The 72,089-nt window shown below is 33.4% G+C and overlaps 6 protein-coding genes and 1 pseudogene across 10 annotated transcripts in view; 2 read left to right on the top strand and 5 right to left on the bottom strand.

The window, feature by feature from the left end:
• LOC122592110 (serine/threonine-protein phosphatase BSL1-like) overlaps window positions 1-3,022 on the bottom strand; it is a 5,600-nt gene extending 2,578 nt beyond the window's left edge. Inside the window, exons 1-12 of the mRNA XM_043764321.1 lie at window positions 3,015-3,022; window positions 2,869-2,963; window positions 2,647-2,746; window positions 2,448-2,517; window positions 2,247-2,348; window positions 1,993-2,074; window positions 1,730-1,897; window positions 1,456-1,636; window positions 1,105-1,261; window positions 856-1,026; window positions 271-509; window positions 44-128 (exon numbers count right to left, since the gene is read on the bottom strand). Of these exons, the coding sequence (XP_043620256.1) occupies window positions 44-128; window positions 271-509; window positions 856-1,026; window positions 1,105-1,261; window positions 1,456-1,636; window positions 1,730-1,897; window positions 1,993-2,074; window positions 2,247-2,348; window positions 2,448-2,517; window positions 2,647-2,746; window positions 2,869-2,963; window positions 3,015-3,022 (1,458 nt within the window). The remainder of the gene's footprint in view (window positions 1-43; window positions 129-270; window positions 510-855; window positions 1,027-1,104; window positions 1,262-1,455; window positions 1,637-1,729; window positions 1,898-1,992; window positions 2,075-2,246; window positions 2,349-2,447; window positions 2,518-2,646; window positions 2,747-2,868; window positions 2,964-3,014) is intronic.
• Window positions 3,023-10,855: 7,833 nt separating this feature from the next.
• On the bottom strand, window positions 10,856-14,142 carry LOC122594250 (heat stress transcription factor A-2b-like). 4 transcript variants are annotated; one of them, XM_043766721.1, is made up of 4 exons: window positions 13,519-14,142; window positions 11,765-12,691; window positions 11,525-11,578; window positions 10,856-11,383 (listed from the first exon to the last, which is right to left on the bottom strand). In XM_043766721.1, exons 1-2 carry the CDS (start codon window positions 13,828-13,830, stop codon window positions 12,041-12,043), a joined length of 963 nt encoding a protein of 320 aa, XP_043622656.1. In that variant the 5' UTR covers window positions 13,831-14,142; the 3' UTR covers window positions 10,856-11,383; window positions 11,525-11,578; window positions 11,765-12,040. The 4 variants fall into 4 exon arrangements, with proteins under 4 accessions (XP_043622656.1, XP_043622658.1, XP_043622657.1 ...); XM_043766723.1 differs by having other exon boundaries at window positions 11,806-12,691; XM_043766722.1 differs by having other exon boundaries at window positions 11,810-12,691.
• An 8,930-nt stretch (window positions 14,143-23,072) lies between these two features.
• LOC122593990 (putative E3 ubiquitin-protein ligase RF298) lies at window positions 23,073-27,293 on the bottom strand. The gene is made up of 4 exons (XM_043766461.1): window positions 27,096-27,293; window positions 26,757-26,799; window positions 23,935-25,430; window positions 23,073-23,839 (listed from the first exon to the last, which is right to left on the bottom strand). The coding sequence occupies exons 3-4, from the start codon at window positions 25,402-25,404 to the stop codon at window positions 23,348-23,350; spliced, it is 1,962 nt and encodes a 653-aa protein (XP_043622396.1). The 5' UTR covers window positions 25,405-25,430; window positions 26,757-26,799; window positions 27,096-27,293; the 3' UTR covers window positions 23,073-23,347.
• A 13,873-nt stretch (window positions 27,294-41,166) lies between these two features.
• Window positions 41,167-43,506, top strand: LOC122591801 (methyl-CpG-binding domain-containing protein 4). Its single transcript, XM_043764036.1, has 2 exons — window positions 41,167-41,308; window positions 42,740-43,506. Exons 1-2 carry the CDS (start codon window positions 41,246-41,248, stop codon window positions 43,220-43,222), a joined length of 546 nt encoding a protein of 181 aa, XP_043619971.1. The 5' UTR covers window positions 41,167-41,245; the 3' UTR covers window positions 43,223-43,506.
• A 651-nt stretch (window positions 43,507-44,157) lies between these two features.
• Window positions 44,158-61,065, bottom strand: LOC122591148 (piezo-type mechanosensitive ion channel homolog). The gene is made up of 19 exons (XM_043763365.1): window positions 60,765-61,065; window positions 59,749-59,829; window positions 59,499-59,655; window positions 59,240-59,397; window positions 58,710-58,866; window positions 57,837-58,023; window positions 57,629-57,744; window positions 57,438-57,522; window positions 54,013-54,228; window positions 53,334-53,514; window positions 52,607-52,735; window positions 52,350-52,523; window positions 52,015-52,248; window positions 46,794-51,124; window positions 45,862-46,020; window positions 45,269-45,772; window positions 45,048-45,189; window positions 44,815-44,959; window positions 44,158-44,605 (listed from the first exon to the last, which is right to left on the bottom strand). The coding sequence occupies exons 1-19, from the start codon at window positions 60,811-60,813 to the stop codon at window positions 44,470-44,472; spliced, it is 7,341 nt and encodes a 2,446-aa protein (XP_043619300.1). The 5' UTR covers window positions 60,814-61,065; the 3' UTR covers window positions 44,158-44,469.
• Window positions 61,066-61,495: 430 nt separating this feature from the next.
• On the top strand, window positions 61,496-62,568 carry LOC122591150 (annotated as a pseudogene).
• Window positions 62,569-62,904: 336 nt separating this feature from the next.
• LOC122591149 (RNA demethylase ALKBH10B-like) lies at window positions 62,905-68,704 on the bottom strand. Of its 2 annotated transcripts, none has more exons than XM_043763366.1 (7): window positions 68,053-68,704; window positions 65,046-65,182; window positions 64,818-64,935; window positions 64,380-64,496; window positions 64,156-64,271; window positions 63,671-63,825; window positions 62,905-63,581 (listed from the first exon to the last, which is right to left on the bottom strand). In XM_043763366.1, exons 1-7 carry the CDS (start codon window positions 68,603-68,605, stop codon window positions 63,134-63,136), a joined length of 1,644 nt encoding a protein of 547 aa, XP_043619301.1. In that variant the 5' UTR covers window positions 68,606-68,704; the 3' UTR covers window positions 62,905-63,133. The 2 variants fall into 2 exon arrangements, with proteins under 2 accessions (XP_043619301.1, XP_043619302.1); XM_043763367.1 differs by having other exon boundaries at window positions 65,046-65,179.
• Window positions 68,705-72,089: the final 3,385 nt, after the last annotated feature.

Below are 72,089 nucleotides of genomic sequence, written 5' to 3'. Positions count from 1 at the left end.
ATTAGAATAGTTTAGTAAGTGGGACTATAAGGTAGAAGCTTGCCTTAAGAGCGAGGAGCAAAGTGATCGTCTCCAAGCTATGTTGTCCTCTATCAACATAATCTCCAAGGAATAAATAATCAATATATCTGAAAGGTAGAGCAAATGTTATAAAGTTCATGTTGGAATTACAATCAGGGAAACATTTGTTGATAGATCAAGTATTTGAAGAATAAAACCAAGTGAACTGCAACCGTTCCATAAAATACGCAGAAGCATGTATGAGCTTACGTAATATCTCCAGCACTGGAAGGGAATCCATATTCATCAAATAGCCGCATCAGATCAATAAACTGTCCATGTAGATCACCAAACACTTTGATTGGAGCTTTCAAATCAAGAACTGTAGGCTCACTCATAAAGATCTGCTCAGCAGCATAACAAAGCTCTCCCACTTCATAAGCATCCAGGAAAAACTTCCTGTCAGCAGGGGGTTTCCAGTTTCGAGGCTGAAGCAAAGTAGAAATCACCTGAAAATGGAGGCATTATAGTCGATACTTATCATACGACTTTCCCTTTTCTACCTTTTACTCAAATGGATCAAATATCAAAATTTGGCGAAAAGAGAAAAATGTGAAATAGAACGAATGAATCAAACGTGCTGCAACTGCCAACTGGTCCAAAGTCTATAATTGAAGTATAGAACCTCTTAGAAAGTTTACTCAATTATTTAGATTATAACTAATACACTGACATTTTTTTCGTAATAGATAAAAAAAGCATTTACGGGTTAACCAGTCCCTGCTATCTTGACCTGTTACCCAACCCACCCAATTTGGAACCTTTTATGTCGGAAACACAGTTTCTAACTTTTACCTTCTTATGCAAGCCTTGAGGTGACTTTTGCCTCATGAACCTTTTCCCAGGGCATGATGACATTTCATTATGAAAGGGCATCATACGTTTGCTCTCATTTTCGAAATGATCCAAGGACAACTGCCTTACTAACCCACCCAGATTTCCTATGGCTTCTCTAGCAATTACAACCTGCAGCATATAAACAGCATTCTCGTTTAGCCTATGTAAGAAGTTAACCCCCCACATAAACCATAATAAGACACATACGGCTCTAGGGTGAAGTTGCACATCTCGTGCTACATCACTATCCTCTGAGTTAGCCCATGCACCCATCATTTCTTTTGGAGTTGACATATGAGTTTGTGCAGTTTGCCACACAGAATTAGCAGCATCAGTCTGTCCCTGAGTATATTCTTGGTCCATGCTGGCAAACATAAACTTGTATTTTATTATTTAAAGATCTAGTGGTTACAAAACATTCAAATGCACATAACAACTTTTATCTAAAAAAGCTTTTATGATTTATGACTAAACACATGTTTTCAAGATATGCATGTATACCAGGCTTCCATGTAGGTCTACCACGGTTATAAAACCAGAAGGGAAAACAAGTCTAACCTTGAGTCAGTGGATATAGAACTTTCAGATACGTCATCATGTGATATAGGATCAAATGGGCACAAATCGTTCGTCCTGGGAGTTGTCATGTTCGAACCCCTTTCAGGTGTTGATCCAGTATAATTGCCATCTGTATGAAAAGGTGAATTCTCTGCTACAAGAAAATCATCTAGCAACACATCTGCAGCATATGAAAGGAATGAGGATATCAGTGTTCGTGTCCTGATGAGGTCCCTAGAATGTTCTGTGCCGCTTGTATCCCGATGGGTCTTACCTCCCCTAAGACCACCATATACATATAAACGAGAACCAATGGATGACATGGAATGTCGACAACGTCGCATGATCTCCAAAGACGGATCTTCTGTTTGACTATTGCTACCGTTTGAAGAAGTCACCAAGCCATTTCTATCTAACCAAACTCCGGCAGCAGTGTCCAAAACTGTAATATGCAATCACATTGCAAGCACTTCACATTTTCTTTACTATATCAATCTCAACTTATATTGCAAATATCCAAAACCAACCAATATTAACCTGCAACGGCTGCTTCACCGTCTACCACCCGCCCGCCCTTAAGAGCACCTCCAGTGACATGTAATCTGGCACCAACAAACACCTGATCACAAGCCAATGACTTTCTAAGCAAGAGCACAAAAATCAAATATGAACTAAAACACCATCTATCAATCATTTTTTACATTCTGAATGGAAGAATTCTTTTGTTCCGCTTAAGATTCACACAATTGCATCAACTTAATTATTGTCTCACATGAGAAGCTGTTACTTACTGCAGCATGTTGGTATCGTGCTGATGGTGACACTCCAGGTGTGAGAGTCCATTCCCATTGTCCATTTTTATGCATAAGCAGTCCATAAGCATCTTCCAAAGGCTTTAGATGCATATATATAATCAATCTTTATAATAACTACAGGGGTGGATGACATGTACATGTGCATGCTAAAGAATACACATAAACACTAGGACGTACCATGCCCGAGGTGTCTCTTCCACCACAAAGCAAAAGCATACCATCCGAGCGTGCACTAGCTGTAGCATACCTGCAGAGAGCAAAACAAAACAAGTGAAAATGCATATAATGTTAGAGACAAAAATATTGTAACTTCATCAAACTCAAATTGTCCTTGAGAAGTTCCATGAATATACTTGCACTTGAAATACATACTTACATTCTAGCAGAAGGTTTATCACCTTCAGCATTGAGCTTCGTCCACACATACGGTTTTTGTGCAGTATCTAAAGACCAAGCATCTGAAAGCACTTTCTTTCCTAAAGAAAACAGATACTACTATATGTTTATGAACAATTAAGAAATGTGACATTCAAAATTTGCAAGTATTGTGAAGATAGTTATATCCATGTTCAAAATAAAGATAACTTAATGCACTCACCATCATTGCCACTAAAAGTAACAAGGTATCGTTGGGCGACCAAGTCCAGAACATGACCATAACGAGGACCAGGACCCTGCCCTTGAACAACTACCCTGCAGTCAAAGAAGAAGAAACCAAATCATTATCTAACAAGCTAAGGAAACAATAGCATTACAAGCATAAAAATATAAGTCCAAACTTTCATTAAAGAAGCTCACCGGTGCCATTTGTATTTGTCATTAGTCAAGTCTAGCACGTAAAGATCGTCGGTGGAATGCCCAGCAGGACCTATACCGCCCTAGCAATACAGCAGCATCAACTTTGTCATATATCACTACAATTAACTACAAAACAAAATAAGAGCCATCCAATCTTATAATTGTTGCTGTAGTTGTCATAATGTTTTACTACTTAATTACCTGAAACACAACCATGGTTCCAACAGCAGCGGCTGCATGAGCAGCCCTGGGTGAAGGGGCTTCCCCAGCCGGCCGGATTCTGAGCAAGTTTCCACAAATCAACATTCAAATTTCAACCAAGTTAAGTAAGTTACATTATAAAAAGAAATGTAAAACTGAAGTAACCTGGTCCATTTTTTGGTAAGAACATCATATGAATGAAGAGAATTAGTCACCCCAGCTAATCCTGAATATCAAACATAAAAGTCTCATTTTGCATTTCTTAACGAAATGGGCCAATGTCATACAATAACAACGTAATTAGGTTGGCGGGTTAGTGATTACTTAACCAAGTTAGCCCATTTCAAAAAAAAGTGTAACAAAAGTCCAGCCACTCAAAATAAAATACATTTCAAATGATATATAATCACCAAACTAAACCAGTTTTTATACAAATTGTTTGTCCACTTGAATAAAAAGCTAGCTCATTTCAAAGAAAATTACCAAGAAAACAGAACAGCCACCCAAGTACATTGCTATGTTCACATTAGTCCAATCAAAAGGAACCACATGCATTTACTATAAGTTCAAAATGGAAAGATGGATTACGAATGCCGGGGTTAGCAGATGAGGCGCCACCCTCAATGGCGGTGGCTCCACCGAATAAAATCAATCTGGGTCCATGAGATTTGGTTTGGGCCACGGCGGTTAGAGTATGGCCACAACGAGGGCCAGGGGCATCATCGTCTGTTTCCCAAGATGTCTCCAAAGGAAAATATGTGGGTGCAGGATGTAACCATTGTTTAGAATCCATTAAAACCACTAAAAATAAAATTTTATTATACGAATAACTACTCCCTATTGTTCAGCTACAAAACTTTTTATGAAAAAAAAAACCCACCAAAGCATGAATGATACGAGATTTTGATAAATGGGTCAAAGCAGAAACCAGTTATGGGTCCAGTTGTGGGGTTTAGGCACCTGAACCAGTGAATTATATCTATATCTGTATGTATTATATGATATAGTCAGAAATCAAAACGTAAATGGAATTGGGCAAGAAAGTTGGTCGATCAGGAAATCATATATATATATTGAATAATAATAATAATAATGGAAACAAAAAGATGGGATTGTTGTTGTAATGTGATTGGGGATTGGAAAATGGTGTTACAATTGAATTTGATGGTAGATACATAAGATCAGAAACAAGGGAATTTTGAAGAAAAGGGTCTCGCATGGCTTTTTTGGTACATAAAAGATTTCCCCATAACCAACTAACTACGTACATAGAAACTGAAAAATGATAATTATATTAGATTTTGATTTAACGAGCATATATAAAATGTAAATTTTTACTATTATGTTATCCGCATACGGTCTGCTTTATTAGAGATTTTGGTAGTTACAAAAAAAAAAATAAGTATTTCAAAAACAGAAATATTTATTATTGGGGCTTATTAAGAAGTACAAATAATGTTACAAACTAGTTAGCAAAACCTGTTTTTATAATAATTATTATAAATGGAACGAAAAATATTTATTTGTTTACCTGAATAAAAAGAAATGGTCTATTCCATTAGGAATGTGATTCTATCAATTTTTTTTAAGAAAACTTTGTTTTTATTCCATTAAAACTAAAATTAAATTGCATATATAATCTTATAACTTCTAAAAAATCCCACAACTTATTTATTTTTCTTTATCTTTATCTTTATCTTTATCTTTACTCTATTATAAAGCAAAGTGACTTTTTTTTCCCCAACCATTCTACCTTTGTAATACCAAACTTACCCTCCACATTTACACTACTTCCACACATTGTAGCCCTAAATTACCGTAACTACCCTTAAAACATTTTATCCCCTAAACCAAAAATATAGTTAGATGAAATATTTACTTCACCCTCTCTCTGCTGGATTTCCACATCTCTTTCTTACCCGTGGTCGCTAGAATCACAAAAATCATCACCACCAACCACCATGGACACCATGGACGTCCATCACCACCACCATCCATCCATCCATCATCACCATACTCTATATCTTCCGTTATTCCTTTCTAGCCGCCATGACCATCACCAACAACACCGCCATCACCACCCCCATATCCGCCGCCACATAATATGACCGCTGCAACGTGCGGGTACCAATCTAGTTTTATAAAAATCAACGGTTAAACTCTTCTTTCTATTATTGGATAATTTGGTCTTTTGTTACAATCAAACACGACAAGAAATGGTAGTAGCCCATTAAATTAACAATTTCATTACCATGTTCAATACATGTATACTAATGCATAATATACAACTGTCTAGAGCAGTGATTGTTATAGATGCATAATTAGTGTCGTAGATCTATCACTACTTTTAAGTTTATAGGAGGTCGAGGGGTAACAAAAGTCTATTAGTCTTATGGACCCATGAAAAGGTTGATGGATCCTATTATATACGGTATATAAGGTTGATGGTGTCCGCTCGTTGGGGTGGTGGTGGAGATGATGGGCGGCGGTGGAGATTGAGGGAGGTGGTGGAGATTGAGGGAGGCGGTGGAGAAGGAGGGCGATGGCGGAGGGTGATAGAAGATCGATGAAAGTGTGTTATGGTTAGAGAGAATGGGAAAGGAGGGTATCAATGGTTTTATGTTTAAATAGAGGTATTTTAGGAAGAAATAAAAATATGCTTAAGGCCTAAGGGGTATTATGAGAATAGTGAAAAAATCTTAATTTCAAAAAATAAAAAGGAGGTTTATAAAAGTGATAAAATGGACGAAACGATTCATACACCCTGACGTTGGGATAAAACCGCGGATAAAAGAAGTGATTTCAATCTTAAACGGAAGTTGTGAGGATGATGTTTGTGTCCTTGCAATTTCTGGCCCTGAAGGAATATATAGGGAAGACGTACGGAAATTGCAAAAGCTACATACGATCACCTTGCGATACATTTCAAAGCCCAAAACTGCTGTATTCTTCCAGAGGTGAAGGCCTTATTTGAAGAGCCAAATGGAAAAATCAGTTTGCAGAAGATGATAATCTCAAATCTTCATGGTGATTGGTGATAAACTGATAATTACGGCAGTTAATTAGTTTCCTCAAAGGATCGTAGTTTTGGGCCCAGTTGGCTGGATTAGAATGCAGGCCCAAATGGCTCAACAACCATCACACACTGTGATTATGTTTTTGTACTCTTTTCTTATGTGATCTCTTCGTTGATTTTATAAAAATTTCGTCATCAAAATTTTAAAACAACGAAAGTTGTTAGTTCGTAGGATTTTAATAATCATCAATTTATATATTGAAAATCATTAACATAGAGTGACTCATCAATTATATCATGTTTGGTTTCTATCATTGCCCAAGTTTGTGACTTTTTCCATGTCACCAAAATACACATGTTTACTTGTTAATTTAGTATCTTTTCATTATTTATATAGATCATCATAAATATTACGAGTACCTTTTATGATCTCTCATAATGTTTGGGATATATTCATATTCTTGTACGGTCGATCATACCACACAAATTCTAAAACATTTTGTTTCAAATTTTCACAAAAAAAAATAATACAAAAGTATATATATGGTGCACGTTTGATACATCGCCTATATAAATCAAAATTACAATCACCCGAATATATATATATATATATATCTCAATGACTACCGGCGGGCGGGCGGGCTATGGACATTTAGGTTTACCATCATGTGTTTTGCGATCCCTATAGCAAGGGCACTCATCTTTGTGTCCAACAAAGCCCGACGGAACACATAAGCATGCTCGACAGCAACTGATACATGTATCCATACAATTCCCACGATGGTGTGTTTTCGAGCACCTGACTCCACATGCGCGTGGGCATTCTGCGCGCAGTATAATACATATATTAATTAATTCTAGCTTATAAAAACATTCAATATAATTCATCAAAATCTTTAATTTGGATGAACATACTTACGAGATGGCTTTAACGATCCTTGACCTCCAGCCTAATTGAATTTGAAACAATTCGTTAATTAGCATACCAATAAATTATGACTATATAGCATCAAGTTTATGATACAAACAAGAGGGAAGGTTTTTATAAAAACGACGCTATACGAAAAAGATCGACAATTTTTAGTTGTATATATTATTATTTTCTAAAGGTTTTTTTTTTGTTAAAAGTTACTCTGTATTTCCTATAAAAATTTATGAAAGAATTTGATGGAAAACAATTTGAAAAATCTTATGTTTAATTAGTTTAAAATTTGAGAAATAATAAACGATAACATAGTAATAAACATGTACATTTAGCTAATTGATGTCAGTATTTAAGTGATCAGATTTATATGTGAAACTTTACATTATCACAAGTCTCGTTCGTGAATAAAAGTATGGAGCCCCGTCCAAAATTGAAGTAATTATGGTTTTTTTTTAACAGCCAAAATTTATTAATAAAGAGAAACCTTCGGCAACCGAAAGATCACAATTTACAACAAAAGACTTGGACTAATAATCCAAGTAGACCACGAAAAATTAAAAAACTTACAGCGTTTAGACATCCAAAGAAAAGATAACGATACAATGGAAGTGAACATCTCATACACGTTGTACTAATAATCCAAGTAATTATGGTTATAGATGACTTATCTATAATCTATAAACCCTTATAAAGGGTATTGAAATTAAGTTTAAGCATTTTTTTCATTCCCATACTATCCTTCACGTTTACTTTATATTTTACACATCCTATATATTCCTAACTACCGAAATTATCCTCACAAAAAAAAAAAAAAATTAAACCCACAAAAATAAACCGATCTTCGCTTCTAATTCAATTAAAATTGATCTTTTTATATGGTTTTAAAACAATCGACAGAATCTCATAATTTTATATTTTTGACACATTATGTAACCAATGTGTTCATCCACAAAAGTAGTTATAAAATTTCACCGTAACGCGCGGATACTATGCTCGTAGTATTCTACAAGTATAATTCTATAAATGAAAGTCAACTACTGTATTAACTTTTGACCATACACCATTAGATTAGAAGGACTAATTTGTGAAAAGATAAAAAGGTCAATAAAAATATTTTAGTGGTATTTTTATGACTAGCTAGTGAATACTATTTGCCCATTTAAATTAAATTACAAAGATATATTCATATATCGATACAAATAACATTAACATTTAACCATCTAAATAGTATTTCTAAAATATTTTAAGGAAATAATCAAATAAAAATAATTCTTACATATGACAGGTTTACGATGATAATAGAAGCCACAAGGAAGAAGAACACAAAACTTGCATCAAGTTTAGCCATCTATATATTCACTAACTAAAACCAAATCCTTTTGCTCACAATCTACTACCTACACTGATTAACTAGCTATTTATACAAATTATAGCTCTTTTCAATTTCAATATTTGATGGCATTTACTAGGTTATGGTTTTAACCCAGGCTTAAAGCCAATATGCTAACTTTTGGACACATAATACGAGTATAAACCACCTTTTCCACAAAAATATATTACTGAGTATAACTTTTGGACACATAATACGAGTTGTTTTCAAATATTTTTTAAAGTAAAGTTGATAATACGAGTATATATTCAAATGCTTAGCATATGGTTGAAAGGTATAACACTTGGTATATATTTAGTGTCTTCTCCAAATCAATCGTGCAAAAAAATTTATTTTAAGGTGCATGAAGAACCTATTATTGAATATGATTAAAACTTGAACATATGTGAAACAAATATGAAGATTTTTTTAACAAACTAAAATAAAAGCAAAGTTCTTATAAAACTACAATGTTTATATAGGGTTGGTTTTATTTGAGATAAAGCAAAATAATATATTTCCCCCTAAGATTATAAATTGCATTCTTATGATGTTGGGGTTTAAATAAATAATACGAAAAATTTACATATATATCCTACTTAAGAAACATAATTACATATTCATACAAAGTGCAAGTTTTTAATGCATTAATACAATGCTTTTAAAGCAAGCTTTGGATAGATATGTAATTATGTCTTAAAATTGGAATATATATGTAAATTTCCCTAAATAATAATAGAAAAGTATACGTGATATGTAATCCATCCGTATGCAAAATAAGTCCTTATGTAAAGTAAATGAAGTTAAAGATATTTTGTAAGTTAATATATTATTCATAATTAAGGATAATTTAATCAAATAGGAATCTTATCTATGTCCGTAGTTAAATTGAAGATGCCATATAGGAAAAATCCTATGTGGCAAGTTCTAAAGGTAATTTTGAGTTGAGGTGGATAGTTTTATCAAGTTTGGATTCTTACTGTTTTATTATGTATATAAATATAGATATAGATATAGATACTTGTGTTTGAGAGCAAACGACCAAGATAGAACATAACAACATGTCATGAACTTTGTTGGACAACATCGAATTAATCATGAGCTTGTATAAGTTGGTGGACCCATTTTGTCACTTAAGAAAACAAAATGTTGTTTTTTTCCTTTTTATTTTAGTATTTGGTTTTCATATTATATAAACTTAAAATTAAAAATATTTATAGGTAGATAATAACTTTTTACATAGTAGAGTTATCATAAATCAATATGACAATAAACAATTGTCAATAACAAATTAACAGTTGGGTTTTCTGTTTGCAGAAGTGCTATTTATTGGGCCAGTTATAAAGCCCAAACTTCCAACTGTCTAAATGATACGATTAGCATCTACTATCACGGTACCCGCGCAATGCGGTGGTGGCGGCAACAGTATGGCAGTGGGGGCAACTGTTTGGTGGTGGAGGCGGCGGCGATTGGTGTAAATATTTGATATAAAGAGTTAATGAAGATATTTTAAAAGATAAAAAATTGATAGTGTAATTTAATCATTAATATTAAGGGGGTAGTGTATGTGAAAATTTTTAAGAGGCGCTATGTGAAAATATCTAACACTTCCCAAAATAAAGTGTTTTTTTTTTTGTGATATAGTATAGATTAATGATCTCCGATGGTTGGTTGATGGCTGCCTTACTAAAAATGAAACAATTTGATTCGATAAAACTAAGAATCTTGCCTAGACCAAATCACACTTACCAACTGAGTTGTGAGTTAGCGGTATTCTAAATGTATTAAAGGTATCCTGTCAAGTACATAGTTGTGGGTTAAGCGTGAAACAACAGAAAAAAGAAATATACAAGTTTAGCGGGGAAAAAAAACTATAAAAATAAAAAAGATAAGAAGGAATAGCCAGCTATATTTCTCTACCAACTAAAGTCATTTTAACTTTCCAAGTAGATATTTGTAGTAAAAGTCACACACCATGACTTGTTAAAGTGCAAAGACAACATGTGTAGAAGAGCCTTTCCCCTTAAATAGAGTCGCATTTAACCACATACATGAGCTTGACATATTCACAAGCATAGCAACAAGTGAAAGTGACGCATTAGTAGCCCTTCCATACATTTTATGATGTCCCAACATTACAAAAGTGGTCACCCTTATGATATATGTCTGAAAATGTGAACCACATCTTTTGAAAATAAAAAAGGTTCCAAATTGCAGACTAATAAAATGTCAACCTTTTATGAAAAAAAAAAGAAAAAAAAAAGAGAAGTCGGTGATTGATGTAACCATGTAATAATCATAACCACATATACCTCATTGTAATGACAACTCTTAAATCTATAACAATATGGCTACAAATAAAGATAAGTTATCTATCTTATGTCAATTTATGTTCCAGGTCAACCCAGATTAGCACCGAGTATTTCCTGCACAATAAGTAGGCTTATCAAAGCGTTCTATCGCACAGTAACTGACCGAGCCAAAAAAGCTGTGCAGCTTGTTGAAATCACAACCCTTAATAACTTCTGGTGGTAGAAAATATTTAACTTGTCAACCTCATCCAGACTACATCACTGAAAGGAACTTTTATAAGCTGATCCAGCAGACCTTATATATTTAGTGTGACCCCTAAGCGTGATTTCTTATCCATGCACACATTGTTATCCCTAATTAAAACTTCAGATAACAAAAATGTGTACACGATTAAGGATAGTCATCAAGAGCCACCTAAACTATATATACTACAGATTAGCTGGGTTCCATATAGCAGCCAAAGAATCTTCAGATTGTATCTTCAGGGGAATCTACATTGATAATTTCCAAACAATCAATTATACTAAGGAAGCATATAGTTTCCTATATAAATGATCATATGTATCAGTTACTGTTTATTTCTAATAATGTAGGGAGTTCAAGAAAGAACAATATATATATATACTCGTAACCTTGAACTTATATCAGAACAAGCACTTGAATCTTGCCAGAAAAATGCTTCCAATCTGATAATCAAGATAGAGTCATATGGAAGGATCAGATTTAGAAATTAACTAAAAGTTATATAGGAAACACTGAAAAAATGGTTAAATTTCATGAGGGAGAAAATCGCTTTTCATGAATCTGTATCCTGTAAATGGCAAGGAAAACTGAATTAAGTTGAAGTGCAAAGTGATATAATAGGTACATACTTATTTTTTTTTATACAAAAATCAGATTAAAGTCAACCAACCAACATCAGCAATAGTAATCAGCATGTATTGGTCCATGATCTTCATATCTTCATCATCATCCAATGTACCTAACTACAAAGACCAAGAATAAAACGATTTTTAAAAAACAAGCTAAGATCAAGGAGGTGATTATTGACACATTTATGAACTATTAACGATGTCTGCCCGCCTGGCTCTATGAACCCCAAAAATTTCACATCTTTGACTTCATTTATTGACCTTCTTTGCATCCAGTCATACCGAACTGTTGCTGAAAAGTTCTTCCCAGAATTCATCATCTAGTTCTCTATCTTCACATTCGAATTCATCAAGGTCATTAGGTACTTCTTGACCTCTTTTGGGTCTCCCAAATCCTTGCATTTCTAAAGCAAGTTCATCTAGCTCGGACATTTCAAAACCAGAAGGATCCTCCCATTCTTGAGGTTCGTCTTTAATCAGCATTGACCCTTGACCATAGTCAATGAACCTTCTCTTTTTATTGATGGTGGTCTCCTCAAGATCCTTACTCTTCCCATGCCGAACCAACTTCTGAACAAAATCGGGATTTTGCATTGCTTTTGCTAAAAAGCTCATCATCTTTTGTTGCTTCTGTTCTGTTCCTTGAAGTCTCAACTCCATTGCTTGAAGGCGCGCTCGGGTGTTTTGTTGTTGCTGTCTGAGCTTCACTAACTCTGTCATAAGAATCTGTTTGTCACGTCTCAAACGTTTGACTTCACCATCTATTCCAAATTTTCCAACCTCCAAGCATGGAGTGATTGCTTGTTGTGGAACCGGAGGCTGAGCAGATGTCTTTCTTCGCCTAATATTCTTCAGATTGTGCCTCTGCCCCCTTACAAATCCTTCATTTGCAAACTCCCATATATCAGGATCTATCTTTCTAAAACCCTGCATTCAGAAAGCAAAAACTTGAAACTAACAAGTTCCAGCCACATTGGGGATCTAAAGTGCATGTAATAAATGTGACAAATCAGTAAACTCCATCATTCTTCCTCAAAATATGTGTGTTGTCTCATGAACTAAAAGATTCTCCAAATGTGTGAATTAATATCTTTAAAAAAAAAAAAGTCAAAGTGAATACCAAATCCCACAATTTCCCTGGTTGACTTTCATTTTTCACCAATTGGACAGCAAAAAAAGGTTGTTCTTCCAACCAATCCCTTTCATAAAAGGATTGGCATGGGAATCCTGCAATTTGGGGAGACCCAGTTCAAGTCTAAGCAAGCACCGGGTTTTACCATTAATTCGTTGTGGTGCCTAAAGGCGGGCGGATTGATGGGTCTTCCGCCTTGGCTCCGTCTGGTTGGGTTGGGCCAGCTGGCAGTAGTCTTTAGCCATCGGGTTACCCCGGACGGAGTTTAGGCTATAAAGTGTTTAGTTGGCCGTTAAAAAAAAAAATACTATATCCAACACCAAAAAAAGGTGAACCAAATGACAGTTAGTAGTATTAAGGTTAGCCAAACTAAACAAGTTCAATGATTAAATTGCATCAAGACTATAACCAACATTATGTAAACGGTAAAAATCAATTAGAAACTTCACTAAAACACAATATGTACACCTCAAGATTCACACACATTTAAAGGGTAATGGAGAGAACCCTAGCGCCGGTCCCACAATTGGATTCCCATCGACATCAAATGCATAAATAAATATTTTCATAGAAAATAAAAACCATGGCTAAACTTAATAGAAAAAAGAAAAAAAAAACTTACATAAGTATTAAGCTGCCTTACAAAACTAGAGAAATTGTTATGCTTGAAGTATCTAGGAAGTAGATTAGTAGAAAAGGCATGTGGATCCCAAACAACAAAGCTTTGACCACCTCTTTTCCAACAAACAATGTGATCCATACTTTGATCATCAACCATATCATATATTTTTGTCAAAAAAGGTGGAGGTCCAACATCATGTAAACCTTCCATTGGCTGTGGCATCTCTACCATCAAAGCTTGCCTTTCTTGTACACTCCTACTTGAAACAGATGGTGTGTACTCTTTTTTTACATCTGGGTAATAAGGATTCATGGTCTAATCTTAAAAATTTAACAACTTTCAAATACGTGTGACAATCTTTTTGATTTAAAGATTCAAATTTCAAGTGGGGTCATCAAATCTTGGAGTAAACAACAATACCCAAATGAAATTTGTATCATTTAAGACCTAAAGATTTGATTTTTTTTTATATGGGTATAGGTTTTTAGTGATTATGAAATCAGTTTATCAAGTTTTGAAGTAAACCCAGGAAGAAATGAAAGAAAAATAAGAGAGGAATTTTTATTTTTATTTTTCTAAGATTTATGGTTGAGAAAAAAGGTCAAACACAGAAATTGTATGACATAAAAAAAAGTAGAAAATTTAAGCTAGATTTGGGGATTTAATTATGATGAGTTTAGATGACATGAAAGGAAATTAATGAAGGAAAGAAATGACAGTTTGGCAGGAAAACCTATAGGTCAGTAGTGTTGGGCTTTCTGCTTTGGGAAAGTTCCTTTTAAACATGCCCATGGTTTTTGCCTCAAGAACTTAAGGAAGTTTCTGGAGACTTTGCAACTTGTATATATGGAACCTTCTTTTTTTTTTTCCAACTTTTCTAAAGAATTCGTTGGGTTTTACTCGTATTCTTTTAAACTGCAAGTTTTATAAACGAAACCAGCAAAAACAAATTACAACATCCACATCAATTTACTAAAACTTTCCAATATATCGATTGGTTTTTAATCCAAAGATATCCAAAATATCTTACAAAAGTCATAAATTGAAAAAAAAAATAAATCTTATTTTCTTTAGATATACTAGCACGGTACCCGCGCTATGCGACGGTGGTCGTGACGGCGACGGTGTGATGGTTGGACGACTGTTAGTGGTGGAGCGACGATGAGTTGTGTATATAATTGATGTGAAAGGTTAATGGACATATTTTAAACGATAAAGGACTGACAGTGTAATTTAATCATTAATGTTAAGAGGATAGTGTATATGAAAGTATTTTAAGGCATATTTTCAACATTACCAAAAATAAAAAGGGTTATTCTTTTTATAATATAGTATAGATAATATAATATAACCAAGTAAGGATAATTTTGTTTTTATGAGTAAACTTTTTTATACAAATTATTTTTTTGCATTCTCTACAATTTTTTATGTAAATAGTTCAGCTGTTATCGAATTTTATTTTTTTATAACATAATCATATGTTTTTAATTACTTGTTTGAATAATTTAATTCCTGTTAACCTTAATTAAAAATGTATTTTTGTTAAGTTTTACTTTTTTTTATTTATCAATTTATTACGAGTAAAATTTTTATTCATATTTAATAAACATGGTAATATATTAAGGTTCAAAAATTCGTAACAGAATTTAGTTACTAGTTGATGTGTTACTTCAGAATAAAACATGTCTACATGATAAAATACTTTAAATTTATCTTTACTAACATCAATTATATTTACACCGAGCTATGTGGCTATATCACTGGGCACCCTCACTACCACAAGTCACCGTCATTACCACCATCACTGCACATTGTGTAGCTAAAATGTTAGTATAATCAAATTATTAAGAACTATTAAAATAACTTTTAAAAAGATATATTATTTCAATACAATAATATATACGGTCCAAAATGATTTATTAATTAGGTTATGCTTCAAATTATAAAATATCACAAATAAAACAAATAAAATTATAATTTTTTAACAGAAACTTATTGCATATAATGAAAATTTGTGTACATCAATATATATGTTGTGTTTTTTATGAATTTTCGTGCATCATTTTTATCATTATTTAATAGACAATAACATATTTATTTATTTTAATTTAATTCTTGTTATATATACAAGAAATTATATATGTTAACTTAATAATCTTGTTTAAATCAAATAATAATAAAATTAAAAGAGAATGGTAAGTTACATTTATCATGTAATTATGACAATGACACTATGAAGATAATTTGAGATATTTATTAAGAAAATTTATCACTATGGGAAGTAGACACCACAGATATTAATGTGTTTATGACATAATATTTTTTTTAACAGTTAGTCGGTATTTAACATTAGGGAACACCTTACCGTATAATGGTAAAACCTTAAACTACGAGATGTAGACTATAAGTTGTTACAGGTGATTCTGGGAAAAAACCCATAGACTTGTCACTCTTAAGAGTCGAACCCAAGACTTATGGGAAAAACCTATACAAACTAATACACCATACAAACTAATAGAAAAAACTTTTTTTTTTAACATGTACAAAATACTTATTTATGTTATAAAGAGTTCTGATAGAAATATCACTTCATTAACCACTGGGATAAATCCTAGTAGTCAGGGGTGTTTTACTAAACCTGTTATGCGGGGCCCCAAGGAGTTTACTTCAAGGTCTCGAGTTCGAGCCTTGGTAGGTTTTCCTCAACAGTATTTTCCATTTAAGGAGGTAGTATTGTGGGAAAGACTATTTAAGATCTGCTTAATACAAGACCCTTTCGTTATGCAATTAACACATATCATACACGTCTAATACTTATAAAAAGAAAAATATCACTTCGTTATGTTTTCCTTTACAATAATTATTCTTTCGTAAAATTTTTCATTTGTGACGAGGAATTTAATACCGATGCGATAAGCAGGGTCCATGCGCCAACCAATCAGATTTCTCAAAACACTAGATCCAAAAAATGGTATTCCTACTCCTTAATTTATAGACCCCACCATACACCTAGTTGCTCGTTGTTTTTCTTCTTTCTTGATTAATTCTTAGCATGTGTTCTCGAGTTTATATGTAAAGGAAGAGGAAAGAAGAGAAGAAAGATGAATGAAAGAGAATGAGTGCATTTTCTTTCCTTCCAAAAATGGGAAGAAAATATCTTATACAAATTCTATAGAATTTTCCTTCCAAATTCTTTCCTTTCTTTTCTCTTCTTCTCTTAAATAAAACTCAAGAACCCAAATTTTTTTAAAATCTTTCACAATCTTTTCTTTTCCCTTCAAAACAAAACTCAAGAATATACCCTTAAGGAAGTAATATTGTCACAACAAATTTTAACTATCTACATCAATTTTTACATGATACAATTATACATTATACAATAAATTTTGTACATTTATTTTAAATGGTTAAATTTTATTGTATGAATATCACTCCCTTAATGTTTATCTTATTCAAATATTCACTAACAAACAATTATATAAATTCTGAAGATCAATGTGCTTATAAGTTATCAGGACCGGCAAGTGAATTTCAATGTACGTGTGCAAGATTGAATTTCAAATATGGGGGGCCATATACAAAAAGATATATATATATATATATATTTACGATAATTACTATAAGTGTAAAAAAAATATTAATTGCTTATAAGATTCCTTAAACACGAAATGTTCATATCATAAAGGTAGTTAGAACTTACTATTGATTTCATTCATGGTTGAATAATGCCTCTTTTCGAGCCGTTTTTTAAGCAAAATTATTGATCAAACTTTTACAATCAATACTATCTAATAAATCATCCTCAAATCTTATCATTGCCAATTCATTCAACCATTCTTGTGACGTTGTCGACCGCAAGTATTACTTTAATAGCTTAAGTTTTGAAAAACTTCTTTCCGCAGTTGTAACGGTCACCGGAATAGTCAACAACACTCTATATACAATACATGCATTAGGAAAACAATCCACCCGTTTTATATAAAATAATAATTTTATAACATATATTTATATTATATTAATATAAAATTAAGAATTTTTTTTTAAAAATGGGGGTCTGTCTTAAAAAAATGAGGGCCCGCTTTAAAGTCGAGACCCTGTACGCTGTCCTACATTGCACATGCCAAGATCCTCCACTGTAAGTTATAACAAGATGGGTAGTTGCGCGATACATCGACAAAATATAACGTGTGAGGTATCATGACAAAATATAGCATGTTATCAAAACTCAAAGATCATATTCAATTCATTTACTTATTCTAAATAAAAATTTTCTCAAATACTTTATCATTCACATGACATAAAATTACAATATATAAAACTTTATACACATTTTTATATATTATTTATATAAATGATTTTATTTCTTTGTAAGTTATAATATTATACGGAGTTCCATTATTATAAAAGACGTGGCTAACAAGTTATTAAGTAAAATTCAATTAGACAATTTATCAAATTAAATGACTTTAAGACACATTTATATAAAACTAGGTCTTTTACCCGTACGATGTGCGGAGTTTTTTTAAAGCAGTATAATAATAAACTATATTATGAAACATGAAAAATATAGTGATCTCTAATCCTTGGATCGATCGTGTAATGTGAACTCCATGCATAATGTTTTAACATACAAATAAACCTAAATTCAGTTTGAAATTTGGCATTGAGGACTTTGGTTATACTTTAAAGAATTGTTATAGTTGGTCGAATACCCGCAACATACAATTAGGTCAACAAAACAAAACAATGAAGTGTAGTGTAGACCTACATGTAAAGTTGAAACACGCGAATTCGATTTATTGGAGTGCCCAGAGTATATGATCAAGAATTAGGTGAAGATGTCTGGACTCTGAACCAACCTATTTTGATACATCTATTATCGTCTATTAGTTCATATAGAGTATATTTTTTTCACATCATGATGATTGAATCTTTTGACTACATAGAGCTTGATGAATGTTTAACTATTTGTTAAATAGCAATTATATACATACACAAAATAAAGCTTAAAAAAAACCTTTTTTATAGAATTACTAATGTGATTAGATTATATTACCATTCATCCTACATACATACAAATGGAATCAATAACAAATGAATTTGTAATCGTACGTACAATTCTAACAAATATAAGGATTTAGTAATATAAAATTTGTAATCGTACGTACAAAGTGACGATTTTATTAAAAATAAAAATAAATAATAATAATAATAAAAATAAAAATAAAAATAAAAATAAATAATAATAATAATAATAATAATAATAAAGGGTATGTAAGAATTTGTGGATTTTTGTAATATTCTTGCCAAATTAATGTTGATCAATCTCATAAATATATTGTTTTTCATATACGATATATCCAATTTTATAGTTTCTATATTCTAATTTATACTATATTTTCTATAAAAAAGATTGATAATTTAAAAAAAACATGAAGATGCCACATAGGATAAATCTTATGTGGCAACATTTAAGCATAACTTTGATTTGGGGAGGATGGCTTAAAAGGTTAGGATTCATACTGTTTTAATATTTATATAGATTATATGGACCAAAAGTGTAATTAATCTATTATTAATGATGATGTCATCAAGGTAATATATTTGGTGTAAAATAAGATGATGAAATCAATCAATGGTCCATACTTTTCCAATTTATAATGATTGGTTTTATTATGTTTTAATAATATATATTAAAGATGGTTGACTAGTTTGAGGGTAAGATAAACATTTCGTCAATGATGACTAGTCAAACTGGTCAAAGACATTTCAGGTTTTACCTAAGGTATTGAGTTCGATCCTTATGGATGACAAGTATAGGGTTTTTTTCCTCAAAATACTTGTAACGGCTCATGGTTAACATCTCGTTGCCCAGGATACGTGCAAGACTTTACCATTATACGGTGAGATTTCCCTGATGTCGTATACCGACTGAATGTTCGAAAAAAAAAAATAAATATTTCGATTACTTGTACATTAAAGATGGTAAGTATAATTAATATGCTTGATAAGAGATTAAAAATAAAGTAATATGGTAGTCAAATAATATCTCTATAGTTTTAAAAACTTATCAAAAATAGTTATGAGAATATTCAATTAAACAAGAGATTCATGAGTTAAAAATATTGTATTCTATAAATAATCTAAATGGATAAAACTTTTGTTATTTTTCATTTTATAAATTCTAATTTTGTTATGTAACTGTGGGTAAATATCTTCCTATTATATAAAATAAACATTTTTTTTTTCTCATTCCATTATTGTATCTTTAGAATATTGTAAATGCCTTTATTAATATAACTAACATTATCTATAGGATTATTGAATACTTAATATACTCTTAATGAAATGAATTTACAATATATACTTCTTAATTTCTAAAATAATTACGCTATACTTTTACCTTAATAACCTATATTGTTTGTCATCGTCCCCACTTCTACCTGTCACTGTCATTAGCACGCCGCCACTACAACTATCGTCGCCGTACATATCGTTCGATTATTCGTATAGTCAGTGGCGGCTTAAGGTTTTCGGAGGCCTTAAACGAGATTAATCTTGGGGGCCTAGTTCACTACCATATAGATTAAATTTTAAAGAAAAATGGGAAAAAAAAAGTAGCTAGATTTTTGTTACTTTACTAGTAATAAAAAAAGATGTATTTGTTGATGCAAAAACCAAATAGGTGTCACTGTAATGTAAATTATGTAATGGTATTTAGTCCAAAATTCAAACATTAAGTCTAATATATAAAAAATTGAGGCCTTTAGAATTTTGGGGGCCTAAAGCGGTCGCCTAGTCTCATTGTACTGTCGAGCCACCTCTCCGTATAGTAAAAAACTAAATGAGTCATTGAATTGAATTTTTATACATTTATGTTGTCCAATCATTGTTTCACACGATGGTATGTATATTTTTAATTATCATATCAAAGATAACTCCGCCACATGTCTAGGAATTTCATAATCTTGAATCAAAGTTAGATTTATTAATTAAAGTAACTCGTTCCCCGATAGATTTAAAATTCGGCTTTGTAAGTATAGGTGGCAAATAGGTTGGTAAGAGGTTTAATAATCTTTAATCTTTTGTATCCCTATGTGAGAAAAATTAAATATATATGCACGACTTGTTCATGTGTGATACAAAACTTTTAGAAGGTAAAATTTCATAAGAGAATGCATCCCCTCATTCCCCTGCACGTGACCCAATCTTAAACTAATTAAATTACTTGGACATCATCTTTTCATAAAACATATAAACGGTGTATTACGGTCATAAATATTCTTCATTTTTACCAATTTGACTCTAAAAAAATAACTCAAGTTTGATTAATCACAATCAGTAGGTAGGTGTATTTTGTTTTCATAATAAACTCAATTCTAGGCGTTTAGTAGTATGGCCCCTTATCAGTTGAAAAGACAAATTTGACTTTTCAAAGTCAAGAATAACATTCGGTTTCACTATTCCTACAATTATGAACCGATAAAACATATGATACGATTGATAATCAATGAACGAAGTTTAAAATATCGGGAGATAGAAAAAATAAGCCTATTTGAAATTCCATTCACAATAAGCCTATTTGAAAATGATTAGCCAACCAAGCTTTCACCTATGAAGTCAAAATTCCCAAATTCGGGTGATAGAAAAAATAGACCAATGGACCAGGTTTTCACAATCCACTTTAATTCACTATCGCATTTCTTCCGCCTTTTGCTAGTTATCTCATCGTTTCATTACCCAACACCTCCAAGATTTTTTATTTTATTTTATTTATTTTTTTCATTTCTTACAAACTTAGTTTGTTCAACAAATCTTGTTACTTCACGTTCCTCATTTACTTGCTAATCTAGTCTGAAAATTTTCAGTTCATGCATTAGGTAAACAACATGTTATTAATTTACCATACAATACATATGTTAAAAGTTAAAACACATTGTACAAACAATTTATGCATAGTTTAATATACAACTCACCTGCAAAATTAAGAGGTGTTTGGCTTAGCTTATTTTTCAAACTTATTTGCTTATTTGAGTTGGAGATAAGGCCCATTTTTTGTGGCTTATTGTTGGACTTGTAAGCTTATTTAGCAATTACAAGTCATTATGAGCTTATAAGTCCAAAAGTGTATACGCCATGAAAACGAGGCTTATCAAAGATAAGCTAAATGCAAATAAACCAAAATAACCTAAGCCAAACACCCCGTAACCGTAAAGTATATATAATCAGTGATGTTTGTTTAGAACTCATTAGGCCAAAATGATAATAAGCCACTTATTCATTTGGACGTCATATCTAGCTTTTATGTTGGAAAGCCTTGTTTTCTACATTCAGACATTCGCCACCACTTGCTACCACTACCGTCAACCGTCATGATGTCTGGTTCCACGTACCGGAGACGGCTTATTCCCGGGAAGGGGGCTGCAATCTTCCATCTTTAGTGGGTTTATGTAAAATCATCTTTCTTGAAAAACCCACAAAAATTTTGTTTGATAATGTTAAAAAAAAAAGTAAGTAAGCCCCAATACCTCGACGGTGTATGGGGGAGGTTAAGATGTAGGCAGACCTTACCTCTACCTAAGTAGAGAGGCTGCCTCCAGTTTCTATCTAAATGGTAGAAAAGGCCCTCCAACCTTTGCATGGGATGAAGATCGAACCCATGACCTCTGATAATGTTACTAAAGATATATACCAAGATATATACTTTATTAAACTATGTGATGTTGTTTATATAAAATTTGGAGAAAGAAAATGAGGACAAATTTGATCTTAACTTGCTTGTTTCAGAAATATGGGGATGTGAGTGCCTGTTAGTGCAGTTGAGCATGGGAGCTTGCAGAGCCCATCTGTTTTGTTCTCAATGTTCACAAGGCAGGTGCTATAAGGTTCACAACTTGTGTATTCCCATGATGCCAACCGCCAAAGAACTCGTGGACCTACTAAAAGTAAGGTGGAAGACCGGGCACATAATCAAGAGTCTGAAACACACCAAAAACACAGAAAATTGCTTTTGAATTGAAACCGACTTTGTGCCAAATCGTGGAGTGTTTGCGTATGGAGGCTTGCAAGTGAATAGAGCTCATAGAAACCTTTAAATTTATAATTATCGCTTATGCCAGAGCTTTCACCTATACATGAACATGTTTCATCAAACCATACAAACCAAGTACATATATAGTTAGCCAGTTCTGGCTTCCTACAAGGATCAGTGATTATAATGGCCAAAGTGGTTGGTTTGTGTTCCTCACAGGCTCACACCACTCCAGCCACTGATGTGGACCACTACGGCCACAACAAGGTTGCTGAGTGGTGGTGTCATCGTGGATACATCCACGTTGGGTTTGTGTGCATGGTTGATTTTTTTTTTTTTTTGAGATATTATGTGGTATAACAGAGTATTGTGTGAGGTATTGTGAGATCCAGTCTTCTGTGTGATTGCCACAAGTGTGATTTGGTTTGCAACCCTTTTGGTGTGGTTGTGTGAACCATTACGATTCCTACAAACGTATACCACATACACTATTCTTCATGGAAAAAAAAAATGAGACAAAACATAAGCAAATTATTGGGGCCAATATATTAACTTCTACCAGATGATCAAAAAGCTGAATTTACATTTTCTAGTTTGCTATCTCAAGAGCCCCTAAGTTGGCCACTGCTATACCCCAGTATCAATCTTCTATCTATTTCTTTAACCCGAAACACTAAAAATGCATTTAACCCAGTAAGTAAATGGGCTACCCGGATATACTAGTTACTCCCCAAATGCAACAACATCAACTTTAAGAAAGAAACAACCAAAAATTAGCTGTTTTGCCCCAGGCGCTCATTAGCATTTGGCAAAACGAGAAGCAATCCTCTTTTGAATAGGGGTCCTGCAAGACGGGCACTCCAACATGCCCTTCTTCTCATGGATCACATTGCATTCAGCACAGAGAACCTGATGCCCACACGGAACAAACACAATGGTCATCTCATGTGTCAAACACATCACACACTCGCGATCCTTCTGTAGGCTCGTTTTCGCATATGTGGACTCAGTAGAAACTTCTGGCAGTGAAGTCCCTTCAGAAGGCTGCCAGCTCATGCCCTTACGCATTGCTGCAATTTTCTGTGTCTCCGCCTCCAACTTAAATTCCGCAATCTCATACTGAATCATCTTTAGGTCACTTTCAAATTTCTTTATGTCTTTCTCTGCCTTTTGTGCATCCATCTTTCTCTTTGCTTTGGCCAATGAGTCAAGATGTTTCCTTTCATTCCTTATAGATACAGCTTGGTGAAGAAATTTGGCAGTCTCCCTTTGCTCGTTTGCCAATCGAGTCTGAAATATTGAGTTTAATTGCAATTTTTAAACATCTTAATTTTATTTTAATCAAAATGTGAGCACTCTTGTTAATCAAACAAAAACAAAAATACCTCTGTATCTTTAAAAAGGCGTTTGGCCTTTTCTAGGTCCCCTTGCATTGGACCCGCTTTCCGTTTCAGTGATTTGAGTTCTTCCTCGAATAAGTTATTTTCAGCTCCATAAGATTCAGACTTCTTCAGAGCTTCCTTTTCTTTGCGCAGAGCTTCTTCCAAATTTTTAGTTTCATTTGAGCTTCGGTTTTCAGCTTTTTCCTTTTCCTCTTTAAGGACTGCTTTTTCGGACTCTAGCCTAACAATAGCTGCACTAGCCATCTCAGTATTATAATTAGTGGCATTCAAAGAAGCTGTTACTTCTGCTAACTTCTTGATTGTATTCTCTTCCATAGCCTGCTTATCTTTCTTTAACCTTTCGGCTTCCTGCTTTTCAAACTTCAACTTATTAAGCTCGGGTCGATCTTGGCTAAGCCTCTTGGCTACCTGCATAACCTTCAAATTCGCCCAATCGTCCCAGCTTTTAAGATCTTTCTGTAACGATCGAAGTTGACCAACTGCCGCCAGTATCATTTTATCCTTGTCATCTTGTGGCACGTGCTCACCCTTCAATTCATCATATGGGATTCCTGCCAAATAGTACTCAGCCGTTTTATGATTCGGAGGGACCGTTTCAGACTTCGGCGTCACCTTTGGTGTCTCAGTGGTTTCCTTCAAGGGTAAAGATGAGTCAATCATATTTACAGAAGACGGCCCAGACGTCGAACGTTTTCGTGTAGTCAAAACACGCCAGCTAGCAAGTTCTGCCTTTAGGGCTTTTTTTGACCTCTGTCCCTTGTAAGGCTTTTCAAATTGTAACAGCTTCCGTCGACTGCCGTCTCTTTTGTGCCCTGGCGGGCAATTTTTACAGCATTGACAGTTGTCTTTATTTATTTTGCCAGAACTGGAGGCTAGATGGCCAACGCTCGAGGCTATGGTCTCTTGGTCTCGAAATTCAGATTCAGATGGGGCTTCAGGCTCGATTTTTGCAGACGTGCCCTCTTCTTGAACGGCTTTAAGACCTCCAACCGAAAATTTCTGAAGGTCTAAGTCTGCATCAGTTGCATCAATTACATTTAAATCACATATCAACAAAGTCCACATTGCTTCGTGGACGGACAAAGATGGTTTAATTTCTAAAAGTATAGTCACCATCTCTAACATCATATACTCCACCATTCTATCTATATCATCAAACATATAGAATGTAGGATCGTGACATTCTGTGTTTTTTAAACAGTCCAAACACCGATCCACTATAGATGACACCATGTCCTTGATGCCATAAAAAGGACCACATCTTAAAACCATGGTCTCTGCAACCTCCTTGCTGTACCCACTTTCAACTATCCGTTTTATAGCATTATTAAAACATGTATGTAAAACATCTGATAGAAGTTCTGCAAGTTCGGTTACAGTTTTACTGTCCCAACCAGAATGACAAGCCTGTGCTTCCATATCCCCCTTTGGCATATCGAGACTAGCCTTCATTCTCTCGATAGTTTTTTTATGGGATTCTGCACATCAACATATTCTTGTTATAGATGATGAAAATTCACATTACAAGTTCCATTTTATCACATATAAAAAGATTTTCCTTCCCATAATCCCATACACCTCTATAAGCCCCAATAAAATACGAAATTAAGGAGAAGTAAATAACAAACTAACTGAAGTAAAAGAGCAAACACAATGCAGGGGCCCTATACAAGATATACATACACTCACTAAGCATTATTCATACATCTATTTTCCAAGGTTTATTGCAAGTAAACTATTTTTGTCCAATAAGTTCATTAAAAGATGGTGTTGGGTCTCTTTGAGTTAATTACAAGGTGTTTTCATAGAACAATGTATGGTTTTAAAAATCACAGCATCAATTAATAGATGTAAAATGTATATACAAAATCATTAGCTTTGAATATAATGATTGTAAAAGTTATTGATGACTCAAAAGTCAAAACCATCGTTTAATAATCTTACTGGACGAAATATAGCTTGATGGCCTCTACAGGACAATCCGAAAAGTATGTCTGTATCCTTGGCAACCAACTTTTTCTTTAAGAGCATGTCACCAGAAACTGAAACTAGTGGAAATCGAACCCAGGGCAACTCTGTTGGAGACTGAAGTTCATTATTTCCCACTCTTCACCAACTCAGCCACCCGTTAACGGTCATAAATCGATTCTAAAATGTAAACTTTCTATTGGAAAAACAAAATGGAAGGTTATTTGCCTAAAATAACAACCTACTTCTCAATTGACCCGATTGGATGAACGTACTAACTTTTTACCCAAGGGTCCACTAAAGGTTGGGTCTCATTACAAATTATGGGCAACTTTCTTTTGAGATGACTGTGATTAAACTTATATCACACTTTAAGATATGCTATGTTTCAATGTACTCGTATATTGCTGATTCGGCACGTGCCTAGTTAACAAGTATGAGAAACGAGGTTCAATATAAATCACTCAAGACGCCATAAAATGACACAATTTACATTTGTGTCCATACATTGTAAATTTTTCAAGAAGATAAGGCCACATCAACATCATATTACGATAGACATTTCATCACCATCATTTGAAAGAAAGGGGAAAAAAAATTAGCCGAGAATTGTAAACGGAGCCAACTTGAAATGGACCCGAGACCAAAAAGTAGTATGTTTCCCAACTAAACTATTGAATAAGTAACTTTTATCATTAGTCAATTAGCCTCAAAATAAAAACAACTGAAACAGTCATGACATCATCTTATGATCAAAGCAAAAACATGTATACATTCACATAATACACATTACTTCACAAAATGACAGAAAATATTCACTAAAATAACAGAATTACCTTTAATCAGCTTTTTATAAGATAATCCCAATTGAAAAAAACCCTGAAACACAATTGAAAAACACACAAATTAATCACATTAAGATAAAATAAAGAAAGAAAAAAAAGTTTCATTCTTTCAGTAATTTCAACAAACACTTAAGAACATAAAACTCTCTCCATCCGAAAGTAGGGGTAACAATGTTGTCATTGACATTAACATAAAATAACATAAAACTATAATCATACTGGCTTATAAAATCAATTTAAGAAAGCCCAAGATTCCCATTAAAAACTAACAATAGGAAAATAAAAAATATAAAAATCTAAGAAATTTAAGAAAAGAAGGAAGCAACATACCCACCAAACTATTAGCTTTAATCTTGTTGTTTTGATGTGTAATAAAAGTTTAAAACATGAATTAAGTTAAAAACCAAGAAGAATTGTTTCAAAGAATCGAGAAAGTAAAATGGTCAGCAAAGGACAAGTATGTATGTGAAGAAGGGTTGGTCGGTGTTGTGCTGAAAATGAGAAGGGAGGGTTTTGGAGCAATTTATAGGGGACTATGTGGGAAGGGGGAGACCCAATTCACCAGGGTTTAAGATATAATTTAAGTGACAAAATGGACAAACTTTTTCTTTTTTCCTTTCCATTTTTTTTTATTATTATTTTTTTATTTTATTCATTGTGTTTTTGTTAAAAAAATTTCACCCAATAAATATTTTATCGGCAAGCTAATTTATTGTTATTATAAAATTACAAGAATAATAACAGTTTTCTTTTCAATTTGTTCTAAATCAACATATAAAAAGTATAAATTGTGTGACGACATTTGAAGCATTAACATTTTATTTTATATGTTACGAGTGTAAGTACTCGCGCGTCACGACGATGAGACGGTGGGGTGATAGGTCATAAAGTGTGATAGCCAAAAGCCTTAACCATACGGGTTCCGTTATTGGATTTAAAAATTCATCGAAAGTATATCGAATGATATCTCTAATGAAAGAGCATTAAATTTTAAGAACACCCCTATAATTTTTATAATTTATCGATGTACGGTTTGTGAGATAAAAGATTTTGAAGGAATTGGAGGAATAAATAATTTATGCAGGAGAGAGAAAAAAAGATGATTGGTTGAGATATGAGGAGAGAGAAAATGTGTTTGATAATATATAATTGATAGAAGGGACATTTTGAAGAAGTAAATGTTGAAACTTAAAATGTTAGACAGAGGGAATCTACTTTATAATACGAGAGATAGTGTTCGTGCGTTGCAGTGGTGAGATGGTGGGGTGGTAGGTAATAGGAGGTGATAAGGCATAGAGTGTGATAGCCAAATGTCTTAGCCGTACGCCCTCGAATTTGAAAATTCGTCGAATGTATATCGAATGACATCTCTAATGAAAGAGCACGAAATTTTAAGAACACCCATACAATTTTTATAGTTTATCGATATACGGTTTTTGAGATAAAAGATCTTGAATAAATTAGAGGAATAAAATGATTTATGGATGAGAGAGAAAAAATGAGTGATTGAGATTTGAGAAGAGAGAGAAAAATTAATAGTTGAGATTTAAGAGTATTATAGGTATATTTGGTAGAGATGTTTAAATTAGTGAATAAAAAAGAGGGACAATATAGGTACTTCAGTTCATTTTTGAGAATTTCAAAAAAGGGATCTCCTTTATAATATAGTATTAGAAGTATTAGATATTAGATAGTATAGTATAGATAAAGTATATATATATATATATAACTCTTATAAAAAAGTGGTTAACCAAGCTTTTTAAAGCCCTCTTACAATCTAAAATTATATTGAAAAAATGCCACATAGGATTTTATCCTATGTATCAACTCCATAATTTTTTCAAAAATAAACTATATATTTAGAAAAAAAATGAACTTATATATATTAATTAATAAATAAATATATTGTAGAAATCTAATTTTCTTTTTCTTTCTCTTTTGGGACGGCACATTCTACCTTTTCTGGATTAGTCAATTAGATTAAACAAAAATTAAAACCACCATGGTGTTGATAATCCATTTATAAAAATCGCAGCAACACCTTCAAATGAATATAACTGTTTTACTTTTTGGATGTTAAGAAGAACATTCAACACATAAGGCATAGTCAAATTATCCTCTTTGAATTATATATCCAGCCAATTGTAATTTTTCATGTGACTTTTAACTTTTTTGTAGAGAAATGTAGTGGAATTGTCACTCTACATTAAGGATCAAATTGTATGTCTTTGAGTTCTGTTGTAACAAGACGACTACATGATACATGTTCTAGATGTAGATCATTTAGTGACAACAAAAGGCAAATTACTATAATTACTAGAAGAAAAACATATTACTAAATTCTTAATGATAATTTAAAGTATAGCTTAATAGCTTAAGTCATTCTATCTCTTTAAGTTCATATTTTGTCAAACTTTTGGTTAAATCCATTTCTGTTCAACCATATATTTATATGTTACTAAACTATTTATATAGTTCACATCACGTAATTCTAATGAAATATGTTCGCTATCGTTTCTTCATATATAAAGTGTATTATATAGTTTTTTATACAGTTCGCGCATCGCGCGGGTCAAAAACCTAGTATATATATATATATATTAGTTAATCGTGTATGTTGATGCAACTATTATCTTTCTCATATATAACATTATTATTATTATAGATATATATTCTACTTGTGTCATTGTGTGATTTAATTTAATATATTGTAAACAACATTTTTTATGTTATGTTAGTATGTATTAAGTTAAAGTGTGTTTTGACTTATTAGTATTCAAAATGATTCATCAACAAACTCATCAAATATAAAATTGATGATGTGTAACTCTAATAATAATTTGTAAACATATAAATTTCATTTTTTTTTAAAAGGTAACTTTTATTACTACTATTCACAATACCTCGATAAAACGTTGAGGCCTAAACAAGTATACATATACAGCCATTACATCAGCTTGAAATGACACCACTCTTGCCAACTAATGGCTACATTCCTTTTGCGATTTCTATACCAAAGATACCCCAACGATCTAATGTCATGGAAAATGGATTCCACACAAATGCCCTTATTGGTGAATCTCTTTCCATTTCTAGCTATCCAAATGCACCAACATGCTATCATCACGATTCCTTTGAGCGCCTTCCTTTCCTTTTTGCCCAAACCCACAAAGTCATGGATTTCTACCAAATCCTTAATGGAAAACATAAAGAATGGTTGTGCTTTACACCATAAACTGATCTTGTACCATACTACCGATGCCACACTACATGAACAGAATAAGTGCTCTGAAGTCTCGAGCCCATCTTCACAGAGTACACAATCACTGTTATCCACAAAGCAATTTTGAATCTGGAGAGCCTCAGCCGTAGGAATCATGTCCATAGTTAGACGCCACATGAAGATATTCACCTTCTTCGGGATCCAGGGTGCCCACACTAAAACATATCTGTTGCTCGTATCGTATGCACTTCCAATGAACTCTTTGACTCCTTTAACTGTAAATTCATTGTTGGAGCCGCCTCTCCAACACCATCTATCAGCCATGTTCGATATATTTATCCCGTCTAATGTAGCACACATATCATTCCATTCCTCAATTTCCTCATTAGAAACCGGTGCATGAGACCAGTTCCACATATAGTTACTGTCCACTGAGCAGCCAATACGATCTCGAACCTTGCACTTTTTATCTATCTCGAGACTAAAGAGTCTGGGGAACTTATCTTTCAGAGCCACTTCGTCAACCCAAATATCGAGCCAAAACCGTATGTCTAGTCCATTACCACATACACCTTTCAGCACCTGGTAGATACCTCTGTCATTAACTTTGATAGAATCGATAGCCTTCACAATAGACTTCCAAATACCAGAGGACTGCTTATCAACAGGAAGGAACCCCGAGCTTTTCTTTTTATCATGGATAGCCATGATTACTTCCTTCCATAGACTTGAAGTCTCATTCTTAAATCTCCACAGCCACTTAGTCAAAAGAGCTAAGTTTGAGTCTTTTAATCTTGACAGACCCAACCCTCCGGATTTAACCGGAGACGTTACTCTATCCCATGTCACCCAATGAATTTTATTGTTTCCTTCTGACCCTCCCCATAAGAATCGTCTAATAATCTTCTCAAGTCCGTTGATAACCCATGTCGGAACTTTATATAAAGAAAAGTAGTATGTAGGAAGGCTTTCTAAGACCGACTTAATCAAGGTGACCCTGCCCCCAATAGAAAGACACGAGGCTTTCCATCTAGACAGCCTCGCTTCAAAGATGTCAAAAAGGAAATTCCAGCTTGAAATTTTATTCATGTTAGCCCCTACCCATAGTCCCAAGTGTTTGAATGGAAACTCACCTGGTGTACAATTGACTGCTTCCGCCATCGCCTTAATCTCTTCGTTGGAAACTCCGACGCCAAATAAATTGGATTTACCCCAGTGGATCCTCAATCCTGAACATATGTTAAAAACACGTAAAATACGAGCCATATTTTTAACATTAACTGTCGACCAATCTCCGAGTAGAACACAATCATCCGCATATAAGAGATGGGAAATCGATGGGCCCGTTTCAGCCAACCTTATACCCCTGACAGTTCCAGTTCTAGAAGCTCGGTTGATCATAACCGATAAAGCCTCCATGACGATTAGGAAAAGAAAAGGTGAGATGGGGTCCCCCTGTCTCATGCCTTTATGGCACTGAAATTCAAAGGTAGGGGAGCCGTTCACCAAGACAGACGATCTTGCAGAAGAAAGAATCCCCTGAATCCACAAACACCACTTTACTGGAAATCCTATAGGGGAGCCGTTCACCAAGACAGACGATCTTGCAGAAGAAAGAATCCCCTGAATCCACAAACACCACTTTACTGGAAATCCTATAAGTTCCATGATCGACTTCAAAAACTCCCAGTTGACATTGTCATAGGCTTTTGCGAAATCCAGCTTGAATAGGAACGCCTTGTCCTTCCTTTTCTTTATAGCAGATATTAATTCATTTATAATTAAAGGCCCGTCCATTATGTACATGTCACCCAAGAAAGCTGTTTGGTTGATCGAGATTACCGATCCCAGCACCTTCCTTAACCTGTTAGCAAGAACTTTCGAGATGGTTTTGTTGATAACACCTACCAGCGTGATAGGACGAAACTCGTCCAAAGAATCCGGATCCTTAACCTTAGGAATCAACGTGATGAAAGAGGAGTCGCTGCCTATACTTATGGACCCAGATCGGTAAAATTCATTGAACATGGTTGTAAACAATGGTTCAAACCTGGCCCAATACCATTTTATGAAGCGAAAATTGAACCCGTCTGGTCATTAATGATTGCATTAAGTGACGGAGGGAGGGGGGTGACTGGCGGGTGCCAAGCCCCCTCCATGAAACCCAATTTGTTTGATACATGATAATGTATAATCTTATATTTGAAACAAAATAATCAATTAGCCCCTGCCAATATAATTCATACACGACTAAAATGAGAGTAGTAAATGGCAACAGAAAACGAGACTTCCCTTTGACATCATTAATTGTTTGATAAAGTATATTTTTTTCATATATTCAATGTAATAACATGAGAAAATTGTAAGTAATTTTTTTGAATCGAGGCTTTACTTCCACATATTACGTTTTTTTCCCCTTCCATTTCATTGTCTAAATATGAAATTACTACATTCATATGGTAAAGTATGTTTTTTCAAATAATGATCGGGGCTTTAGTCCCACGTATCACGTACGACCCATTTTTGAATCGTTTTTATTTACGATATGTATTATAGTTTTCCAACCCCCCTTAATCTAGAATCCTGACTCCGCCCCTGGTTGTATTTGCATCTATTTTGTTTTTCAATATGTTTGTTATGTGTTTAAGCATTTATAGTTAGAACATCCACAACGACATTAAGTCATTAAAAACTTTAACTCATTATTCCATTAACTTTAACCTGTTAAAAAGTTGTCACTCTAATGAAAAATCTTGTTTAAAGGACTTTTTTTAATTAAATTTCTATACATATAAGAAAAAGCTTTTGGCCAAAGTTAAGACTTTTTTCCGCAAAATAAGATTTTCATTTTACACCATTGGAGATGCTTTAGTAGACATATATGAAAAAAAAAAAAAGTTTTTATGCTTATTGAAAAGATAATGGGGTTATCAATAATATAGCATAGGCTTTAGTTAACTTATTATTTTAAGTTTGGTTTTAATTGTAATGGAGATTATTTTTTCTTAAGTATGTTTTTACTAATAATACTAAATATTTTAAAATTTAACATTTTAAAGTTGAATTGATACAAATTTGAGTATAAACGTCATGTTATATAACTTTTGAATTAAATCGGTGATTGTGGGTAAAAGTAAACATTATTTAATAAATGAGTATGCAAAATTTTCACTAAAAATATATAACTTTGTTACATATAATTTGTTTTATTATTTTTTTCGTGTATATATAAAGTACTTAATTCTTATAATAATATTATAATATTAGGTAACGTTATAATATTTTAACTATATTATAATATAGCTCATTATATTACATTTTTTAAAAAAAATAAATTTAATGTTCACATTTTTGGTTTCGTCTAGTATACATCTTTATCTTTATATATTACTAAAAGACAACTTACCTAATGACTTATTAACCAATCAAATCGTTCAATTACATCAAATTAATTTTTGCTAATGTCACCATTTAAATTTAAGAAAACTTTATTTAGTTAATATATAATAGATTATTTAAAAAAAGTCGAGAATACATATGTGGATAAATACAATATCAAACCTATCATTAACTTCATTTAAAACATGAGTAAGCTATTTTTTTTAATAAAAAAAGTTGAGGACACATATATGGATAAATACAATATCAAACCTTTTATTGACTTCATCCAAAACATGGGTAAGCTATTTTTTTAAACATATTTTATTATTATATTATCTACAAAGGTAAAAAGAACTGTTCGACCATGATTTACAAAGGTATATATTATTTAAATTTTGTGAACTTGATGCTCTAAATATTTAATAAATAAAAATATATTAGTTTTAAATTTATGCTACTTTACCTTTTTTATTATTTACAAATTTTAAAATACACACAATTTTTTTACACAAAGTTGTTATTTTGGCAAAAAAACATTAACCTTTGCCTTTTTAATTTTATGCTAATTTTTAATGGTATATTTTAATATAACTCATAGCTTCATTATAAGCATTCAAATCGTTAATATGCTCAAGTTAACGAATAAAATACATAAATGATAAATCATATATCAGCAAAACTTATACTTAATGCAAAGTTTGATCAATTTAAAAATCAAAAGCACTGAACTTAATATTTTATACTATCAATGATATTTAAGTCATCATAGTACTCGATATTTTTAAGACAAAGATGATTGATAAAACCTTTTACAAAGTTTTAATTTATTCTTCTTATTCATAAATTAACAAAAGATGATCACTTTTATATTCCGTAGATATATACGGGCTAAAATCTAACTTAAAACTAAAATTCAAGGAAAAAATCTCATAAAATTTATTATTTCAAAAAGTCGAACTTAAATGACTAAATGTGGTTTGTAATGTTAAGAAACATTACAATTATGGAACAAATTCGTAAATGACTAAATATGTTTTTAAAGCAAATTAATAATTCTACAGATTTTAAATTTAAATGTCCTAATAAAAGGTGATGCATGTTTTTAACTTTTTATCTTCTTATTTATATATATACTAAAAACCAACTGGTTTTTTACAAGTTTCTATGCACATGGTACAACTACACATGCATGCAACTTTGAACTCTTTACCTTTTAACCCCCTAAAGATTTTACCTTTTACATTTAAGCCCATCACCTTTTACTATTTTACATTTTAACTCCCTAAAGTTTTCTCTTTATTTTTTAACCCCCAAATTTAAGCCCATCACCTTTTACTACTTTACATTTTAACTCCCTAAAATTTTTTCTTTACTTTTTAACCTCGAAAGTTTTTCCTTTTAAAGTTTAGCCCATCAACTTTTACGTCTTTACCTTTTAACCCCCTAAAGTTTTTATCTTTTACATTTTAGCCTATCAATAAAATGCTTTATTGTTACAATGTCAAATAAATGTTTGTTGGTGACTTTATCAAATTTGTACCAAAACATTGTCATCTGAAAAGATAATCTACTTGAGTCTCGCCGCAAGGTGTGTAATATAATATGCGGTAACGTGTTTAAGCTTAATGAATCATTGTCCACGACGTTACTATAAAAGCTCCGCGGCAACGTGCGAGTGTTTATTTCTAGTTGTATCTGTTATCTAATGATTTGTTTATTACTTTTGGTACATGGCTTCAAAAAATTAAAATAGTTGGATGACCATACATTCGATGGTCAATACTAAGAAATTTAATTCTCTAAATCTAATGTGTACTAGATGATATTTCTCTAGTTCGTGTAATATTACCTGACTAATCACAAATTAATGTAAAGTAAGTTAACATTTAAAGCTAAAGACATTTATTATTGAGGGGAAAAAAAATGATGAATACAACCTTAAGAGATGTATTATTGACGTACATAAAACTGTATCTGTTCAAATCAAAAGTCCGTTGAATTTTATGAAAAAAAATACAACTATTACCAGACATTTAATATTGAAGTAATTATTTCTAAATAATTAAAAAACACATTTAATATTCATTAATTTAATTTAATAAATATTATTTTTATACAAACTAAATGCATGATAGTTAATGCCCGTGTCAAAGGACTAGCACGGTACCTGTGCGTTATAACGGATATCATAGTACAACCTTTGTCTGAGAATGGTGTGTCTGAAATCATGTAAGAGAGCCGGTGTGTGTGAAAAAAATAGTTTTGATGGCTGCCATGTTTTAGATTTAGGGGGGTTTTTTTCATGAGGATGGTAGTTTAGACATTTTCCCCATGTAACTTTCAACATGGAGGCTATTTCTTTTATTATATTGTATAAAAGTATAGATTAATACTTACGTAGTAAAATAAATCATGTTTTGATTGTCATTAATATATATAAATTAATTATATTTTTATTAAAAATGAACTTTCAACATGAAAACTACAAGTTTTTGAAAAAATTAATAACAACCTTGGACTCAAGTTGAAAGGGTTGATATAAGTTAATATATATTATGAAGTTAATAACAACCTTGGACTCAAGTTGAAAGGGTTGATATAAGTTAATATATATTATGATAGACATGAGTTTAACTATTAATTGGGTTCTAGTTATATTATACAATGATGAGTGTTCGCGCGTTACAACGGTACCATTTAAAAAATGATAGTTAAGTGTGGTGATGATGGATACGGAAGGCGATGATCGGCGTGTCGGTGATGATGAATACTGTCACACTGGAAAGTGATAGTATGAAAGAAAGGGAGACAAAGAAATGGTGTGAAATGAACGTGTGTTACTTAAAGTCTTAAACCTTATTCTCTTTATAAGGGTTTATAGATTATCATAAATTGATTGTAAATAGAGTGAATACCAATACTATAATAAACAATTAAATAAACTCATAAAATGAAACGGATGTAATATAAACTTTTTGATTTATAAAATAGCAATAAAAAGTTAAGTATACTCACAAGTAAATACTTTCCATCAATGGCATCCAACGTTTTTTATAGGGGTTTTCACTGGTTAAAAAGAAGTAAACCTTGATTGTTTAAAAAATAAAACTTGATTGTTTTTTTATAGGGTTACACTTGGTGTATGTGTTATTTAACAATGTTTCGATATATATTTTTTAACCAATTTTAGCACATGAAACCTACGGTAAAAAAATAATAATTGGGTTTAGTTTCTAGTTTTGCCTACCACATTTTTGAAGTTAAAATGTAATTGCGACTATTGAAAGTTTATAATTATGTTATTTACTTATTACTATATAAAAGTTAAACTGAAAAATAAGCAATTCATATAGATTGATGTTATCTAATGACCAGTGTGTGATCATAAATAGGGAAATTGGGTGACAGATGTGTGATGTAAAGAAATACTCGTGTATCCTAAATGCGTGTGATGTTATACCAGAAGCTCTATGAATATGCAATTATTTATCCTAGATAAAATTATTTTGCAATGTCTTGGATTATCTCATTTTGATAAACATAATTATGATCATATTAATATACGTTAGAAAATTGGTTGACATAGCTTTATAATGGTGATACCTCATCATTATCAAAACCAGTAGCGACGGAAATTGGGAGTTGTAACATTAGAACCATGTGCAAATTCTTCGATATTTTAGACTTTTTACCCTGTAATAAAAGAAAAAGATAGTTAATTCTAAACATAAAAAAAAACCATATGTCATTTTAGATAATGATAAATCCTTTCAATTCATCTCCTTATAATACTTCTGATGCCTTCATTTTTAATCCAATTCTATATCATAATTTCATTCATGTGTCATGATCATAAGAAGCTTTTTAGGAAGATTAGTTAAGATAAATAATCATTTTCTATCATTTTAATGATTTCATTAATTATATAAATGAATAATGTTAAACACTAATTTATTAAGAGAATAAGTTAGGAGTATCAATAATTTCTCCCACGTCGGTTTTTTATATTTATTTCAAACACAATGATAATATAGTTAAAAAGATTGCTTAAAAATATAGACGATTGTATCTCATGAAAAGAGAGTTTTCAGAAAGAGCAAAAAGAAAGCTCTGTAATGGGTTTATTTAGCTTTTGGGTTTCGTGAAATAATGGGCTTCAGCCCACGTGCTTGTTTTTGTGTCTACATGGGCTTGTTTACATATGTATGGGCTCGTGTTTTAGTTTACGTTATGTCTACTAGGTTTTGGTCAGTTATCACTTGTTGATTAAGTCTTTTAGTCTTCCGAATCTTTAGTTATTAGTTAGTGGTAGAACGTGTCCTGGTTTATAGGTACACGTTAGTTTCAGTTGATATGCGTCTCTGGTTTGTAAGCTATATATATAGCAGTATTGGCATTGAATAAGATTATCAGATAATTGCAAAGAGTGAGTGTGATATCAAATAAGCTCATTATAGATGTGTGGATTTAATGTGGACGTGTGAATGTGCGATTAAACTATCTTTTAAAAAATAGATGAATAAGATATCAATTTTTTATTCCAAAGTTTAACAATTTGTTTGAAAATGATTCTATTGTATAGTTGTAGACATCTAGTTGGTTCGTGTTAAAATCCACGAGCATCTTTAAAAAAGAAATTTAACACTTTTTCATATCAGTGGAACATATGTTTTCAAATAACCAAAAGGCCTACGGTTTTATGGTATTCGATTTATCGATTAAAAGTTTGTGTCAGCTAGATTTACGATAAATAAGGTATATCTGGACCACAGTTAGATAAACAAATCATGGTGAAAAAAAGCAAAATGACTAACCTACTACCTACACATACTGGAAACTTAGCATGTGTTCTCGACTTTATATGTAAAGGAAGCGGAAAGAAGAGAAGGGGTGGAGTTTCCTTCCTTCCAAATCATCCCAAAAGTGGGAAGAAAATATCTTTAACAAATTCTATAGAATTCTCCTTCCAAATCTTTTCCCTTTTTTTCTCTTTTTCCCTTAAATAAAACTTAAGAACCTAAATATTTTTAAAATCCTTTACAATCTTTTTCTTTCCTTTTAAAACAAAACTCAAGAACATACCCTTAAATTCAATTAACAATGGTGTTGCATTTGTACCTTAATTAGCGATATAGAAAGATCTTCGATCATTTATACATTACAATTTAGCTTAATAATTAAAACCGTCACGAAACAAAACAAATCTATTGCGAGTTAAACAGATCTTATAAAATCATGTATAAAAAGTTCAATCTATAAACACGATTCTTATTATTCTATCTTATCACAAATCAATCATAAAATCAACAACACAACATATTTAAGTTAACAAAATATATCACACGCCTATTAAAGACTGATACTTCTCTTACCATTAAAGTGGATTGAGCTAAATGAAAACTATTATGGGCTTGCGACCAAGCCATAGTTTCGTTTTATGAAAACCCCAATCCCAGAAACCTATTGATAACAACTGATATTGGAATCTTATATAAACAGAGCGCATGAAAAAAGGTAATTTTTAAAATGTGATAATAAATTTTAATTGATACCCGTGTTTCATAAATGTAATGACAGTTGGCATATTTGTCGGTGAAAAGAAGAAAAACTCATGTGATTACCGGCATATCAATATGCAGTACATGTGTATATCATGAACATTGTTAATTAAGAATGTAGACAAACCGAATGTTTGACGCATTGGCCGTGTAACGTTCGACAAGAACTTCATTTGTGTCTAAATGTGTTACATACAATTTTTCTAGAAAAACTACATGTCGAATAAAGCGACACATGTCGTTAAAAGAATGTTTCAATCTTATCATAATTATATATATATATATATATACTAGGTCTTTTACCTCGTACGATTTGCGAATTATTATAAGTTATCATTTGATTAGTGTTAATTTAAACCCCTTATGTAGCACACATCTTAATCTTAATAATAAGACAGTTGAACAAATGACTAATATTTTGTTTGATTAGTTCAATGCGATTAATATAAGCAAAACAATGTTAAATAATATAATAAATATATCAAATTATCAAAATGTTTTAAAGATAAATAGGAAGAAAAGAAATAATGCTTTAAAGAAATAATGTTTGGTGAGCAAATCAAATTTTCTGTTATAAATGTGCGTGGCAATATTTTTTTTAATATAGTGAAAGAGTTATATTTGCATTATTACAAAATTGAATCTAAATAATGGAATAAATATATTTTTTTTTACGCATATATTGTACGGGATTTATTGATTATACTTTGGGATATATAAATAATAATAAATATTGTTAAAAAAAAGTATGAAGATGTCACATAGGAAAAATGTTACGTGGCAATTTTTTAGCTTAGTCTTGAGATTAGAGATGCTCTAGAATCATTCGGTTAACTACTGTTTTAATCTATATATATAGATATAGATATATATAGGGGTTAGGTAATGTAAAACAAATATTAGAGTAAAATAAATAGGACAAGATCTTGACCATTAAATTATGTTTAATTTGATGCACGGAAATTCATGAATCAATTGATGCACGATAATTTTCATGATGCACGGTGGTTTTCAGTGAAGAGAAACATATTGTTTTATTTGTTTTACTTTAATACTTGTTTTATTTTACCTAAAACACACACACACACACACACACACATAGAGAGAGAAAAGTGAGTATGAGGTTGTTATGCACCCAATTTGGGTGAAAAACCCCTCACATACCAATATTTTAATATTTTGAATAAATGTTTGTCTCCCATGATTTTTATGGCTTAAAAAAAGGTATGTGAGTGGTTTTTCACCCAACTTAGATGTCTAACAGCCTTATATTTCCTTCCCTTATATACTATATATATATATATATATATGGTAACTAATTGTCATTATTTATGTGTTTAATAACACATTGATCAGTTAAAATAAAAAAAATCATGTTTTTTGTTGGATGCATCATTTTGATGAATATGCATCCAACATGGATGCACAAAACAAAAAACTTGTTTTTTTCGATTTTGATAGAACAATGTGTTGTTAAACACTTAAATAATGATAGTTAGTTATACACTATGTTAGTTTTATGGACTTTTAATGCATCAAAATATAATTTTTAAGTGTTCACACCGTGTTCACATTTTAAGACTATTCTTATTTGATTATTTGTATCATAGGAAAAATATCTTTAAAATAAGTAAAATAACAAAACAACGATATAAAACTATAAAAATATAATCACGTGAGAATGTCTCCTTTCAATATATATAACATGCACAACAAGTTTAAATAAAATAATTATGAATTTTTTTTAATAATTAACATGCATAAAACCGATATTTTATACGTTTTATATTAAAAGTTAACCCCTTAATTTTATGGTAAAAATATAACTAATTTATGCATGTTAATGGCACTTTATCATTATAGAAGCACTAATTATTATTTTTTATTATTCTACATCATTTTCATATATTTATTTATTATCCATATCAATTTATCATAATCTAACATTTATATTTTAAAAAATGATAAAACCTCTTAATAAGTTGGCTTAATAATCCTCTTAATAATTGTTTTATGACAATTATCAAAATTAATGAATGACCCATGTCATCTAATTATTAAGAGTATTTAATATTTATTAAGAGGATTTATTTGTTATTATATTTTTATTTTTATTTGATGTCTTATCCAATTTGTTAATTTTTGCTAATAATTATTTTAGCAAAACTTACATCTCATATGTTTTGTCTTTTTATGTATCTTTATGTATATTTATTTATATATATAACACACATTTTTATATGTAAATTTATGTCTAGCAGCTGCAGGTGCAACCCCACTTCATACACACAAACATAGCCTAAATCTAACCAAAATCAATGGAGAAAGAGACTGCAAATGGCTCATCGGCAGTGAAGAAAAGCCCCAAATCATCTGCCAAGGTTTATTCTCTCAAATTTCACTTTTTTTTCTTCTAGGGTTCCCAATTAATCTTTTTAGGGTTTTATACCAACATTACATATATATTTCGTGCATGTTTTTGTTTTTATTTTTATTTTTAAGTATCTGAATCCGACCTAGGTTTTAGTTTTCTTTAATTTGTTGTAATTTCTTTGAATGTCTATTCTTTTAGTGAATGAAATACATTTATTTTATTAGGATTTTACTATATATTATATATATATATGTATATATCTCATTAGGGCTATTTTTAATATGTTCATAGATGTTGTATGTTGAAAATAACAGCAGCTAAAAAAAAAGATAGATAAAGATTCGGGTACGATACTTTTACGCGTGTCTGAACGTATAAACCGTGGCCTTGAGGACTATGTTTAGGAAAATCCAATTTTATGTACTTTAATAATTTAGTATTTTGGGAATGAATTTAGTATTTGTGGAGATATGAATGATAAAACACATGTGTTGGCATTTGAGTCATGTGTTTTTTGCTGGGTGGATGGGGGTTAGGTAAAAAACATGTGTTACGTTTAACTGTTTCTAACCGTTTATGTGTTACATTTTTGTGATTTATATGTTTAATTTTATGTTATGGTCAGTGTTTTGCCATCTGAAAATGAAGAAGTATTGTAAAGTTATCAACTAGTTAATTTGTTCGTTGCCGGTTGCATATGTGTAAGACGCTATTATCGTATTTGAGCACTTGAATTTTGTAATTTTACAAATGTCTGAAGTCGGTCTACAAGTGTGAAAGCTGTGTAAAAACCACCAAACGCTAGCAGAAGCCAGTATAACGTGTGGGACGATACATGTCTAATCATTAAGACTGCACCTGAGTGGGTGCAGGGTTCTCAAGCATAATCTTGACTTGTGAATACTTGGATAGAGCTTTAAGTGTTGAGTGTAGCGTATGATCATGAGGATATATGGATAGTATGTAGACATGTTATAGGTTGTGCACAACTGAACTACATCGATCGATTCCTTTTTTCTTTGATTTATGTAATTGCAGACTATATTATTGATGCAATTGGAATTTGGAAGGTGTAAGCATTAAGAGGATTGACAAAGAACTACATGTGTATATATATGTGTGTATGTGTAGAGACTAGAGAGATAAGTTTGGTGGGAAACAGTAGGTACTACCGTTTTCTGATAGCTTTTGGACTATGGAGGTTATTTTTTGTTCCTGTCTTTACATTTCATAAACCCGTGTCACTTTAGTTCTATGTCAAACACCACCAACAGATTAAGCTACCGCCGTAGAGAAAGTGTTACTTTTGTATTGTACCCTCTTTTAAAAGTTGTTTAGTTTTCTAGATATTATTTACTGTCTCAGCTTTCTATGGATATCTTTCATATATCTATGTTGGTCTTTTACTCTTGTTGTAATTATTGACCACTTTATGCAGAAAGCAAGAACACCTCAGAGTTCTGTTGATACGTTTGCTGTGCAATGTAATGAGTGTTTCAAGTGGAGGACATTGCCAACAGAAGACGAATTTGAGGAGTACAGAAGTAAGCAAAGTGAAGATCCCTTTGTTTGCAAGAAACTTGAAGGAATTGTGTGCGATGATCCTGCTGATATCGAATACGATTCCTCTCGAACATGGGTCATGGATAAACCGAACATCCCGAAAACCCCAAAAGGTTTTCAGAGGGTAATTGTTCTTCGAAGAGACTACTCTAAAATGGATGTGCAGTATATCTGCCCTGATGGCACTAGGGTAAGAGCAGCTCCAGGAATCATAACGTATCTCAAAGAACATCCAGAGTTAAGCCATGTGTCAGCGACTGATTTCTGCTTCACGTCTCCAAAGGTGATGAGTGACACAATCCCTGAACATATTGAGAAGAAGACTACTGGTAGCAGCATCAAGAAACAGAAGAAGTGAACCTGAAGGAGGTTTTTTGAAACAAGGGTTCTTTCTGGGGTGTCTTTTAAGGTTTTATTTTACTTTTTATTATGACCTAGGATTCCATTCTATCGTATTGTATGTTAAGCTTTTTGTTTGACGTTTTATGGCACAACCAACTGAATTGGAATCTATTGTAGAGCGGCTGCAGTTGTAGTTGTAGTCGTGACTTACTAGTAACCGTGGAGTGATATTTCATATGCAGTCTGTTAATTATGATTATCCTGCAACTATATTATGAATCCAAAGCTTTATTTCGGTCACCGAATACAGTTTCTTATTAGGAGTACAGTTCTAGAAGCAGACCAAACAGAAATGGGCCATGTTTACACCAGAGACCACACTTGGTTCAGGCCTGGTTTTCAGTGATTTGGTTTACCAGAAATTTACCATTCAAGGTATTTTACCTAATGTCATTTAACTGAGTTACACAACATCAAGTAAAGGGGCTCTTTGAGTTAATATCTTTGTTTTCACCCACAAAAGCACTTAAATGGGATCAAAAAATTTATTTAGAAATTTCAATTTGTTCTTTTTTTTCCTTCATGATTTAAGCTAGTTTGTACACATTAGTACATTATCAAAAACAAAAGATGTAAATAGTGGGTTGGTTATCCATTGGTGAAGTCTTTGACTTTGAGATGATTTACTTAAGTTTGATCCTTACTTTTTACAATTGTGAGAATGGATTAATATGGTTTTTTTACTTTAAAGTTCTAGAGTTCGTCCGGACATGCATGTAACTTAAAAGTAGATATAAATTAGAATGACGTTCAAAAAAAAAAAAAAATTTTTTTTTTTATGTGTCATCTGGTCATGTGTACTTATGCATTTGCACCCATAATCCTGTCACAATGTTGCAAATCCGTTAAAAGTTTATATAGATGAAAACAAAAATCGCCTCTCAAGAGAAATCAGTCAAACATTCTTAAATTCAAGAATCAGCTTGGTTTCATATTGCATGTTTAAAATACATGCTTAATTAAGGTAATTCCGAGGAGGGACAAACAGAGAATTGTGTTACATGGTTGTATGTTACAAAGAAGGCACTCAATACAACCTCCCTATGAAGTAATATATACACAAACATGTTAATGAATGATTGATACACTCTCCCATCTCTTCCCCGCAAAAAAGCAGCTTGGGATTTTACCCTATCGTTAGCAGTTCAGTAGTTAGTCAGTTCTTTCAGCAAAAAAACAACTGTGTACTCGCTTTCTAACACGCTAGTCAGGATTGGTGTACTCTAGCAGCATATGTGGTGACCTGTATATTTTTACCAATGTCCAATACAGAACCTCCTCGACTCCGAGCTCCCCTTCAGCCCTAGCAGCATAAATATCCTCACAAATTGCAATCAACCTGTGAAATACACAAATTTTGTATAAAAAGAAATGCAAAACAAAGTGTGAGGACATCACAACATCGTGCAACGGATTAATGTGGAAGGGGATCTGTCCCACACCATTATATACAGTAAGTGGAAAGGACCCCCATGATAAGGTGGATCTCAAAGGTCCATTGTCATGTGAGGTCCTTATAACATAGTACAGATGGCCATGATAAGGTACCTGTCACAAGATGGAAGGTTCTCGTATGGAATTCTCATTCTGAGATCAGAACACTGAAGCCTTATGAATCTACCGACTGCAAGCACAAATGTAATATAGAGACCCCATATACTGAACTTACTCAAAGTCTCTCCAAGAATTCCCTCTGAAAATCAATGTAAAAAAGAATTAAAGAATCAGTCATCACGGAAAACCCACAACTTCACAACCCTACAGTTTCACATGTCACTTACGTGGTGTTTCTTCTGATACAACAATTGCCATGGGCCCCACCAAATCTCCGCACACACTTGAGTTCAACAAACTAATATCATAAAAAGACCACCATTCCGACTCTCCACGGTTCAAAAAAACCTTTCCATCAACACCAGTTGCCTGCAAAAATCACCATTTCACATCAATAATCACATACATAATGAATGATGAGATATATTTTGATTAATCATATATATACCTCTTGGTCAAATGCTCTGACATCCCCAGAACCCGTGACACGAAAATACCGAGCATACGTGTTGTTTATCCTAAAGCTGTTGCTAGAACCTTCAAGAACTTGTTTAACTTCTGATGGTTCTGGAAGATCTGAACGATCTAAAGTTTTCCCAAACATCACTTTTTCCTTGTTCTTAGGCCTATCTCGAGTGAGAATCCAATTAAACCTCATATCCATCTCCTTATCAATCGATTGACTGAATTTGTTTTGAATCACATTTGGAACAAGCCACAAATTAGTGGCATCTGCTTGGCAACATATCAGTTGGATATCATTTACATTATATGATTCAAGATAACCTTGAGGGTCAAGATCAATTGAAGAATTGAAATCCGTCCATGGGGTGATTGTGCATAGAGTTGTTTGGTACAACATCAGCCTTCCACCATTGGTCTTTATGTCAAGCTGAATGCTGACCTCGTTTATGGGGTTTGCTATGTTTGTTGGATTGCCACTGCTATACATCTGCCAAGACCCAAATTAACTGTTTAAGTAATGTGAATATCTGTGAGTATTTATCGTGCTATAAGTGCAATAAACGGTCAATATCTTACAAGCATAGGAGCCCAGATGACGAGGATTAATATAAAGAATAGACATATCCCATTGGAAAACTTAGTCACTTTTGTCTGCTTTTCACCTTGTTTATGACTCGCTCTGTTTAGAACAGAATCACATTTGACGAGATACAAGCTTGCATTTATGTCCTCCAACTGTTAAGGGGAAGAAAGGCAAGATATCAGTTAAATTACACAAGTGCATCATTGAAGAATTTTTGTCATTCTGATAGAACAAAGTCACATATCTCAGATCACCAACAATGATAGATTATATAATCAGTTAAAACAAAATTTACTGCAGGAGATAGTGTTTGAATGTGTTTAAAGTTGAAATAAAAATGGTGATGAAAGCTTGAAATTTTTTGATTATTTAAAGAAATAATAACAAGTGACAAACTTATCCCATTTAATAAGACCAATAAGTGGGTCACTTCAGGGTATGTGTTATTTCTGACGGTTAAAACCTTAAAACAGGTTAATTAAAACAAGTTAGCGGAAAAGAAACCGGTTAACACAGTCAACTTATATTCAATGCATGAAACCTCTAAATCCATCTATTCAAAACTTATTTTGGCATGAAAGGAAGCAACACAAAATTTTTAATGACTATTTTTAGAACAATAACATAAGTTGCCATATTGGTCTTTGTTTTAATAAACTTATCAATAGAGTTTACACACTACCTATTAAATAAAATTTGGACAAAAAAACCATGCAGAAATCTACCCATTTTGACTCATTACCCAACCCACCCATTTTGTCATTCCTAAAAGTAATAGATAAAATGGCCACGCTCTGTAGATTAGGGTAAGGTAAGCCTATAGGTCTAACAGGTATCAACAGGCAGGATCTCTTCATCTAAACACTAGAAATTGATTATTTAGGGTTATAATTATAATAATCAGACAATTGCTTGGAAAACATACCTTGAGCCAGTCATACATTGTCAGTGAGGTGGTGGTGCATGACCAATCAAGCACACATCTTAACTCATAGAGAAACGGTAGTGCCCGATAGAGTCTATACCCCAAATAATTGACTCTCGAGACATTACTAGTCAAAAACTGCCGGTATAACGTGCTCTTATGAGGAACCCCAGATCGTATTTGCATTGCTTGAAGTGCGAGAGAAATTGCCTTCGTGAGATATATTGCACGGAGTGCGAAACCCGCTGCACTTTGCTGTGATTGTTTTGTATTCCAAGCGTAATCCATGACACAATATGTGAAAAGAACAAGGTTAAAAATGTAAAATATCACTTTCCCGGTAGCGAATGAACACAGATAAATAATTCGATCAAGTACGATCAGAAAGAAGATGCCCATCAAAATGAACACGAACTCCTTTGGAAACTGATCTTCGAGCTGATAAACATCGAGTAAGTCGCTTTTGTTTTTTATAACAGATTGGTAGAAAATGGCAACCAAGAAGAAAACAGCCAAATCTGCACCAAACGTATACGCATAAAGATCGATTTCTCTTTTTCCTCCACCAATTACAGAGACGATCGGGTACGGAAATCCCACTTTTTCAAAAAGTTTTGCCCGTTGTGCTTCAGTTATCTCTTTGGCTACATCAGCTGCTGGAGTAAGTGATTTGTATCTTTCAGTTAATGAGCATCCTTCCCATGGTGATGCATACACCACTTCAAAAACCGCTAATGCAATTTTTGAATTTTCTTGGCTCCTTTCAATGCTTTGAACTTGAACAATACTTGGACATGGGCAAGCAGCTGGATTTGAATTTTTACATCTTGCATCATGAACGAATCTAAGAACTTGGTTTATTCCGGACTCAATTCTTTCTGGTTGGATCCCATCTTCCGGCCATGAACGGACGTCCATGGACAACTGGACGAAATACGGGGGAGATTCCGCTTCTTGTGTCAGTGATTTCCAATATCGAGTACAGTTTCTGATGATCAATTTTGCAAAGTATTTTGCAGGTTGAATGAGCTTTCGTATGTTCTCTCTCCATATTGAACTCAGAAGAACCTCGCTTTGATTCACAACCCCCCCTGTCAGACTACTGAACTCGGTTGATGAAGCCAACTCACTGTCTTTTGCGGTTATCGAGCTTTGAATTAAGGTAAAAAGGTACACCAGGAACAGAGGCAATAAACTGATCACAAATGATGATACTATTTTTCTTGTCGGAAACCCCCATACTGCTAAAAAAGGCGATTGGATGGTGAAACCACAATGTTGGATGATAATTTGATACATGTACTGAATCAAGATGTAGAACTCTGTGTAGATCAGCATGACAACCCAGAATGTATAACTTGGCCCCGTTGTGACACAAAGTGCGTACAAGAACAGAGCTGCAAGATACACCATTGAAAGCAGGCTGAAGTTCCAAAGGAAGAGAAGAAGAAAACAACAATAACATACAACATCGTTGTTTGATCTCATTTGTGCCCAAATATGTCGAAAGATACGGCCAATATGTATCCTCGGTGAATCACTTCTATCAGATTCCACAGAAGTTGAACGATTAAAAGCCATGTAACCTTCATTTTGATGTTCAGCTTCATGTTTATCAATCTTTATAGACGACGAAGGAACATCTGAATCTGAATCTGAATTTTCAGGAGGAATATTCAAGTAGTTTGCCAGATTTGTAACTGCCTGATTTCCTATTGACTGTACCTGCGAGACACCGTCACCGATCAACTGTACAGCAGATTTCAATGAAGTTTCCCTTTTGGGGGCCTTGGTTTTCGTTTGCAGATCGGACACATTCTCTTCATACTCGGTGATTTCGGACATGGATGTTTTCTTAGGAGATGCAACTGCCGATAAACTTTCAAAAGGAAAAAATGAGTCCACAAAAGAAGCCGACTTTTGTTTCTTGGGAGTCATATCTTCATTTTCAAGACTTAGACTAGTAGGCTCAACACTTCTCCTCCTTAACCCCTCGCGTAGTGGAGAACAGTCGGTACTCGCAGTAGGCGCCGGTGCTGGTGCCGGATCCATGCTATAGAGTTGGATTTGTAGATTAAGCATTTCAGATTTCATCTTCTCGACTTGCAAATTACGTTGCCTTTTCATCTCCTCAGCTTCACGGATATATTGTAACTGTTCAGTTTTCCAAACGGCTTTCTTTTCTTGTTCCCGTACAATGGCGCCAATCTGCTCAGCTTCAAGATACCGAAACACATAATCAAATTCTTCAGAAGCAAACATATATGATTGCAGTGATACCAGTATGAAAATGATAATCTCAACCAAAGCAGACCTCGAAGTAATCCGAAAACCATAATCATACTTATAAAATCCAATAACCTCATAAATATAATCCACCCTTTCACAATTTCCATCATTGAAAGAGCCGACGAACGGAGATTGATATGCCAAAGAAAGGACGATTACTGCAAAGTTGTACATTCGCAACCACTTGAAGATATTATTCTTTTTCTTGAGTATCGTAAGCCTCATTCGAAAGAAAATTACAGCAAAGGCAAGATAACCAAGGTGTAAGATATCATACTCAAGAGTTCCGGTGATCAAAATCAGTGCAAGAACAAGATCTAATAGATGACAGTAACAGTATAGTCTCAAGTAGTCAAGGATGGTCCACATTGATTTGGTTTCAAATGAGAGATCTCGCCACACGAAAGCATTCTTGCGTTGAGATATCATTTGCCGATAAGTAAACGATCCTGAGAAACTACCAAACCGATCTGCTCGGAGCTTGAAACATGAAAACATGAACACCAGAAAATAACTACTGAGTACTCTTGGATCATCGACAGTCAGCCCGAGCCAACAGTCACGGCAATAGTGAAAATACTTACTGGAACTCCGCCAACAATCATGGCAATTCGTGGTGGTTTCGGGATCACCAGAAGGAATTTTGGTCCTCCAGATAGCAAAATATTCAAGAACAAGTACAGTAGCAAACAAAAACACAAAGAACGGCCACACTTTGCGTATAAACTGGCGACGTAAAAGTACACACGCAGCAAGTGATGCAATAAACAGAACTGAAATGATATTAAGAAGCACAAAACTTGCAAGTAACAATGCAATCATGGTGATCTCGAGCCCGAAAAGGATGAACATATTTTCCATCCAAAACTTCAAGTAAACTTTCAGTGAAGTTTTCTGCATTTCGAAACGTTCTCTTCTTAATGCGAGAATACGTTTCTTGTTCCATTTCTGGCTCTCGTTAGAACTCCCCCAAAAATCCCCGACCACGTATCTTCTACTGCTACTCTCTGTAATTCCAATTTTTGTACCAGCATCACTAACCGAATGCCATGAACTACTGCTTTTCATACCTTTTTTCTCAACACTGGAACTACAAGATGCATTATTGTCAACATTCAGTAACACATCTTCTTCAGAAAAGAACAACGGGCACGGTTCTTCCCATTGACCGACACCTGAAAGCCAACTGGGCATCATCTGCAGCCAATAAAAGACATTATATTGAAGAGTACAGGCAGCAACAACCATAACCTTAGCCCTCAACCCTGCTTCAACCCCCCAAAACCCAGGCTCATATACCGTTAAACCAAGGAAAACCGATAAACTGTAATATTTCTGTTCCGGAAACATATCCAATTGTCCACCCAACATCTGGAATAAGTACTCAATTGTTATAAGAACCCCCGTGTAAACAAGAAACAGTTTTGACGGCACCCGTGAAGCTTTTGGTAAAACCGAACATAATAGGATACCAAGAAGATATAAGAACCCGAAGGCGCTTATAGGAGATACAGCAGCATAGAACAAAGCAGCAAACAAGATCTTTTGACTATGCCATATTAATAGCCTTCTAAAAAACCCGATAATCCCAAATTGCATTCGGTTTGGATCTTCAGTTGTTCTATACCTACTTTGTCTTCTCTCATAGCTATAAAGTTGCATCACGATGGTTATTGCTAATGATTCATAAACATTTTTCAATAACGAGGCTTCGGGATTGTATCCAAGAATTGCATAAAGATCGAATTTTGTGGATACCCATAACTCAAAAGAGGGGAAGATGCTTAAAATATAGCAAATAACAAACATTGTGATTGCATATAACTTCAGCGGGAACCAAAGACGGCGTTTTGTCTTTTGAACTAGTTGTCTACCAGTGATCCAGAACAGGAGAAGGAAAATGAACCCAAATGATACAAAATTTGGCTTTGCCATGTAAACCGTAACAAGTATCGTTGCAAAGGCAATATAGGTGCCCAATGATCGATACAACGATAAAAATTTCTGCCCGACTGCACTTAGATATGAAGCTACTTTTCTCTCTGGAAGAAGACCAAAAAACAGGTGAGTACATATTTATATTACTAGTATTTTGGACCGTAAGAAGCGTAAATATGTGCTACTCCGTACGTTATAACCGATTATTGTTACATAAATAATTAGCATCATAATTAGATAATGAGTTGCTTAAAGGGATAGTTAGGTATTTTCATATTTATGAAAACAAACACTACTCTTATAGCTACATCTTTATCAATTACTTGTACATGTGTCAATTGGATTTATGTTTTATCTTTGAAAGGTCGAATGGGAGAAGTTATAAAAAAAAGCTTACAGGGTAAACTGGTCAAATGGGTCAAGCTGGTGAAAGCTCGCCCTTAGTATATTTGTAATGTATAATCATTTGATTTAAGAAAACTAGATTATAAATGGAATAACACTACAAATGTCTATATAAATTAGAAGAAAATGAACAGAAATGCTTTGCGTCAGCTCAACACATGTTGCGGGCGTAGGAATTACCCAACCGGTCTTTTCTGACATTTTGCCATTCCTAATAGTCAGTTTCAAACACTAATAATAAATTATCATTATTGAAATGTAATTATGAAACCCAATAATCAGGTTAACACACATCCAAAACCCCTTAAGTGGGTCTTCAGACGTGTGTTATTATATTTCAAAGGGAACACATTGTTCTGTTCATAGTCAGATAATTAGTTTCTTAAATTTGGCAATAGGTTGTTTTTGTTTGAACTCAATTACTGGCCTAGTAACAACTACCCTTTATCTGAAAATCCAATCTGGTTAGTGTTAACCATAAATAATCAGATTTAAAATAAAAACTAAAGCCTATCGTGATTTGAAATCACAACAATAAGTTTAAGCACACATTCAAACACCTCTAAAGTAAGACGAAAGTAGTAATCACCTTGGGATGGGTTATCATCATCATTTCTGGCAGTTCCAGAGGCATAAACAGACAACAAAACCGACTTGTTCAAACCTGCTTTCAAGATGCTGAACCCAACCGGAGGACAGGGTGTATGCTGCACAATTGCTGAGAACGAAAACAGCATTTTATACCCGTGCTTGTGAATGGCACAGAAGCATGCAAGCAACGCTATTACCACAAAATTCCACGTGCTATTATTTCCATGAAAACCTGTTGCGAATCTAGTTCAATATTTTAACACGAGAAATAGCACACACAAGAAAAGAACCATGTAGATGTAACTGAAAATGGAAGAGTTCAAAAAGAAGTACCTAATTGAGATAAAATTTCCAAACTTATAGAGCCACTTTTCTCCAATGCTTGAGAGATGAGAGTTATTTGAAGAGAGTACATCAAAGCGAAATGGATCTCACACAGAAGAAGAAGGGTTTGCCTCACTTTGTTGCCAATGTCGTGGCTCAAAAGATACAAGAAAAAGAATATCACTGGTAAACAACTTAGAGTTAATTAGATTTTTGATGTGAAATTGGATTAAACAGAGTATATAATACGATCCACATTAACGTACTATATATGGCGTGAATGAAACCAGGCTTCATTGCGATGAGAAAAATTAGCACTAGCATGATAGCACGAGAACATTTTCGTAGTCCCCACGCAATTGTAGCCACAATCAGCACTTTTGTTTCTTCTTTAACTGCAAATGTAACCATGGTTAATTGGTAAACGGATTGTTTATAAAGGAAAATTAAAATATGACAACAAAATTAATGATTTAACTACCACAAGTTCACGTATGGCAACGATTTCAGCCAAAAAACAAGAACGGTAATACATAAAAAAAAACACACACATGGAGAGGTGATGGCAAGAAAGGTGGTTGGTTAACGGAACAAACGGGAGAATTTTGGCAGGAGTCAAGTGAGGTTGACCTAACCAGCAATAGTTTGGCCACAAAAAACTTATAACTAATTTGTGTGTCTTATATAATTAAATTAACTATTTCAATGATAGTGTTTCATTTGAACTTTAGACAAATTTCAAACCGTTTCCTTTTGAGCTAACTTTTTATTTATTCATGTTTTGACTTTTTAGTAAGACAAATACAGCTGAAATCAACTGTGCAAGTAAATGATGTCAATGATCTCCATTTTAGTGAGTCTCGACTTTGTTTTCAAGTACACAGAACCTAGAGTCACGTCATTATTTCTTTCGGAACACACAAACGGGACTCAAATTATGTAAATGTGAACTTATTAGCGTGTATCAAAGAGAAAGATATAGGAAAATATCACCTTCAGGAGTACCATCTCCATTTGATGTATGGTGAGCCTCCTCGTCTGATATGTAAAGGAAAACAGAATTGTTCACGAGATTCCCCAAAGCAACCAAAACACCAAGACAAAACTGAGCTAGTATAAAGAATCCAGGGATGGGATAATGCCATAACCCCACCATTTCCCAAATGTCCATGTCCTGCAATTTTAAAGGAAAAGAACGTCATCAAAAGCTTTCCCACCACACAAAAATGGATTATAGACATCAAGGCGGGAAAGTTGAGTAAAAGGTCAAAATGGTTTCAGGTTGAAAAAGATCTTTTTTAGTAGGTCAAAAGAGGCCAAGTCAGGTTGGGTTGACCCGTGCTAACACTTTCGTTTTGGCCTTTTTTTAAGTAAAATGATCAATGCATTAATTATTATCAGATTCAGATAACCAATTATATTACGAAGTATGAACAATAATCTGAATCAATCATGCAAGCAACTTAAGAAGGATACATATATAACAGATTTCGGTTAACGACCAACCTGTTTGAACCATCCTGCTTTAAGTTATACCCGTTTGAGATATAATGCCACCCAACTCAACCCATTGAAGATACATTGAACGAAATTGCCACCTCCAACTTAAATTTTTTTTTTTAAAAAAGAGGAACTTCGAAAAGAAGAAGAAATTTACTCTATTACTAGTTACCTTTCCCATATCCCAGTTGAGGTATGAAAATGCGACATTGAAGATATAAGTACTGACAGCCCATAGCAGAATAAAGACCAGGAGCAGCCCATTTAGCCGATGCATATGAAACATCGATGGGAAAGCAAATATAATGTAACCAACGTATACAAGTAACCCGAACGCGCAGACGCTAGCAAAATAGAAGCTCCATAACGAAAGGGCAAACAGGGAGACCTGACAATTTCATCACTGAAAATTTAACAAATAAGCCCGAATATAATTGATACTGAACTTAACCAGAAACCAGACTTCAATATTTAGTTCATGCAAGCAACAATCATGGCAAAGAATATAAAATTTCATATTAGGCCTTTTAGTGGACAAGAATACCCTTATTGATCTTATATGCGTTTTGAAGGTTCTCATGGAAACATTAAAATTAGAATCAAGTAAAATAATCAGTTGGTTAAAGCTAGAGAAATCAAGGTACTTTCACATTTACCTCAATAATTAATTATTTACGGCAAGTTCTTACATGCCTCCTCAGATTATTATGTCCCAAGTCCCAACGTAATCAAGAACTCATATTCATAATCGCCTTCATCCAAATAATCATAACCAATCATTGCAAGTTCTAAATTAATAATCAACTTTAACACACATCGAAATATTCCCATCACCGTCAACTTTGACAACTGACTCACAAGGAGAATGGTTAAAATGAGAGGATCGAAAAGTGGGCAGTCTTGAACTGACTTAAAGCTTTCTTGAATTAGATCAAGCGCGTATTGAATTTTCCAGAACACGAGGTTAGATAGTGGGAACACTACATTAATTTATAATGTCTAAAAGGGACATCTAACTTGTAACATTTGCGACATTTGACTATTTTGACTTGTAACGAAACAAAATTTAATGTTATGAGTAAACGATTAGTCCCCTAGCGTTTTGTCGTGTTCTAACGTAACGTTGAATTTATTTGTGTTTACGGCTTCGTTTTAGCATTTTAGTGGATAACGTTTAGCTATTTGTCGAAATTAGTGGAGAGGGGCCTCAAAATGAGACCCCAAGGACGGCCTTCAATCAACACACACCCACTCATCCATTCATTTTTACTTTAGTAAATATCTATCTCTTTCTCTTCCTCATTTACTCTCTTCACATCCTTTCCATCAACCATCTCAAATTCATCACAAATTCATAATAAATACTTGGATTGTTGCTAAACTAACTAAATAATACAACTCTAATAATAATAATCTTCTTGGTGTAAGAAATCTAGGTTCTCAAAGTGTTCTTCGATCTTCAAAATCCCCAAATCCGAATTTGAAGTCTTGAGGTGTTTTGGTAAGTGAAACCTAACTAAATTTCTCCATTTCATGTCATTAAACATGTTTCCTAGTCGAATCTTGTGAGTTCTTGGTCGATTTCGGGTCAAAAACGGGTTTGAGTTAAATTAGGGTTTTATTAGGGTTTTGTTGGAGTCAAAATCGAATTAAAGCTTGGTATGTTGTTATGAATCGAATCTATGATAGGGGTTTTGTTTATTCATGTCAAATGATGTTTGTTTATGCTTCAAAATGTGTCTTGAACCTTCCTAGATCGATTCCTAAGTCAAAAATGGGGTTTTGGAGCGTTTCGGTTCGTGTTTGGCTTGTTTATGTGCAGAGTAGCAGATCCTCGCGCCGCGACCCCTTCCCCTTACGTTGCTAGATTCCATTTTTGCGGTTCAGGGGTTTTTCTCGCGCCGCGAGCCCATCTCCTCGCGCCGCGAGTTTTGCCTGTTTCGCTCGTCAGTTTTCAAACGTTAATAACTTTTGAACCGTAAGTCCGTTTTAGGTGTATGTCCCCTATCGTTGGAATCGTATGAGAGTCTATTTTCTCACGGTAACATCCTTTTGGGGTGAATCCATATCCATTTCCAAAAATGTCGTGTTAAAACGTCCTTGTTTATGTTGGTAGAGCCATTAAGACGTTTGAGGGTTATGACGTGACCAAATCGAGTCCCGATTGTCATTCATAGTTGATTTATCCTTCTAAAGCTCCGATTAGGGTTTAACTTGTGATTGTAAAATGTGTATTTGATAGGTGATGCACACGAAGCGATTGTTGGACGTTTATAGTTTGACCTTAGCTTGTTGTAGCTGCTCAAGGTGAGTTTCGTAAACCCTCCCTACTCAATTGAGATTCGTGCTGAAAAGTGTACGTGCTTGCTTAAATGTTGATTAATCGATTGATTGTTTGTTTGATTAACGTATTGACATGTTGCTCGGTTAATTATGCTACCGTTTATGAATACTTATTGTGGTTTGGATAGTTGTACATACATGGAAGATGGTTATACTTTCAATGAATAGAAGATGTGGTGGGAAGGCTGCGGGTGACCCTATATATAAGCATCAATGATTACTTGAAAGTAGAATCGTAAGAAGTGTATGTGCATTGTGTTGTTGATTGATGGAAAACGTTTTGATAAGGATCGGGACATAGGATCTTGCATGATAATATTTCCCCCTTAACGTATTATAGATTTGTATCTGTATGCATGTGATTGAGATAACGAGTAAGTCCACTATTAGTGGCATAACATAAACGAGTAAATCCACTATTGGTGGCATAACGTAATGAGTAAGTCCACGATTTGTGGCATAACGTAAACGAGTAAGTCCACTATTAGTGGCATAATGTAAATGAGTAAGTCCACTATTAGTGGCATAACGTAAAGTCCATGTTGATGGCATAACGAGTAAGTCCACTATTAGTGGCATAACGTAAAGTCCATGTTGATGGCAAAACGAGTAAGTCCACTATTAGTGGCATAACGTAAAGTCCATGTTGATGGCATAATAAGTAAGTCCACATTCGTGGCATAACGTTGTTGTTAATGATATTGTTTAACATGTTTATTGTGTATGAATGTTTAGTTTTAACGTAACGTTGACATAACATTTTGTGATCGTATGGATGATGAGGTAAGTATATTCATCCTTGTTTATCGTTAACGGTTGTTATCCCGACACTTGTTTCCTTTTACTTGTCCCTACGAACTCACCAACTTTATGTTGACGCATGTTAGTACACTTTTCAGGTGAACAGGTTAACTCATAGACGAATTGGATGGTTGATTGCTTGATCATGCTAGAATTGGACTTGGACTTCTTGGATCCGTGATTCATTATTTTCCCGATTAGGGGATTATGCTTATGTGTGATACGGTTACTTGCTCTATTGAATGGTTCGTATGGATTACTTAATCCTTTCTATGCATTTAGATTTACTCTACATAATTTACATGTCGTGTTGTGCTTTTCTTGTGATGCCCCATGATTCCGCCTTGTTGGGGTGTTACATAACTAGAAGCTAAGAAATATAATATGACATGAAAGACACTTGTTTGCCATGAATGTAGACGTAATACGTCAGTGTAGTTTAAGGATATATACCGGGACACCATATGTGAAGAAGTTTATGCTGAATATTCGAAAAACTGCGCCTCTTAATAATACATTGGTGTGTCTTACACCAGATCTGCAGATAATATTAATATCACATTCAATCAAAGATATACATATATGATTTGCAAATAACTAGGCATATCCGTAATCACTTTTAGTTTGAATTAAATGTCACTTACCTTGATTCACCAACAAAGAAGGAATTCTTTAAGGGCAGAAGATGCTCACTCAAGTTGCCTTCACTTGTGGACATGATGGAATCCAATTCTTCCAAATCAAATTTAACAAAAGAAAGCTGTGCAAATCAATGAAACAACTTAAATAAAGATGATTAGATGAACCAAGAACAAAAGGAAATACTTTTACACACTTTTTAAAAATGCTAACCATGAAGCAAAATGTGATCAGTGAAAGACCAGAACAAGTTTGTGTCCACTCAGAGTCCATAGAGATTTTGTACAGGCCGATGAAATCACATATCATACCAATGTACTTCGGGATCCCTATGGGGAGCTGATATACATAGAGCAAGAATACACTGAATCCTGCATACAGCCAAAGAGGTCTCCACCACCTTCATTAAAAAACACACACATAAATGAAAATGTGAGCAACAAAATTGAATATAAGTCTTGAAGTCACATAATGAACTGTAAGTCTTGAAGACAAACTGAGACAATTCTAACTTTCCAAGTATTTAGGCTCAAAATAATCATAAAAAAATTAATGTAAGAAACTTATTTGTCCAACTATGCTTAGCTGTAAGCATCTGAGCCCCTGATTTTGGTTCATTAAGTCACAAATATCAGGTATATTAGTATATATGTTTGCCAATATGATTTTGATTTTCTGATTGCTTAGAATCAAATGATCATATTTAGAGAAGCAGATAAGAACTTGCTATAAAAAAAATAATTATTGAGCTAAATTTGACAAATGTCTCCCAATACTTAACTTTAAGCACACCTTGTTATGCAATTGATTCTTCAAATTGTAATAATTAGTAAGGTGTTGCCAGGAACTAATTATATTTATTTTAATTTTTCAGAAATAAAAACTACCAGATTTTAGCAAAACATGTTTGGACTTGTTGTAAGGAGATTGGTTTTTTAAGACAAGTAGAAAATTACATAAGTAACATCAGCTTATCTGACCTTGATTCTTCAAAAAATAATCACTTTGAGAACACAAATCCAGACACCCCCATCATAGGACTAAAATCAACTTTAAAAAGCTTCACGAGATATTATGCAAATTCACCTGAAGAGGCCATGAAAGTTGCTTGTTAAGGACCAATCCACAAGTCCCACACAACTACAAACAAAAAATGGCAAATACAACCAAGAAGAATAGCTGATCCCTACAACCAATTGAACAGCAGGCAACAGCAAGCAGAAAGCAACCTTCATGTGTGAACCTTCAAATCGAAGTTTGATAAGTAGGAGATACTTGTGATTACTGTAGGTTGTGAGATGAAAATCCCAACCCAATTCCTTATAAAAGGGTCAAAATGGGTTGTGTCTCAAATGGGTCAAATTAAAATAAACAAGCAAAAGGGAACACATCAAATGGGTCAAACAGACTGAACGTCGCCCAATGCCTATTTAGCATACAGCTAGTCAGCCACCATAATTGTTTAATTCAGTAATTTCAATTTACAGTGTAATTGTAGTCTTTTTTATCATAAAATTATAATTAACATAGTAGTTACTTATTGGCCCATTCCGTTTGATCCAATCAATTGCCCACCTCTGATTACAATGTAAGAGCCAAATAAATTAGTTACTAACCTATACTATCAAAAGCTGATGAGAAACTCCCAAAAAATGTAGACGTCTGTCTAAACAAACCTAATCTGCTTTCATGGAGTTCAATAAAAGCAGTGAACGCCACAAATAGTTGCACAGTCAAAAGATAAATTACTATGGGTGATCTCCATGTTTCAACTCTGCAAAAGAGTACTGCATTAGTCTGCATCATAGAATACTATAACATGCACAGATTATATGAACACTAAGCTTCGACTAAGAATTGGACTAAAAATCTCACATCATGAATCCTAACAGCTCTGCCCACCATGGTACACCTGCATGGCAGTCTCCACATACAATGGCCCATGTGATTAGAAATGTTGCTTGTGAAAGTATTACAAGAAATGAAAAAAGAATAATGACCCATAGTAAAGTCTCCCCTCTTGATTGGAATCCTGCAAAAGAATTGTGATAAAGGTGAGTATCATAAGCTAAACGTTGTATACATAAATACTTCATAAAACAAAAGACTACATGAAACACATTACCTCTTTTAGGAGGAGTGAAAAGAATAAGTAAAGAAGCTAGCAGATTGCCAAGAGAGAACAAACTCCAATTGAGTAACGCGGCTGCAAAAACGTGGAAAGCATACGACTTAACGAGGCATTATATAATCAAGCAAACTAGTAAGATACTTAAGAACTATTAAATTATAAGAAAATGGAAATCTTAGGTGTGTGGTGCTGTGTTTGAAAGTCATTATGTGATATTGATGAAACAGAATCTGATAATCAGCTGTCATATAAAGGGGAAGCAGAAGATAGTGTTTGCACGTGCTTTTGCAGTTTGAACTTGTGATAATCAAATAATCAATTAAACAGTGTTTGGCAAATTCTGATAATAGACAGACTTATATGTAAAATCACGTGATCAGAGTCAATTTTGTTACAATTCTCCTACCCAAACATTCAAACTCATTAACCCGACTTCAAATTATATGCTAATCCAAATACCATGCTTTTTTTGTCTGACCTTTGGCCGACTAATCCACAAAGTCTGAGTCCATCGCCACACAAACTCAAACCGAGTAAAGCTCTCCAATAGAGAGATCAGCATGGCCACAAAAAGGTTGTCTTTTTGTTTTTTTTGTTATTCTCTTTTTGCACTAGTCAAGGTAAAAACTTTGAACCTTAAACCAACTTTCATCGCAATAAAAACTTTGTCAACCCTTTCGTCGTTCGAAAAAAACGGGTGGAACACGAAGATTTCCTAGTACTACTCTGTCTCAATCACACATAACTATATAGACGGCCAGTTGGCCGGTTCGATGACACCCAAAAAGTATATAAAGTAGTTTGATACTGATTACTGGCTATATGTAACTAGCTCAAATAAACAATAATTAGTAAGTTAACTATTTCAACTCTAACTACATTTCACATTTAGCATACAAAGTATCAAATGAATTATCTCATTAACTATCTAATTACAACAACCAATGAATAATTTTTCTTAAAAGAAAAAAGAAGCAACGTTTTTAACTATATAAAAGTGATAAAAGTACCTGTTAAAAGTAGTAAAGGCAACACAAAGCCACCGATAAATCTGCCCATAATTATGATAATCGAAGAAAAAAGATTATCATCACCAACTGATTATCAGTAAGCACGTTAATTTTAATGATACCCAAATCAAATTTGTGTGTGTGTTTGGGGTTGAGTTTTCGTGAAGTAACAGTGGACAACAACTGAAAGTCAATCCAAGAATATGGATCTTGAATTCAAGAATCTCTCCCCCTCTCTCTCTCTCTCTCTCTGGTGATTATATATATAGATAGAGAAAAACAAAAGCCCAATTGGGTGTTGGTATTTATATATACATATACATACATATATATACGTGTATGTAACTATGTAAGTAGGGTGAGTTGTTGTGGGGATATATTTTTGGTTAGTGACCGGTTTGATATTTTGTTCTTCCTCTAATTTTGGTTGTGTGACTTGTGTCGACATGTTATTGTCCCACATTTTTTAGTTAAAATCTTCAAATACTCATTACACGTAGACTAAAGAATCAAAAAAATCAAAGATATTATTATAACCACAAAGACATGTTGTTCCTAATAATCCTCTTTACCTCATAAACCAATTGATTACATCTTTAATCTCACTAAATTGATCAAAATCTCCTATACTTTCTCCTAACCAGCCTCAGATGGCTGCTTCAAATCTTTCACCCGAATAATTTTGTACATCACCATCCTGTCTTTGCTTATCTTGTAATGCCAAAGACAGGATGGCCTTTCGGAGATTTTATTCTCTCTCCCTCCTTATTGGCCTCCTGTCACTATTCTCGACCATTAATTTGATTCTCCTTTCATTGTTTGCCACTACCACCGTCGCTACCCCAACCAATATCCGTCTTAACTTCATCCATAAACCATCCAAAACTCATTATGTTTTTCGTGAAGCTCCTGCATTTCGTAATGGGGATGAGTGTACCGATGACATTGTCCATGTAGCCATGACTCTTGACTCAAACTACCTTCGTGGGACAATGGCGGCTGTTTTATCCATCCTACAACATTCTTTTTGTCCCGACAATGTGTTCTTTCATTTTTTATGGTCCCGTTATGATGAAGAAATATACAACAACATCAAAATGACATTCCCTTACCTTAATTTTAAGGTATACAAGTTTCACTCGAATAAGGTTCGTGGGAAAATATCAAAATCCATCCGTCATGCACTTGACCAACCATTAAACTACGCAAGAGTCTATCTAGCGGATACATTACCAATGTATGTTGACCGTGTGATCTATTTAGATTCGGATATCATAATGGTTGATGACATAGAGAAGTTATGGAGAGTTAACTCAGAAGGAAAGGTATTAGCTGCACCCAAGTATTGCAAGGCAAATTTCACAAGGTACTTTACAAATGATTTCTGGATGGACTCTGAATTGACGAAAACATTCAAGGGTCGAAATCCTTGTTACTTTAATACGGGAGTTATGGTTGTAGATATCCATAAATGGAGAGAAGGGGGTTATTCATACAAAGTAGAGGAATGGATGGCAGTGCAAAAGCAAAGGAGGATATATCATTTGGGTTCATTGCCACCATTTTTGCTTGTTTTTGCTGGGAACATTAAAGGAATTGATCATAGATGGAATTAACATGGGTTAGGTGGTGACAACATGGAAGGAAGATGTAGGAGTTTGCACCCTGGTCCGATTAGCCTGCTTCATTGGAGCGGAAAAGGTAACCATGGTTAAGACTAGACTCGAGAAAACCTTGCGTGGTTGATCATTTGTGGGCCCCATATGATCTTTACCGTTTGTCTAAAAATATCATTGAAGAATGACAAAAATCAGAATACTCAAGAAAATGAACCATCATTAAACCCGAAAAAGGCAAGAATTGAAGCCACTTGATTTGGTTTTCTTGCTTTTGATGTGAATATGGTGACAAAGATTTGGAACCAATGATTGGGTAGCCTGCATTCGTGCCAAGATGCGTTGTCTATCTGATCAAGTTTATGGATCTTTTCTAAGTTTTTAAAACAGAAAAGAATCATGTGTGGTAATGTATCTGCAAGTAAAAACATCATGTTAAATCCTCAAAGTTGATCAAGTTTTAACCTCTCTTCAAGTAATTAGATTAGTGATATAGTGTTAATGCATATATGTAGAGAATAATGTAGAAAAAGATGCGTAGTGGTATAAAACTGTTTATAAGGCTAATATAGATTCACACCTTTTAACTTAACTACCTATAAAACTCTATGGTGATTAACATTGACATCTAAAATAACCGAAACTCTAATTAATCACGAAAGTGAACTCCAAATTCTTGCTTTAGCTGCAAGGAAGCAAGTAATCGAATCTGAAATGAGTAGTAAAACAAGATCGGGTTTGGTTTAGATCTTCTCAGGCAACACTGATGCCCAAATCTGGGGCGGGCTCGACTCTATGTGTTTCTGATACTAGTAGACGTCCTCTTTGTGCTCGAGGAGGTAGATGCTTTACAGATTTTCTTGACCCGGCTGTCCATGGTAAGAAAACTCCGGTCCCACCACGTGGTAACCTTCTTGGGCTCATGACCATTGGTTGAACTGGGGCTAACATAAGTAGTTGTGGTGCACGAAGAACACCCCATTTGGGGACCACACTAGCTGTATCAAGGCCTTTAACATTTGGAACATGGTTCGGCTGCCAAACTGTCATAGCTTGTGTTGTAGGAGCTGTTGGTGATGAAATATTTTCCGATGTTTCTATCCGGACTTTAAAGAATGTAACACTGATTCTCTTAGTTGGAGACTGACACATGACGTGGCGTGCCATATCAGAACTGTTTCCTCTCATTACTAAAACTGATCTGGAAGTTACAAAAGTGTTTAGTATTGATTAAACATTAAAATCGAATTACGTATACTTTGATAAAAACAGAATAGAATAGAAGCTTACCCTTTGTTTAGAGAAAGCATGAGCGGTCCCTTATAGTTTCCATCATTATCACAGACTAGTGTACGCCCGAAAGCCATGGTTGATTCAGACAGAAACAGAGTGGAGATAGGCTGTTCTAGATGAGGTGGTTTCAAAAAAGGCTGTGAAAATTCCCCCTGCAAAAATAGTTTGATTTGTGTTGAGTTTTTATCTTTAACGACTTAACAACTATATAAAGGAAGAGTCGAAACTTGTGGATTTCTGGATTGCTAGCGTGATCGGATAAGACAGCGGGGTCATTGTCTAAAGAGAGTTTAATGCAATAAATTACCCTTGTATATAATCATATGAAGTAAAGATAGAAACTAATTCATACTTATTACTGAAACATTTTAAAGACTTTAAGACTTGTATTTCTACTACCAAAATTTTGACTTGTTACCCGACCCATTCATCCATCTCTTATAACCGTATGACCGGAATTTATATCAGAAGATTAATAATACCTCATCAAAAAAGCTAATGATGCAGCTATTTGGTCGTCTGTTTTCAGAAATCAGATGATACTGAATGAGATGGTCAATGACATCTTCAAGAGGAGCTGGTATCGGCTCTATGTGGCCTAAAAACAAAATAAAGATCAGAATGATATATATATGAATATGAGCTGCAGTGTGTATTACTCGTACTATATCAATATACTAGCAGTCGTTTAGTTAAGCATGCTTACTATCTTGGGATTTAGCTGTAGCCTCATCTTTTATCTGACCAAAAATAGGAGCTCCAAACTGAATCAGTTCTCTCTTGATTGCTTTCGACTGTTGGTTGTACTTTATAAACGTCTCGCCTGTTCACAGATAAATACAATCAAGATTCAATACCTTTGTATCAATTTATCTCTCTATGGGTGCCTACTGTCTCAATATGTATCATTAGCTAAAAGATTAAACTAGGGAACAGTTTTCTTTTAAATCATTAATGAAGGAAAATCTATCATATGCTAATGTTTATAAAAACTTTCAGAGCTTATCACGGAAAGTGCAACTAAAAGATTATTGCAGCATAGATTAACTGGCAAACCTTTTCAATCCCTTACTATCTCAAAACTTCAGTCCCAAAAGGGAAGAACTAGTTTAACTATAAAAGCATCACGAATCACGGAATCCACCTGAGAGTTCTCCATTCTGTCCAGCAACTCGTAATTCAGTCACAAAATCACTCAACGTAGATAGCTCAGTATCGTTAAATATGTCATCATACAACTTCAAACCTCTTACCACATTCACCTGTCAGTAAAATTCAACATTAGTATAACTAATCTTATGTATCATAATCCTTTTCAAAAAGTAACTGAACTGCAAAAAATAAATTAAAAAATAAAAAGAAAGAAACTCGCCATATGTCCTTTTACAGACTCCTTGGCTACGAACCCTTTTGTCATCTTGATCTGAGCACGTCGAGCCTCCCATTCTTCTTCTTGTTTAAAACAAATCTCATTGTTTTCAGCTAATGATTGAATTTCATGCGATTCTGCTGTCAAACAAGCTTAATGAATGAATTTTACTATCCATATAGAACAATGCAAAGAGTAGCTAGATATGGTTTTTTTTTTGTATGGTCTCATATTTATTTATTTTTATCATAATCATGTATATCATAACTAAAAGAAAAGGTAAGAGACCCAGACCATTTAGCTAAATAGTCCGTAATGTTACATTACATATTAGTATTTTCTTACAAAAGGAGTTCCTCGACCGTTATACTTAATAAACACACTATTAATCTTCTTTAGACACACTATTAAATTTCATATTGTGTTTAGAAGAATATAGTTAGTGGGGTTAACGATTGAGAAAGTATAGTTATAATATCAATTTGAATGATTAAGAATTTAACAAGAAGTTAACAACCACAATAAGAAATTTGGAAAGTTTCTCAAAAATGCAGACAACTTATGACTAGAAAACAAATATAATATAATGATTTGTATATAATATATGAATCAAATCAATGTTTTTGATTTTGTCAAACTGGTTATGTATAAAATAGTTATGAATAGACATTGCAACTACAATAATAATAAGAGTTACATCACTCAATTGGTTATGTAACTAATGGAAGCACAAGTATTTCATATATAATGGAAGCACAAGTATTTCATATATATAGAATATAATGAACTTTTAAACTTTATTTATTGGATGTAACTGGGTATATGTGACAATCGTTGTTATTTTTAATGTCACATTATGGGTCTGTAATTCTTTAATGAATCAAGGACATCTAATAACCAAGACTTAAGAATTCATTACGAATATTAAAGTAGTTCATTACACAGAATATACATTTGTATGTTGTTCATTAAATTTCTAGACTTCAAACCCGTTTTCAGAACTATATTTATTTTATTTTATGAACTTCTCGCCATTTTAATGGTGATTCATATATAAGATATGTATTCGCTTAATTACTTGTACCAATACTAGACAAACAACTTATTCAAGTGACTCAGATTTACCGCCATTTAAATGACTCGGTGATGACGTAAAATATTGGAGTAAAATAAATTAAAAATGATTGAAAATAATTATGAGATACTGTGTAATTATGCCTAAACAAAAAAATTTGTCGTTGGTAACAGTTAAAAATGTTTTGAGGTGGAAGCAAATTTTTTTTTTTTTTTGTAAGCCATCTGTAGTGGAAAAGCAACTTTGGTCCATTCAAAATACACAATCACATGAATCGGCATCACCTATGGATTAGCATCCAATGACCAAAATCAAATACTGTATTACCCACAAAGAAGGTATCAAACTCGATGTAAATATTTTATTAAATTCGCAAAACTCTTATTTAATATTATGCCATGTGGATCTGTTGTTAACACTTATTTAACTACCACCAAATCTGGGAGAATATTTTAATTAACAAATTATTTTTTTATTTTTATTTTGAACATTCAAATTGCTTTATAAATTATATAAACAAATTATTAGTTAAATGATGAATATGAAATACTTTATAAGTTATATAAATAAATTAAATGTGGGGTTTTATTTATTTTTGTAATTAAAAAATAAGAGGTGCCAAAGTGGTTGATACTGAAGTTCCACATATCCCCATGTTATACGGCCCAGTTATTATTTTGCTAGAAAGGTTTGCTACTTCCCAAACTATACATACAAGATATTTAGCCCAGACCTCGAAATGCACACTTCTGTCAAGTCATGGCCTATACACCACAACTAGTATGAATTTTAAGCATCCAAATATTATTGTTATTTTTTTTTTCCCTTAAAAATGTGGATTACTCGTAGTTCAAGTTAATTTCACTATTGTTCTATTGTAATTTGTATTTTTCAAAGATATGAATCTTCAACTTTCTTTTATTCGCTTAATGAGAAATTTTTAGTTTAACTGTTGTTGAACCATTTTAATGATGGTTAATTTGTATTGTAAGTATACCATATAGTGTTAAAAATACATAAATGGAAATTGGTAGTTTTCTTATACAATTGGTATTTATAAAAAGTGTTTGGTTTGTTTTGGTCGAGTGTGAAGGTGATTGCTCTATATATGATTAAGAAGATGTAACTGTTGAGGGCTTACGATACAAGTAAATTACAACATAGTTATAGTGTGTCAAATAGCACAACTATTTTGATATATAAATAAACGGAAAAATGAATATGTTTCTAGTAGCATGTATCATACATGTTTCTTCCTCACAATCATTTAAAAATTTAAACATTGATTTTAATTACATGGCTTAATGTTTAATATTTTTTAAATGATTTATGAGAAGCAGAACATATATGATATATGTTTCTAGAAGCACATACGTTATCCTATAAATAAATCACTTCTTATAGAGACGGACTATAAAAAGTAATATTCAATTTATTTTAAGCCACCTTTATAATCATTTGATACATCAACTAAGACCAAAATTAAATTTTGAGTTCTCAGACTCTCTAGATATAACTACTTTTAAGTTGTACTTATGGTCAATTTTACGGACATAAAAGCCACCAAAATTGAATGAATGAATATACATATGAAATTCAAGTAGAGAAAAAACAGAGGAATCTAAAATCCATCCAACAAATAATTATACTGCTTCATAAGTATTTATTAGTTTCATGTATGTACATGAATATTTATTAATCAAATAACAAGGCACCATATATATATGCACAAAAATAAACATTAAAGAACATAAGAAACTTTTAGGCAAATTATTTAAGTATATCTCATGATAAAACAGGGGAAATATAGATCTATGTAACTCTAAAGTCTAAACCATCAATAAACTTTTATGTTTTTATCATCGGTTCTTATATGATCACGAGTCACGAGGACTCTATATATATATGCATCAGATTACAAAAAAAAAAAAATACCTGAATCTGTGATCACATTCTTTGGTGAATCATGTGTCGTCGTGATATCGACATCGGCCACCTCAGCGTCGACATGTCCATTGGTTTCGTCGTGACACTCGACCGCTAACCTTTCATCATCACTTTTATTATCTTTATCTTCAATTTCTTCCAAAGGAGCCGGGGAAGAATCCAATATTATCTCCTCGACTACTTGATCTTTCGTCATCATTTTAATTTTGTGTTGATCAGCGACTTTTTGTAGCTCAAGAGTGACATCAGCAATAGAAAAGTACTTTTGCATCTGAAGAATTGGGATCCAATTCAGTCGACGTCGGTGTATGGCTGCGAACACAGATTCGTATTCGCATTTTCCACCTTCAAGTTGTGCAAGGTGACCACACAAGGCGTCAATTATCGCGTTAGCAGCTGCGAATTCGCCACGAAACCACGATATTATCGCGTCTTTTTGCATCATCATTGATCCTGCTGCAGGAGGCTGTACAGGCATCATTGTTGGCTGCAGGACACGTTCGTTTGACGGAGAAGCAGAAACGCCACATGGCGGCGCCATTGTTCGTTTCTCACCGGTGAATTATATATAAAATGACCGATGGCCTTTAATTTAATTTGGCTAATGCGTTTATGTAGATTTGGAGAGAAAGATGGAGAGTAGAATGAATATGATGATGTGTATATATAGGTGCACCTGTGTTATTATTTATATTTACAGAGTGACACACAAAAAAAAAAAAGGAAAAATGAAATAATAAAAGAAAGTTACTAATAAAGAGTCGGGGTCACAGTTATCATGTCCGTACGTGTTGGGCAAGCTGCTGACTTGTCAAATTTTGATTCGTGTGTATTGATGATGTGGTGGCATATTTAAGAGAGATAATCTTTTTGAAAATAAAGGCTAGACCTTTCTGAAAGCTAAATATGTCAAAAAATCAAATGGAACGTGAAAACAAGGAAACAATATAATGTAATGCTTAAAAAAAAAATATTTTCGTACTCTTTAGTTCTTATCTACTTTTTTAATTTTATCATGTTAAAAGTTTTATCAATTCATAATAAAGTATTTAATCCTTTATTTAGTTTCTTAAATTTTGAAGATGTAAAATTTCTAAAATATTTTGATCAATCAATTTCAATATTAATATCAATAAACTTAACTAAACTTACTGTATACACTTTTTTCTAACGGCTAATAATTAAGCTTTTTTTTTTTTTCCAAGTGCATATCATTCATAATGTAGATTGAAACAAAATCATCTACTCTGTATACTGTAAAATACTTTGGCTAATAACTCATTAAAATGTTGCAATTGTACTAATTTCAATTAGACCAAATCTAATCAAACAAACCATTAAGCTTGAAAGGACAGAAAAGAATTACGTATTAGATTTTTATATTTAACGTGACCACTTTGAATTAAGTTAATGTCAATGATCAATCAACCTTTCATAACATTAAGGAGTTTGTGACAATAATAAAAGGGAAGTGATATTTGTATCACTTCTTTTGATAGATGTATCACAATTGTTCAGCGTTAACTTAGGGGGGAAGGAGTGGTACCCAATTCAATTAAGTTATCCAAATCATCTTCCAATCAAACCCTCCAACTCATACCTACTAAATTTTACCTAATTCTTACCCAAATCACTAGAAATACATATCCAAATTCATTAAACTTACCTAATTTCTTTTCTTTTTCTTTTTTTATATTAAATCATCAATTTAACTATATAAATATAAATACTAAATTCAACATAAATACTAAATTAAACATAAAAATAAATAATTCACCACATTACAAATTAAAATTAAACATAAATAGTTCAACAAATTTAAAAATTACAAGGCCATCATTTTTTTTCCTGAGTGTGCGTTTTTCCTCGAGAACACACTCCAACATAAATATATATACACCTGGTGGGTTTGTTGGTTACCTTTAGGTGGTTCCATGGTGGTGGCTGTGTTGTTGTGTATATATATATACACCTGCATTTTGTGTATATGTATGAAGAAGAAGAAGAAATGATGGTGGTTGCGTTTTTTTTTATTATTATTTGGCAAAAGTAGCCGTTGAGCAACCAGACCCCACATCCAACGTTCAAATATTTTGAACCCAATGTCGGTTTCACTAATCAAATGGTTACCCGATTTTCGTTACCCGAATGATACCCGACTCCTGGAAATGGTGTACCCGATCGTGGTCGGGGTACCCGATCCCATACCCGACCCTCACTCTTTCCCCCTTTATACCGTCAGTAATATAGTTTGTACATTATGATACATCAATAAAAATTTGTAGTATGAATATTACTTCTCATAATAAAATGGCTATAACAAAGGGAAAATATTCAATCCACACTATCCGGCCAGTAGTTGAAATCCTTTTTGCGATTGAAGTTCTTAATTAGATGACATATGTATCGTCGACGTGAATGTAAACAAACCGCAAACACATAGGATGGTGATGTGTTATTAAATGATCTGGTTGTGATTTCCCCCAAAAGGCATTGACTAGCTAGCACTTTGAGATTTGCAAGATTCTATTCTCTAACACACACTATGTGTTTTCTAAATGACGATGGTTATATTATATCTCTTTAGTAAGATAAATGTAAAGGTCTTATTTAAGATATTTTAAAAGATAAATGTGACAGATGGGTATATTATATCTTACTAACATTTATCTTTTAAAATATTTTAATTGTCGTCTTTATATCAATTACACATTTACATTTACATGAACCTACATCACTTGACGCACCACCATCAATAGTCGCCTCAATCACTGAAAAGACACAACTCGATAAACCGAAAATACAAGTTTTTTTTTTTTAAATCCCACTGCGCCGCAGTGGAAATCCTCGGCCAGAGCAAGAACATGCCCCACTGCGCCGCAGTGGGTTCGACATACCTCCCACTGCGCCGCAGTGGGAGAAACCAACATTATTTCCGTGGGAAACCACTGCGCCGCAGTGGGCAAAGTCACCCCCACTGCGCCGCAGTGAGCCACCTGACAGCAACCCTAAATACTCATTTCGACCAAGAACAACTTGCAACCTTCAAATTTCAAAACAAACTTCTCAAAACACATTTTAGAGGTTTCTAACAACAGAGTAGACACATTTCAAACACAATTACAACATAACACGTTTCACGAATCAAAGAACAACCCTAACGGGTCATTTACCCGTTTTGGCAACATTTTTGCCCAAAAACGATAATACCAATTTTCAAAGACTTTACAACTTGAACATTTACAGAAATATTACTGAAACATGACCTCAAACCAAAATGTACCATGAGCCATGAGGTGTGGGACGTCTAAGCTTCTAAACCAAAATATCGTCATTCATTCGAGAATGACCTAATTACCTTCAAGTTCTTCAAAGATATCTACAACTTCAAGCTTATCAACACACACTTAGTTCCTTCTTCTGGAACTACCTATAAAAGTGTAAACAACTAAAATATAAGCAAAGGCTTAGTGAATATACTTGCATACATTTATGAATACGAAGGAGGGCATAGTGCAAGGACTTTTACATGTAACCTATGGCATCGTCATGTCACATTTACATATTCACCTTGCACACAAACAATACATATATGGATCCATATAAGCTAAACAATCATATCTATTGGGATTCTTAGGCCCCGGAGGTTCTTAGGCCTCATAAACAATGCCCCACATGGGCTTCATGCCAAATCAATTACCATGCTTGGAACATTCACATCTCATGGTAATTGACCCAACATAAACATAAGGGTATGCAAATATACCTGCCTCCTCCGCAACAAGGACAATAACGCTAAATAGACAAGCACAAGCAAGCTTCAACCTATAATCATATCGTAAAATACATAAGCTTACATTCACAGCTTGACTAGTTCAACCTAGCCATTCTCAATCACTAGCCTTTTCTAAACCCAAAACCCAACCCATTTGTGATTGAGTTACTTTCATCTTTAACTATAATATTAGGTAGTTCAACCTACCATTTTCATTCACATAACAATAACTAGTAATATTCATCTTTTC

Source organism: Erigeron canadensis, chromosome 3, assembly GCF_010389155.1.
Source record: "Erigeron canadensis isolate Cc75 chromosome 3, C_canadensis_v1, whole genome shotgun sequence".
Classification (NCBI taxonomy): domain Eukaryota; kingdom Viridiplantae; phylum Streptophyta; class Magnoliopsida; order Asterales; family Asteraceae; genus Erigeron; species Erigeron canadensis.
Note: the sequence above shows the minus strand (reverse complement) of the source record. Positions and strands in the feature narration are given on the sequence as shown.

What these genes read in the sequence shown, in the direction of transcription:
- LOC122594250 (XM_043766720.1), bottom strand. Translation starts at nt 13,830, where the DNA reads ATGAATCCTTATTACCCAGATGTAAAAAAAGAGTACACACCATCTGTT. An exon ending in TAAGGCAGCTTAATACTTAT is followed by an intron (nt 12,692 to 13,518) that starts GTAAGTTTTTTT and finishes TTCTGAATGCAG; the next exon opens with GGTTTTAGAAAGATAGATCC.
- LOC122593990 (XM_043766461.1), bottom strand. Translation starts at nt 25,404, where the DNA reads ATGAAGGCTAGTCTCGATATGCCAAAGGGGGATATGGAAGCACAGGCT. An exon ending in GCCTTTTTAAAGATACAGAG is followed by an intron (nt 23,840 to 23,934) that starts GTATTTTTGTTT and finishes TCAATATTTCAG; the next exon opens with ACTCGATTGGCAAACGAGCA.
- LOC122591801 (XM_043764036.1), top strand. Translation starts at nt 41,246, where the DNA reads ATGGAGAAAGAGACTGCAAATGGCTCATCGGCAGTGAAGAAAAGCCCC. An exon ending in GCCCCAAATCATCTGCCAAG is followed by an intron (nt 41,309 to 42,739) that starts GTTTATTCTCTC and finishes CACTTTATGCAG; the next exon opens with AAAGCAAGAACACCTCAGAG.
- LOC122591148 (XM_043763365.1), bottom strand. Translation starts at nt 60,813, where the DNA reads ATGGGCAGATTTATCGGTGGCTTTGTGTTGCCTTTACTACTTTTAACA. An exon ending in TCTTCACATATGGTGTCCCG is followed by an intron (nt 54,229 to 57,437) that starts GTATATATCCTT and finishes TGAAATTGTCAG; the next exon opens with GTCTCCCTGTTTGCCCTTTC. An exon ending in GGAAATTTTATCTCAATTAG is followed by an intron (nt 52,249 to 52,349) that starts GTACTTCTTTTT and finishes GATTCGCAACAG; the next exon opens with GTTTTCATGGAAATAATAGC.
- LOC122591149 (XM_043763366.1), bottom strand. Translation starts at nt 68,605, where the DNA reads ATGGCGCCGCCATGTGGCGTTTCTGCTTCTCCGTCAAACGAACGTGTC. An exon ending in AGTCTGTAAAAGGACATATG is followed by an intron (nt 64,936 to 65,045) that starts GCGAGTTTCTTT and finishes TTTTACTGACAG; the next exon opens with GTGAATGTGGTAAGAGGTTT. An exon ending in ACAGAATGGAGAACTCTCAG is followed by an intron (nt 64,497 to 64,817) that starts GTGGATTCCGTG and finishes ATCTGTGAACAG; the next exon opens with GCGAGACGTTTATAAAGTAC.